The sequence below is a fragment of the Megascapheus bottae genome, chromosome 15 (genome assembly GCF_031878675.1).
Source record: "Megascapheus bottae isolate mThoBot1 chromosome 15, mThoBot2.hap1, whole genome shotgun sequence".
Classification (NCBI taxonomy): Eukaryota; Metazoa; Chordata; class Mammalia; order Rodentia; family Geomyidae; genus Megascapheus; species Megascapheus bottae.
The window spans coordinates 9,105,269-9,175,486 of NC_143523.1; the positions used below are offsets into that span (position 1 = coordinate 9,105,269).

Sequence of the window (70,218 nt, forward strand, 5' to 3'; positions counted from 1 at the left end):
ACGGGGCTGACGGCCCCAATTCCTCCTCGGGCTGTTTCGTAAGAGAAATTAGAAAATAGAGGTGGAGTGAGACGCTGCGCAGGTGCGGGGAGGGGGGACAGGGTCCTGGGGTGCCGGGGGGGGGGTCCTGCGTGGTTGCAGCCTTGTAGAGAAAAGTTCCTGCCGCGGGCCTTGTCCCCGAAGTCACAGACGCGCAGGGGCGCCCGCGCTCGTCGCCAGACCTCAGGCCCAGGGCAGAAGGTGCCTGACTTGTGGCGCCCACTCGCGGCCGCGCGACTCCTGCGCGCGGGCGCCGCGGCCGGGGTCCTGGCGGCGCCGCACGGCGCATGTGGGGTGCAGGCGGGAAGGAATGGGGACCTCAGATCTCCGGGGCCCGGAAGCCCAGGCTGTGGAGCCGGCGCCCGCGAGGGTCACCGGGCGTGCGCCCGCCTCTCCTGGCCAGTTTCTCCCGGGCCGCCGGGATGAAGTGGGGCGAGGAAGACCCGGCGAGCGGAGCGGCCTCACAGCAGAGCCCCGCGGGGACGAGAGGGGGCCGGGGAGGGCTCCTAAGTCCCGGGCGGCGCAGGTTCCGTTCGGGTGCCTGCTTGGCAGCCCAGGCTCCGGGGAGGGGTCATCTGGGGTCGCCCTGCCTCGCCCTGGCGCCCGGAGACTGCACCCGGGGCCCCCGGCGCGAGAGGGCTGGGCGCAGAGCGCGCGCCACGCGGCGCCTCGCCGAGAGGAGGCGGCGGGCGGGTGCTGGGCGCGGCGGGGCGGAGCCGCAGCGGCTCCTCCTCCTCCTCCCTGCCCTCTCCGCCCTCCTCCTTTCCTCCCTCACTGTCCTCCTCCTCCTCCTCCTCCTCCTCGCCTTCTTCGGGCTCGGCCGCCGCGCCGCGGGGCTGCTCCACCTCGGGAGCCTGGGCGCCCGCGGCGATGTTCAACCGCGCCGTGAGCCGGCTGAGCAGGAAGCGGCCGCCGTCAGGTAAGCGGCTCCGGGACCTGCGGGGCCGGCGACCGGGGCTCCCGGAGAGACCGCGAGGGGCCGCGGGGCCGGCGCTGCCCGCTGGGCATCCCTCCCTCCCCTCTGGGCTCGGGTGTGGCTTGGAGCCGCCTCCCCGACGGGCGCTCCTCCCGGCTCGGCTCGCGCTCCCCGCGGTCGCAGCGGCGAGGGAGAGCGCGGAGCCGCGGGGTCGCGCCGGGGAGGAAGTTTGTTTGGAAGGGGGGACGGCTGGGGTTCGCTGCTTCACGGTGGTCCCGGAGGGAAAGACGACCCGGACCTCCTCCCCGGACGCCGGGCGGGCTTCCCGCGGCGCGGGGCGGACCCGGGGGCGGCGGCGCGGGTGGGACGGGCGGGCGCGCGGCGGGGCCCCGGGGAGCCGGAAAGCGGGGCGGCGAAGGCGGCTCGCGGGAGCGGGGTGCCCGGGGGAAGCCCGACCCGGCAGCCCCAGCCCCAGCCCGGCGGGGGACCCGCGTCCCCAGCCGCCTTCGCGCCCTCTCGGGTCCCCGCACCAGCCAGGACGTGCCGAGCGCCTGCGGTGGGGCCGCCGTCTCTTCAGCCCTGGCGAGAGCGGGGACGGAAGCTAGGAGCGTCCGGTAACTCGCCGGGCGGCGGAGCATCTTTCCAGTCACTTCGGCCTGACCCCGGCTCGGAGCCTGCCACCCCCCCACCCGCTTCTGCAAAGTGCCCGGAGCCTGAGCCCGCGGCCCCGCCTCCCCAACACCAAACGCGCGTCGAGGCTGGGTCTGCGTGGCACCTCCACCACTGTCGCCTGCTCCGCCACTCTTCCCAGGGAGCACTTCAACAGGGCCCTGCCCGCACCCAGCCAGGTTCCTGTGTAAAACAACTTCCATACACGCAGGCTTCCTGGGGCTCCCGTAAAGATCTCACATGGAGGTGCCGGTGGTCGTGCACACCCCGCTGTGTTGCTGTGGATCACAGGGTTTCCTTGGTGGGTGTGGATGGCTCCTCTCCCCCTCTCATTGGCACGACCCTTGGGGTGGTGACTGGAACTTGGGTTCTGGAGTTCAACCCTGAAGCTCTGACACTAAACAAGTCGCAGCACCTCCGTGGCCTACAGTTTCAAGTCTGTGGTGTGGGATTGCCCCAAACTGGCTTGCAGGAGCCAGTTGTTGAGCTGGGTGCTGATGGCTGGCATCTATAATCCTAGCTACTCAGGAGCCTGACATCTGAGGATCCAGTTTCAAAGCCATCCTAGGCAGGGAAGTGGGTGAGACTCTTCTGTCCAGGTAACCACCCCTCAAATGGTAGAACTCCATCGTTGAGCAGATGAGCTAAGAAAGAGCAAAAGGCCCAGTGCAGCTAAAAAAAAAAAAAAAAAAAAAAAAAAGGCCTGTTGTTAAATATTCGAGAAATTTGGGAACTGGTTGCTAAGCTTGAAGTTAGCCATGGTGGGATATTTACATCATGGAACTCGCAGATGCTAAAAATCAAGGGTTGGCATCTGTGGGTCAGTTTCCCCACCAGTAAAGTGGATTTCACAGGGCTTCAGCTTCATTTCATAAGCCTTGTGCAGTGTCTGACACGTAATAAATGCATAACGTTTACTAGCTCTGTCTTTTCTCTCTTATCCTATTATAAATAGAGCTGCCACGAATATCTCCACACAGGTTGCTCATTGCTTTGGATCATTTTGGGGATGAAGACTTACAAATAGAACCAATGAATCATGGGAGATACATGGATTTAGGGTACTTTTGCACTTTTTTTTTCCTTTGGAGGGGGCCAGGTTATACCCTCCCCCCAAAAAGACTCAGGGCAGTTTCTAGAACAGCAGTGTGCAGTACTTGATTCAGGGCAACAGACTTAAAGCCCTTCAAGACAGGATGGGGTCGCTGGTAGAGGGTTCAGTAGCTTACACTCCAGGAGCTGGTTTCCCTGGCGGTTTTAAAGGTGAATGTAGGCTCTCCACAAGTGAGGAGACACCAGCCTCTGCCTGGTGGTCACCACGGCCAGCAGCAGGGAAAGGAGCAAATGAGGGCCACGGGCAGAAATAGAGAAGTCAGCCAAGTGTAGAACTCTACTTATTTTGGGGTGGGAATCTTGATTGTTTTTCCTTCAGATTTCGGGATTGGACTCAGGGTCTTGCATATGCTAAGCAAGAGCTCTCCCACAAAGCTACACCCCCAGCCGAATTATTTTTTCTTAAAGATACTCTTGAAATTGTATAAGCTTAGGCCCCACAAAAGCTGGATCCACCCCTGCATGAGTGCTGCTTTGGGCCTGGCTGCAGTCCTATCTCCTAGAGAACCTCTTGTTAGACTTCTTGCAAAATCTGATTTAAGTGATATCTTTAAATGGAGGGCTTTAAAACAGAGGGCTTTGAGTTCTTAACGCCTATTTCTAAGGTTCAAAGAGGAATTAGGGGCTAGGAGTTTTTCCTAGTGGTAGAGTGCTTGCCTAGCATGAAGACCAGGGTTCAATTCCTCCTTACCACATACATAAGAAAAAAAAGCTGGAAGTGGTGCTGTGGCTCAAATGGTAGAGCTCTAGCCTTGAGAATGCCTAAGGACAGTGCTCAGGCCTTGAGTTCAAGCCCCAGGACTGAGGGGAAAAAAAAAAAAGAGAATTAGTCTCAGGGTTTCACAGTGTGCCTTCCAACAGCCAGGCAGGGATGGAGGGAGCTTGATAAAAGTCTGCTGGGAGGGGCCAGGAGTTTGGCCTAGTGGTTAAAGTGCTTGCCTAGCATGCACGAAGACCTGGGTTCGATTCCTTGGTACCACATATATAGAAAAAGCCAGAAGTGGTGCTGATGCTCAAGTGGTAGAGTTCTAGCCTTGAGAAAAGTCCAAGGACAGTGCTTAGGCCCTGAGCTCAAGCCCAGGACTGGCAAAAAAAAAAAAAAAAGTCTGCTGGGCACTCATGGCTCATGCCTGTAATCTTAGCCACTCAGGAGGCTGAGATCTGAGGATCACAGTTCTAAGCCAGCCTGTGCAGAAAAGCATGAGAAGCACTTATCTCCAATTAACCAGCAAAAAGCCTGAAGTGAAGCTCTGAGTCTAGTGATGAGTCCCCAGCCTTGAGAAAAAAAGTAAGGGATAGTACCCATGCCCTCAGTTCAAACCCCAGTGCTATACGCACACACATGGATGGCTTGGACTGGAGTTGCCATTTCAGTCTTGGGGAGAAAAAAGTTAGCTGCGTTTTTAACAGGTACTCCAGTTGATTTTTGTGTGTGCCTGTTCTGGGGAACTCAGCATGTCCCTCACAGCAACTTGCATTATTGGAATGTACCCAATTGACAAGCAAAGTTGAGACCACACCCTGCTTCCCCCCCCTTCCAGGTCAAGGGGTGACCTGTCAGGGGAATTCCCACCCTGCCAGGCAGGCCACCCGGCCTGTTATACATTATCCCATTAAACTCTTGGGAACAGTTTCAGATTTATTGCTGGGCTTAAGTTTTTATTTAAAGATGACAGCCTACAGAGCAATTTAACGTCTTTGTTTTAACAACCCAGCAGCAGAGCATCTTGGCAGCTGGGGACGCTTTCGCTGCAGAACTTCGTGGGCTGGTTCAGGGAGAATGAGGCTGTCCTGCAGGAAGAGGCCCGGACCAGAAAGATGTGTTGTGCAGGAGCACTCTCAGTTTGTGGGCCCTGCTCTGACCCCTGAGCAAAACCTGAAGATGGGTGATGCGGGGTGCTCCTAATGCTTTTTTGGCTGCTTCTGGTCTGTAATTAGTGTGTGTGTGTGTGTGTGTGTGTGTGTGTGTGTGTGTGTGTGTGTGTGTGCGCGCACGCGCGCGTGCGTGTGCGCGTATGTGCTAATACTGTGGTTTGAGCTCAGGCCTTGGTGCTTTTTCTTAGCTCTTTTGCTCAAGGCTGGCACTCTACCACTTGACCACACCTCCGCTTCTGGCTTTCTGCTGGTTAGTTGGAGCATAGAGTCTCACAGACTTTGCTGCTCAGGCTGGCTTTGAATCACAATCCTCAGATCTCAGTCTCCTGAGTAACTAGGACCTTAGACATAAGCCACCTGTGCCAAGTCTCTATTTAGTCTTCTGTTTCCTTTCCCCACTGGTGACAGACCTGGAAACCTTGGCTAGAGCCTGGTTTGGCCATTTCTTAGTGTTTCCTGGGTGAAGGAGCTGTTCCTCTTTCCAGGCTGAGTAATCCTCTCAACTCTCCGAGGCTGGAACCTGCTGTTTCAATGGAACTAAATATACTCTCATTGGTTCCTTCTGCTTCCCCAGATAGCTGTCCACTGCAACAGCCTGGGGGTGGCTTTTGGAGCTGAGGAGCCCCCTGATAAGAGCTGTCAAGAGGTGTCCACTGTAGTGAAACAGTCCCCTGCAAACTTCTGGGCTCTGCTATGTGCTCATGCTAGCAAGGCCAGTCTGGTCACCCCTCTTTGTGGTGCCCAAGGACCCCTCTAACCTGGTCTCCTTTCCTCCAGTTCTAGTTCCCTTGCTCCCCACCGTCAGAGGGACTGAACCCCCTCCACCTCTATGCCTTTCGTTCCTCCAGCATCTTCTCTGACTTGTCCCAAAGCTTTAGTCACCATATTCCAGGCCTCCCTGCCCCCCTGTCCTTTGCCCCTGTCAGTGCAGCCTGTTGGGCAGAAGGGAGCCAGACAGGAGCGGGTGCAGAGACATTGAGATCACTAAGGGACAGGGATTTGTCTTAAGCCAGCCATTACCATTCTGTCTTGGGCCAGAGAATATGTCTTGGGACATAGTCCAGGGCTACCTGAATATGCATTCATATAGTCGCCTGCTCAGATGTATTTAGAAGCTGGGCATGGTGGCTCATGTCTGTAATCCTAGCTGCTTGGAAAGTGAGCATCAGAAAGATTGTAATTCAAGGTCAGCCCAGGCAAAAACTTTGCAAGACTCCCATTTCCACTAATAAAACTGAAGGTGGTGGTATGTTGTCCCAGCTGTGTGGAGAGTGTCAACAGGGTTGTGACAAAGGCCAGCCTGGGCATCAAGATGTTCTCTTTAAAATAACCAGAACAAAAAGGACTAGAGACATAGCTCCCAGTAATAGAATAGAATATACAAAGAGCAGTAAGAGGTCTTGAGTTCAAGCCCCAGTGCTTCCTCCAAACACATGCGCACACACACACTCAGAGAATGGATATGAAGGACTGGTCTCATTTTAGTTCATGGTGCATCACATGACTGAAAGTGCTGCCTTTATTGAACCATTTTTTGTTGTTGTTAGTTGTGGGGCTTGAACACTGGGCCTGGGTGTTGTCGTTAAGCACTTCAGCTCAAAGCTAGCACTCTACCACTTGAGCCATAGGGCCGCTTCTGGTTTTCTGGTGGTTAATTGGAGATAAGAGTTGCTCGGACTTTAGTGACTTTAGTGCCCGGGCTGCCTTTGCACTGGGATCCTCAGATCTCAGCCTCCTGAGTAGGTAGGATTATAGGAGTGAGTCACTGGTGCCTGACTTATGTGTGTGTGTGTGTGTGTGTGTGTGTGTGTGTGTGTGTGTGTGTGTGTGTGATGGGACTTGAACTCTGGACCTGGGTGCTGTCCCTGAATTCTTTAGCTCAAGGCTAGGCTAGCACCCTATGCCTGGGCCTGGGTGTTGCCCCTGAACTCTTCAGCTTAAGGCTACTGCTCTACCCCTTGATTCACAGCCCCACTTCCACTTTTATAGTGATTAATTGGAGATAAGAGTCTCATGGTCTTTAGTGCCCTGGCTGGCATTGAACCTCAATCCTCAGATCTCAGCCTCCTGAGTAGCTAGGGTTACAGGTGTGAGCCACTGCGCCCTGCTGTATTGAATCTTTTTTTTTTTTTTTGCCAGTCCCTGGGCTTGAGCTCAGGGCTTGAGCTCAAGTCCTTGGACTTTCTCAAGGCTAGAGCTCTACCACTTGAGCCTCAGCACCACTACTGGCTTTTTTCTATGTATGTGGTACCGAGGAATTGAACCCTGGTCTTTGTGTATGCTAGGCAAGCACTCTACCACTAGGCTAAACTCCCAGCCCTGTATTGAATCTTTTATATTACTTTTCTCCCCAGACACATCAGCCCACCTGCCTGAGTATTTGTGGGTGGGGTGAACTGGATGGGGGAGCTCCCAATTCTTCCCTTACTTGATTGTTGCTGCTGATACTACTGCTTCCTCCTCCTCCTCTTCCTCCTCCTCCTCCTCTTCCTCCTCCTCCTCCTCCTCCTCCTCTTCTTCCTCCTGTTCCTCCTCCTCCTCCTCCTCTTCTCCTCCTCCTCTTTCTCCTCCTCCACTTCTTCCTCCTCCTCCTCTTCTTCCTCCTCTTCTTCTTCCTGTTGTTCCTCCTCCTCCTCTTCCTCCTCCTGTTGTTCCTCCTCCTCTTCTTCCTCCTCCTCCTCTTTCTCCTCCTCCACTTCTTCCTCCTCCTCCTCCTACTTCTTTTTCCTTCTTCCTCTTCCTTTCCCTCTTCCTCCTCCTCCTCCTGCTCTTTCTCTTCCTCCTTCTCTTTTCTCCTTTCGGTGCTAATACTAGGGCTTGAATTTAGGGCCTCGTTCTCCCTCTTGGCTTTTTTGCTCAAGGCTAGTGTTGTGCCACTTGCGTAACGCTTCTCTTTCTGGCTTTTTGCTGGTTGGAGAGAAGAGTCTCACTGACTTCTGCCCTGGCTGGGTTTATAGACGTGAGCCACCAGTGCCTGGTTCCTTGCTTTTTTGCAGCAAATTACTTTACCTCTGCACCCACTTTCCTTAACCTGTAAGATGGGGCCACCAATGGGAAAGTTTGGATAGTTACAGTAAGAGCTTAGTGAATGTTAGTTATTTTTATTTGCTGTGCCCTCTGATCCTTCTCTCAGTGTGCAGCTCAGCTCTTTTCTCAGGAATCATTGATGGTTACAAACTAGATAGAGGTGAGTCAGACAAGTGTCTGACCCTGAGGAAGACATAGCCCTGGTGCTTAAAAAACATTCGGTCCCGGGCCAGGAGCATGGCCTAGTGGTAGAGTGCTTTCGTAGCATGCATGAAGCCCAGGGTTTGATCCCTCGGTACCACATACACAGAAAAACCCAGAAGTAGTGCTGTGGCTGAAGTGGTGAAGTGCTAGCCTCGAGAAAAAAACTATCCAAGAACAGTACCCAGGCCTTGAGTTCAAGCCCCAAGACTGTGGGGAAAAAAAGTAAAAAGAAGAAGGAAACATCCAGCCTTGAAGGGGAAAAGTCACTTCACTTTTTAAAAAAAAATTAGATGAATTCACGATTTTTGCAGAGCTGGGAATTCACCTAGGGCCTTAGCAGGCTAGGAGCCTCTACCCCACATAGCCACGCCCTCAGCTCTGAAGTACCTTATGTGAACTTGAGACTGGAACCGGGAACAAAGAAGAGATGTGAGGCCTCAGAGGAATCACAGGGACTTCTGGGAAGTAAGAAAATCAATGACAGTCTTCATTTTCAGTTCGGGATGGAGCCTCTGGATCATTTTCTTCACTCTGAGCCTCTGTCTAGAAAGTAGAGAGGCTACAAATATATAGTTTAGCCTTCTTATTTCCTTCCCTCTAGTAGATCCTGGAAACCAGAGGCCATCTGTTGTTTAGTCCACTCAAAAGAGGATGTTGAGGCTTGCTTTGTGTCTGGACCTGAGGGTGCTGAGAGCCCGGTAGTCCCTGCCTTTCTCTCCCAGAGCAGCTCTGAGAAAGCAGCGTGGAACATCTCAGGTGGACCCCAGAGCATGGAGCGTAAGGAATGCCCCTCCCAACTCCTTTAGTGGTCTTGGCTTGCTCATGGTGGTGACTGGCCCGGGGTGGACAGGGAGTGGGGAGGGGAGTGTGCTGAGCAGATGCCAGTGCCCAGGTGCCCTGAAGTGCTGTTAGATGTTCTTCAAGGCCAGAGTTCTCCTGGGAAATTGCCTCGATACCTTTCTGAGCTAAGCCCGTTTTCAGCTGTCTGTCTTTCTCTCTTTATCATGCATGCTTGCTATTATGTTATTTTAAAATACTGTGACTTTTTATTACTATTCTCATCTATAGCTCACATCTCCTCAGCCCGGGCATTGAATGCCTGATAGGTAGTTCTCAGAACTACAACTGAACTTAAGTAACATTTACTTATAGAGTTTCCATGATTCTGTTTCTTCCCTGCCACTTCGAGCAAATGGACTCTTACTTTAAATTGGGTTGAATTTTTTTTCCCTCTTTATGTGGTATGGATAATGGTAGGTTTTTAAATAAGTTATGCAGGGGTATGTTCCTTGAAATTTCATTAGAGAAGTAGAGAATATTCTGAAAGGGAGCATGGAGTATCTATGCATGTATACATGTGCATCCTCATGCATACATTACATCACACACTTTGGAATTTAGAGTTAATTTCTCTGCCTTTTCCTGGCCTTGACTATTTACTTTAGTTTCTTTAAAATTCTGGAGTTTGGGAGTACTTAAGACTGATCTTTTGAAGATATAAATTCCCTTTGCAGTTGAGGTAGGATGACATTGAGATCTTACTAAAATGTTATTTGATCCAGGGAAACCGTCTCCATTGCTAGATCATTACGTAGACTTTTCTGCAGATTAATAGCAGAAAGCCAAGCTGCCAGTGTTCAGTTCTGAGGAGTGTTGTAGGTGTTTTTTGAGTGTGGATTTCTAGGGAATTAATGTCTGGAAAAAGTCTCCATTAGCTATGACATCATAGCATCCATAAATAATAAATTATGAAATAAGCTTCAGCCATCTGCATGGTCACACTGCACCCATCTTTCAAGAAAGAGCTTTCACTGAAATCAGAAACCGCAAAACAAATGCACATGGGAATGTATGTACATGATGTCTGTGTACTAGATGGTCTTGTCCCAATCTCCTGAGATGTTTACCTACATGAAATAGGTCCACACTGACCAGGATTTTCCTGGGCCAGCCTGAGTGGGGCCATTAGAAGAAATATATATATTATATATATATAAATATATATATTATACATATATATATATATATATATGCAAGCTCACTGATGGCTCACACCTGTAATTCTAGCTACTCAGGAGGCCAAGATCTGAGGATTGCAGTTCAAAGGCAGGAAGGTCTGTGAGACATTTTATCTCCAATTAACCATAAGAACACTGGAAGTGAAGCTGTGGCTCAAGTGATAGAATCCTAGCTTTGAGCTAAAGAGCTCAGAGACAGCACCTAAGTCCTAAATTCAAGCCCTATGACCAATCCCCCCTCTCAATATATATGTAGCAATAGATCCTTGTGGGAAAGAGCAGGTGCTCTGGTGTCAAAACTGCTTAGCTTTAGACTATGACTCAAAGTTTCCTAGCTGGATGACCTTGGCAAGTCCCTGTGCCTCAGTTTCCTCATCTGTAAAGTAGTGGGAATGCTGTTAACCACATTAAAAGTGAAGCTTGAATGCTTTAACTCATGGAAAGCTCAGAGCAAATTTGTGAACAAATTTGCGAATAAATTTACAAGTGTTACATACTATTATGAATCCAAAGATAAATGAACTGAAAAAGTCATACTGGGTATACAAAAATATAACAATCTAAAGTTCTTTTTAAAGAGTCCTAGTTACTTCAGGCCTGGTATTGATGACTTATCCCTATAACCCTAGCTATTCAGGAGACTGAGAAAGAAAGAAAAGAAAAAGAAAAAAGAGCCCAAATCTGTAGGATGTGGCTCCTTGATCTTGAACTCTAGACTCATGAGCCAAAGTAAACTAAAAATTAGCTACTTAGACATTTCATTATAGTAGTGAAACTAAATGGGACTAAATGCAGATGCAGTTAAGTGAATGATGCTTGCTTCACCATCAAGATCTATCTTACGCTGCTATGAATTAAGAGGGATGGAAGAAAAAAGGAAGGACACAGCCAAAAGCCTTAATCAAATGTCATTGCAGCCGGGAGTTTGGCCTAGTGGTAGAGTGCCTGCCTGGCATGCACAAAGACCCAGGTTCGATTCCTCGGTACCACATATGTAGAAAAAGGCTGGAAATGGTGCTGTGGCTCAAGTGGCAGAGTGCTAGCCTTGAGAAAAGCCCAAGAACAGTGCTCAGGCCCTGAGCTCAAGCCCAGGGACTGGCAAAAAAAAAAAAAAAAGTCATTGCAGAAGTATTAGAAAAATCCAAATCGATATTTCTGAGGAAGAGAAAAGTGCATGATAGATAGGAAATGAGTAGAAGGATCTCACAGGGGGCAAAAGACAGGAGTTTATCAAGTGTGTCAAGAGCAGAAAACCAGTAACAGTGGCTACTGAGAGTGGTTTTGCATTACTTTCTAAGTCAGCCTTGAACATGACCTGCTCTTTTTTTGCCTCTTTTTTTTTTTTTTGCCAGTCCTGGGGCTTGAACTGAGGGCTTTTTCAAAACTAGTGCTCTACCCCAGTACCACTTCTGGCTTTTTTTCTATGTTTGTGGTACTGAGGAATTGAACCCGGATCTTTATGCATGTTAGGCAAGCACTTTACCACTAGGCCAAACTCCTGGTCCTTAATATGTCTTTTTTTTTTTTTCTTTTGCCCATCCTGGATCTTGGACTTAGGGCTGAGCACTGTCCTTGGGCTTTCCTCAAGGATAGCGCTCTACCACTTGACCCACTGCACCACTTCCAGCTTTTTCTGAGTACTCTTTTTTTTTTTTGCCAGTCATGGAAACTGAACTCAGGGCCTGAGCACTGTCCTTGGGCTTTCTCAAGGCTACAGCTCTACCACTTAAGCCACAGCGCCACTTCTGTTTTGTTTTGTTTTGTTTCTCTATGTCTGTGGTACCAAGGAATTGAACCCAGGTCTTTTTGCATGCTAGGCAAGCACTCTATCACTAGGCCAAACTCCCAGCCCTGACCTGCTTGTTTTATGATAGTGACAGTGTGACAGAAAGAGACAGGAACTATGAGAGACCCAAGTGAAGGGTCCATCCATTCCAGGAAACCTGGTTCCTGCTGGGAACAGTTGGTCTTAATACTCATTTCCATGCAGGGATGATGGCTGACCTGGACACCTTGCACAAGTCATTTTCTTCCTTGGACTTTATTTCCCATGATAGAATAAGAGGCTAGATTAGATGAGGGTGAATCACAATTTTTTATTTATTTATTTTTGGTCAGTCATGGGACTTGAACTCTGGGCCTACCTGGGCGATGTCCCTGAACTCTTCAGCTCAAGGCTACTACCCTACCCCTGAGTCTCAGCCACATTTCCAGTTTTCTGGTGGTTAATTGGAGGTGAGAGTCTGACGGACTTTAGTGCCCGGGCTGGCAGTGCACTGTGATCCTCAGATCTCAGCCACCTGAGAAGCTAGGATTACAGATGTGAGCTAGTGTTCAAATAAAAGGAGACACAGAAACCTAATACACAAAAAGAATTAGTGTATGAAATAAAGAGCTGGGTGGTTAACACTGGCCTAGCTGTTGGACCAGTTTTCTATTGGTGAAATGGAACCCACTGTGTATATTTATTTGTCAGATGGCATAGCAGTGGAATCTTAACATGGTTTGAGTTATTATTGAGAAGTGCCAGGAGGTTTGGCATGTTTTCAGACCACAGTTGAAAACTTACAGCAAAGGAGTTGTTCAACAGTAAGAGAACTGGCAATTGCAGAGATAGTTCCTAGAATGGCCCACTCATGTCTTTGTTTATTTATATGAGAGAGGATCAGCTAGGGAAACAGAGAAACTAGCACACTCACTGTTCCCTGGACAAGGAATGCAGCAGTAAGTAAGGTAGCCTGGCAGCATGAACCTTGCTGCAGAAACTTATAATGATGATCTTTGACCTTTGGGAAGAAGCTTCATGTCCACAAGCTTGTTATTCCATTTGGACAACAAGAGTAGCGAACGAATTCCTTTCCGTGAGTTGAAGAGTTACTTTAGAAAACCATCAAAGTGGGGAGCCAGCCAGGCACTGGTGGGTGGCATCTATTATTCCAACTACTCAGGAGGCTGAGATCTGAGATCAAAGTCAGCCTGGGTAGGAAAATATGGGAGACTCTTACCTCCAATTAATCACCAAAAAGCTGGAAGCTAAGCTGAAGCTCATATGGTAGAGCACTAGCCTAAAACTGAAAAAGCTGAGGGACAGGGCCCAGGCTGAGCAAAACAAACAAACAAACAAACAAAATATATATGTATATGTATATGTATAATATATGTGTGTATGTGTATGTATGTGTATATGTATATGCTGGGTCCAGTAGCTCGCACTTATAATCCTAGTTACTCAGGAGACTGAGATCTGTGAATCAAGGTTTAAACTCAGCCTGGGCAGAAAAATTTGTGAGACTCGAGAGAAAGCTTGAGATCCAGAGTACTGATGTGGAAAAAGAAAAAGAAGAGAGAAAACCATCAGGGCCATTTGAAGGTGTGTCTGAATGAGTTGGCCTCTTGAAGATAGGAGTGGAGTTTCCCAAGAATTCTCTAACTGTGTCACCAGTGTGTTTCCATACATAATCCCTACTGGGCTTCCGGTTGTGTTTCCTTGTATGTACATTAAAAACAAAACAAAACAAAAAAACACCCAACAACTCAGAGACAATACCCAAGCCCTGGATTCAAGCCTTATAACTGACACAGAATAAATAAGTAAAGGCTAAGGTGTGGTTTTTCTTCTCAGTAGGACATTACAATAGTAACTGTACTGTGATGTCCTGGGGATTCTGATACAAATTTCCTTCATAAACATTTTTAGAGCCAGGCACGGTGGCTCACACCTGTAATCCTAGCTACTCAGGAGGCTGAGATAGGAAGATCTCTGTTCAAAGCCAGACCAGGCACTAAAGAACATGAGATTCATTTCCAATTAACCACAAGAAAATGGGAAGTGGGGCTGAGACTCAAGGGATAGAGCCACTAGTAGTCTTGAGCTGAAGGGACAGCACCCAGGCCCACAGTTCAAGCCCCATGACCCCCAAGGAAAAAGCCCCCAAAACATAATAACATTTTTAGTTGTATTGTCCCCTAGCTATTTTCAGAAACTAAAATTTCTGATTTTTCATTCATATTTTCAAATGAATTGTCATTTGATTTCTTAGTTAAAAGATTTATTTTCTCCTCGCTTCAAAATGCCTTTAAGAAACATGACTCTACCACTGGACATTGACGAAAGTGAGCTATGCAACTTGTGGGTGGAGAAGGGAGGAAGAGGTTGGGAGAGAATGAGGGACTGAGTGACACTATGGGAAGGAAATGTACTTATTTCCCGACATGTAAATGCAACCCTACTGTATAGGACCTCTAAAACAACAATAAAGTAAATTAGAAAGAAAAAGATGAAGAAACATGGTTCTGACTTTGGAAAAAAAAGTCAGTGGGGAGAGAAATATTAAATATAAAAGTAGTTCACTGGCCAGAGGAGATGGAACAAATACTAGTGAGAACCTACTGTGGTCCAAGTATGTTGCTAGGTTCTTGATACTAACTTTATTCCCCCCAAATATTATGTAATAATTATACAGGTATATTGGGTATTACGGAGGTATTTCAGTACATTACAATGTGTAATGATTGAATCATGGTATCTAGAATGTTCTCTACCTTAACTATGTATCCCATCTTTGTGTTAGCAACCTTCCAGCTTTCTCTGCTTACTATCATGAATCATACAGTTGGTGATTCTTTTCTGAACCCTTAGGATACTATTAGCGATTAGGGGATTACCTTCAAATGCACATAAGAATTTGGCCCAACGTCATATATAGTTTGAAATGGCTAAACTAGGCTTTGGAACTTGGCTCATTTAAAGTGCCATGCTGGTGGTTTTTCCTTGACTCCAGGACCTGGTCGGTCTGTAGAATGAGCATAATTGTGCTGTCTCTTTCTCTTTTAGCCAAGTGGCCACCATGCATTAGTCGGAGACCTTCCATCCCCTTTCCCTTTGGTCAAGAGGGTTGACAAGTCTTGAGTTAGTTATCGGAAACTGTGCAGTATGACGGTCTGATTCACCCTGAACACCAGCACATTCAATATTACTGGAAAACTGGGGCCTCATAGCAAATGATATTTAATGCAGTATTTTGTTTTTGTTGGTATGTGTGTGAGAGAGAGAGACAGAGAGAGAAAAAGAGTGAATCCTAGGGCTTCGATTCAGGGCCTGAGCACTGTCCTTGAGCTTTTCTGCGCAAGGCCAGTGCTCTACTACTTTGAGCTCAGCTCCAGTTTTGGCTTTTGATGGATGCTTGGAGATAAGAGTCTCACAGACTGTCCTGCCTGGGCTGGCTCTGAACTTTGATCCTCACATTTCAGTCTCCTGAGTAGCTAGGATTATAGGTATGAGACACCAATACCTAGCAATGCAGTGTCTTAAAGGATCAATATTAATGCGGAAGCATTCCTGAGAAAGAGCAAAAATTTGAATATAAGATAGACAAGTAAATGTTGGGATCCTGAGCCATAGTAGAGGCCGAAACAAAAGGAAAATTAGGAAGGACTGATCTTTGTTTAAATTTTTGGTATTTTATTCATAATAGATTGTTTACATTCATTTTGATACTAAATTTTATAGGAAAGCAGATTGAGGGGTTCATATCTGCCATCCTAGCTTCTCTGAAGGCTTGAGATCTCAGGATCATGGGTTGAAGCTAGCTCAAGCAGAAAAATCCAAGATTCCATCTCCAAGATAACCAGCAAAAAGCTGGTCTGGAAGCATGGCTCAAATGGTAGAATGTTACCAGAGCAAGTAAGCTGAGCAAGCATGAAGCCTTGAGTTCAAATCCTGCCAACGTCAAAAATGAAAAGAGACATGAAGATATTTATCTTGATGCCTAAATATCTGGAAATTCCTTTGATTTCTTTTTTCCGTTTTCACCTGACTTCCTTTCTGGTCCATACTTTTTTGTGCCAAGCAGAGCTTTGAGATGAATGGGAATCAGTCCTGCAATTTGTCCAACTTGGTTATATAGCTGTGCGAACCGTCAGGCCATGAGTCACTGGTGAGAGTTGGCCAGAGGACATGATGGGGAAGGGTGTGTCAGGAGATGGCTAGGTGCTGAGCCTCGGTTTTCTTAGCAATACAATGAGGAAATAGTAGCTTCTGCCTTGTTACAGCGAATCGGCCATATCACCAGACTCATTGGCTCTGAGAGCCAAGGGTGGCTTGTGTTCTCAGCATCCTTGCAATGCATTGTGGGTAGACAGGATGCTCAGCTGTGATACCATCTAACTTGTTTTACAGACATCCATGACAGTGATGGCAGTTCCAGCAGCAGCCACCAGAGCCTCAAGAGCACAGCCAAGTGGTCCACCTCCCTAGAGAGTCTACTGGAAGACCCAGAAGGCGTGAAGAGATTTAGGGTTTGCCTGTTTCATTGTTAACCAAGACTGATATAGTAGATAAGCGTGTGTGTATGTATGTGTGTGTGAGACAGACAGAAGGACAGAAATCAGGCCAGTCTTTTACACTATCTACCTCAGTGTAACACAAGACTTTCTTATATGTCACGATTTAGTTGGAAAAGTTCTTATGTCTGGCCCTAAACCACCCTGGAGGTCCTAATTTTCATATAGTTAGGTGAGAGTAAAAATGGAGGTAGGTGATGGAAAAAAGGACCATATCTGGGGGTAGAGTCCTTAGGAAGGATTGCCAGTTATTGGGCCACCTGAGAAGAGTATGCTGGGTCTCTCTGGTATAAATGTCTGTCTGTCTGTCTCTCTGTCTGTCTTCTCTCTTCCTTTCTCTCTCTCTCTCTGTTTCTGTCTGTCCCTCTCTGTCTCTATCATTGTCTCTGCCTCTCTCACTCTCATTCAAGGCTAGAATTCTACCACTTGAGCTACACTTCCACTTCCAGCTTTTGCGTGGCTAATGGGAAATAAGAGTCTGATGGACCTTCCTGCTTGGGTTGCCTTTGAACCAAATTTCAGCCCCTTGAGTAGTTAGGGCTACAGGTATAAGCCATTAGTGCCCTGCTGGTTTGTTCTTTTGAGTCTTAGATACTCTGTGGGATGCATTATTGCTGGTGAGGAAAGCCGGCAGAGTGGAAGTGGGAGAAAGAGGCTGAAAGAGAAGGGCTGGTGGGGGGGCCTAGGGTGACTCTTCTGGCCAGGCACCATGGTGGGGGGGAGGGGGCTTATGTATGAATTCCAAGACTGAACTTCAGCCACCTCTTTAAGTGGGGTCAATGTGCTTTTGGTACCCAGTAGGTTCATAGGGATGGCATGGCAGCTTGGGCCCCTGGACACCAGGCCGCTGTAAGTGGCTGATGTCCAGAAGATCTGTTCACAATCTCCTAACAACCGTCACAGGAAAGCACACCTCCAGTTTAAAATAGTCCCACCATAGTGTTTGAGACATGCCTCATGTGTTTTTTTTTTTTTTTTTTTTTTTTAATGGGCCTGGTTTTGGAGGAATGTACTTTGTTTAAACAATGCCTGGAAGGAATTAATATATCTTCCAGTTTCATTTACTTTTTGCTAATTTATTGTCAGCATAGAAATGCCAGTAGATTCCTGTTCCATTTTAATTCTTTCTTACCATGTCAAACCCATTAAAGTCAGATGCATCAGAAATTTGAGCTTATATTAACATACTTTGCTTTTCAAGGTGGGGTTTTCAAAGGAGAGCCAGTCTCTGCTGAATTTTGCCAGATCAGTTCTTAAAAGGAAATATATCATTTGGGACAGGGAGTTTGGCCTAGTGGTAAGAGTGCTTACCTAGCATACATGAAGTCCCGGGTTCGATTCTGTGTATGTAGCACATATATAGAAAAAGCCAGAAATGGTCTGTAGCTCAAGTAGTAGAGTGCTAGCCTTGAGAAAGCCCAAGGACAGTGCTCAAGCCCTCAGTTCAAGCCCCAGGACTGGCAAAAAAAAAAGAAAAAGGAAATTATCATTGCGCTTGTCTATTGAGATGGAATACTCTGTGACTTTTTTTTGTTTTGTTTTTATCCATAGGAATTTTTGAAAAAGGAATTCAGTGAAGAAAATGTCTTGTTTTGGCTAGCATGTGAAGAGTTTAAGAAAATGGAAGATAAGAAGCAGGTATTTTTTTTTTTTTATCTTGTAGTTACTTTTTTAGGTCCTATTTTCCTTCTCCTGATACAGGTACAGCTGTGCTAAAGAAATTGCCTAGCTACTAGGTGAGGTGGCTTATGCCTGTAATCCTAGCTACTCAGGAGGCTGAGATCTGAGGATCTAGGTTCAAAGTCAGCCTGGGCACTGAAGTCTGTGAGGCTCTTGTCTTCAGTTAAACACTAGAAAACTGGAAGAGGTGCTGTGGCTCCAGGGGTAAGGTGGTAGCCTTGGGCTGAAGAGCTCAGGGACAGCACCCAGGCTCAGAATTCAAGCCCCACGAGTGCCAAAAAAAAAAAGAAAGAAAGAAAGAAAGAAAGAAAGAAAGAAAGAAAGAAAGAAAGAAAGAAAGAAATTGCCTAGAAAAGCCTATTGATATCAGATTTGAGGGAATATTTTAGTTCCCTGTAGGTATCATGTGTTGATCAAATATTAATAATTTAAAGAAGAGTAAGTTAATCCATTTTAAATGGAGCTGTTCTCACAATCCAATATTTAAAGTGAAAATAATGATTTATGTCATTTATGAGTTTGTTATTATGTGCAGATTTTTTTCCCTCCGTGAATAAGTCATGAAAATGTTTCTCCAGAGGGGGACATCTCCATATGGCATTTTGGGGCACAGTAAAACACTAGGTGTGTAGTGTTGAAAGAACATAGACTATTGGCTGGTCAGTTATTCAGAATATCTTAGTGAAGAGTTCTGTGCTTGGAAGGAGTCCTGTATAGAAAGTTTCTCCCGGGAGATGTGTGTCTTTTATTGGAGGTGATTTTTAGTTCCTGGTGTCTGTTAGATTGTCGCCATTGAAAGGTGGCTGTGATGCGGTGGGTTGGATAATGCAGGTGGCATGGGTTGAGCAGGTTTATGCACTTGCACCTGTGCTGTTTCAAGGGCTACCTGTTAAATGCCTTCAGGACGGGGAAGTACTCTGAAGGAATAGGGCTTTTGGGGTGACTGGGGGCCTGCGCTGCCGCTTTTTTTTTTTTTAGTTTTTAGTTTTGTGCTGACACTGGGACTTGAACTAAGCCTTACTCATGCAAGACTGGTGCTCTACCACTTGTCACAGTTCACTTTTGGCCTTTTTGGTACCTAATTGGAGATAAGAATCTCACACTTTCCTGTCTGGACTGGCTTTTAGCAGAGACCCTTAGGCCACCGATGTCTAGCTTGTGGTGTTTGGATCTGTGCCTGGCTGGGCTTCTTTTGCTTTGCATTCTGTCTCCATCAACACACTGAGGGGATACTCCAGGTCGTGGAGCATTATGACCAGTTGTTTGTTTCTGTTCTTATTCTCATCCTTGGAGACCTTTCCTCTGAAAGGTCTTCTCTCTTCTCTCACTTTCATTCCAGTGCTCTATATGTGGATTCTTATATAAAGCCATCTGTTATGTCCATGTTGAAACTCTTTTTTTTGTTGTTGTTTTAAATGTTTCTATTTTAACGGTGATATACAGAAGGGGAACTCTTTTTTTTTCTGGCCAGTTCTGGGGCTTGAATGCAGGGCCTGAGCACTGTCCTTGGGCTTTTTCCTCAAGGTTAGTGCTCTACCACTTGAGCCACAGCACCACTTCCAGCTTTTCTATGTATGTGGTATCAAGAATCGAACCCTGGTCTTTGTGCATGCTAGGCAAGCACTCTACCACTAGGTCAAACTCCTGGCCCCATGGAAATTCATTTTTTTTTTTTTTTTTGCCAGTCCTGGGCTTGAGCTCAGGGCCTGAGCACTGTCCTTGGACTTTCTCAAGGCTAGAGCTCTACCACTTGAGCCTCAGCACCACTTCCGGCTTTTTTCTATATGTGGTACCAAGGAATCGAACCTGGGTCTTCATGCATGCTAGGCAAGCACTTTAACCACTGGGCCAAACTCCCAGCCCGGAAACTCATTTTTTTAAAGTTAAATTCTCACATATGCCTAGGCAGATAGCCTGTGGCTGCCAGGCTTCAGGACTCTGTCTCCAAAGCTAGGTATCATGAGGCTAGCAGTCACTGAGAGCTTGCAGATACCTGCCTGGAGAATATATACTACTGGCTTATTCAAAACCCTCCCAGGGGCTTATGGTAGAGTGCTTGCCCAGCATGCATGATGCCCTGAGTTCAATTCCTCAGTACCACATACACAGAAAAAGCCAGAGATGGTGCTGTGGCTCAAGGGGTAGAGTGCTAATCTTGAGTAAAAGAAGCTTAGGGACTATGCACAGATCCTGAGTTTGGGCCCCACGACTGTCAAAAAAAACAACAAAAGACCCAGGCTCAGATGCACTTTTCTCTCTACCTTCTTCTCTGGAGGTGGTAACAACAGATGCCAAGATGGTTTCCTGTGGCTTGAATCTCCTAGGCTGGCCTTGAATGCATCCTGGGTGGTGAACGTTCTCTGGAAGTGGGAAATCAGGAGGGGAGGGTCTGCTTTGGAAAAGTCCTGCAGGACAGGAAAGCTCACAGTTCCCCTTGTCTCCAGGACCCAGAGAAGGACCACAGAGCTATTTATCCATGAACTGCACCCCTGGTGTGAAAACATAGCTCAGGCAGTGAGTAGGGGTCCACACATAATTTGTCCTGGGGTGTGAGGGCCTGCAGTGCAGACAGGAATCCCAGCTCCCCATTTGTCACCACGGAACTGGACTTGAATCGCTTTCTGAGGTCACCCTGGAATCCCGGCACCTCGGCTGTCCACTTCAGTTCAGATGAAGCCACCACATCTTTGTGGAGTGCTTCATGTCAGCTTAGTACACTCCCTGGGCACGCAGCGGGCACTAGTTACGGTGATGCGTGTAGGAACAGGAAGTACTGGGCATGGGAGCGCAGGGAGCGTGGTCAGGAAGGCAGCAGAAGTCCGTGCTAAGCTGAGACCCATGTGTGAGTGTGTGTGTGTGTTGGGGGGGGAGTGCCCTTCTCCTCACCCTGTCTCTGACACACTCTCCTGTCTTCTAGAGGGCTGAGAACAGGGATGGGGCTGGGGAGGATGGAGCCACTGGTGACACTGGGGTGGCAGGGACTCAGTGTGGGCCAAGGCTAGCTTCTGTTCCCAAATGTAGGGAGAGGCCAGCAGCAGCCCAGCATTGCCACAGCTTTCTGCCACAGCCTGCAAGGCCAGGCCTCTGCTCCAGGCCTGCTGGGGACTTGCTATACAGGAAGTAAAACCAGATGGCCCCGCTCTAACTTACTGATTTCTACAAGTGGAGGAGTTGGTGCTAGAGAAGTCGCCTGAGAGAATTTCAAAACCAAACTTACCACATCTGGCCCAGCAGGAATCCTGGGAGGATTTATCTTTCTGCAGTTGGCTAGACTGTTGTGGACTTGATGCAAATTTTGATGTTGCCTCTTTTTTCTTTTTTTTTCTTTTGGTGTTGGTAGTGAGGTTTGAACTCAGGGCCTGAGTACTGTCCCTTAGCGTTTTCTCTCAAGGCTGGTGCTCTACTACATGAATCATACCTCCATGTCCAGTTTTCTGCTGTTCTCTTGGAGATAGGACTCTCATGGAATTTCCTGCCTGGGCTGGCTTCCAATCACAATCCTCCGATCTCAGTCTCTTGAGCAGCTCAGATGACTGTGAGACATCAGCAATTGGTTCCAGTGCATCTTTTTTTCCCAGCCCTGGGGCTTGAACTCAGGGCCTGGGCACTTTTCCTGAGCTCAAACCTAGCACTCTACCACTTGAGCCACAGTGCCAGTTCTGGATTTATCTGTGTATATGGTCACTAAGAATCAAACCCAGGGCTTCGTGCATGCTAGGCAAGCATTCCACCACTAGATCAAACTCCTGGCCCCTCTAATGCATTTTTATGCTTAAGTCTTTACTGTTGTTGCTGTGCCAGAGAAGGTATTACCGTTCCATTTTCTTTCCTTGGACCTGTCTGCTTCTCCAGCCTGCATTTTTGGTAGCCCTTCAAGTACCTCTCACGAGGTGTGACAGGGCTGGGTCCTCTGGCTTCCCCTGGGGACTGCCCTCTCAGAGCTCTCCCTCTATGGTGCCTACAAGAGCATCCCAGCCTTTTCCTCTGGCACCACCAACGGAGGAGAAGCCCTTTTCTGGACCCACAACTCCCTGCTGAGTCTTCCCAAGTTTTTGTTTAGTTTTGTTTTGGTTTTGCCAGCATTGGAATCTGATCTCTTTTGGCTTGTTTGGCTGACACTCAGCCATTTGAGTTATGCCTCCAGCTTCATTTTTTTTCAATCTTCTTTCTTTTTTTTTATTAAAGAATTTATTAACATTGATTTTTACATCATATTTCAAATGATGTGTTTAACAAACAAGTATTCAAGAAGGGAATCTCTATATACAATCACTGGCACTTAGATTTTAGAACATAATTAAAATTAGGCTGAGGGTTTGTATGTCATAGATACATATTAATCTATGTAATAAAACATTATGTCTATAGAGTCATAGATTTTTATGTCTATGTAGTTGTGTTTATATTTTCAATACCATGTCCATAGCATTGGGTATGCAAATACTGTGTCCTCGCTCTTATACTGTTTGGATCTAATAGCCACATATTAAGGATACCATGCGCCTTTTGTTCCTTAGGTCTTGACTTGTCTCACTTAACATGATTCGTTCTAGATTCATCCACTTCCCTGCGAATGCCATTATTTTATCTTGTCTGTTGGCTATGTAGAATTCCATTGTGTATATATACCACATTTTCTGTATCCATTTATCTGCAGTAGGGCATCTGGATTGTTTCCATTGCTTCGCTATTGTGAATAGCGCAGAGATGAACATAGCTGAGCAGGTGTCCTTATCATATCCTGGGTTATAATGTTCAGGATAGATGCCTAGGAGTGGTATGGCAGGATCATAGGGAAGGTCTGTTTTCAGTTCTTTAAGAAACCTCCACACTGCTTTCTAGAGTGGCTGAATTTGCTTATAATCCCACCAGCAGTGCAGTAGGGTTCCTTTTTCTCCACAACTCTTCCAGCATCTGTCATTGTCTGAGTTCAAAATCTTGGCCATTCTTGTTGGGGTAAGCTGGTATCTTAGGATTGTTTTTATTGGCATTTCCTTTATGGCCATGGATGATGAGCATTTTCTCATATGCTTTTCTGCCATTTTAACCTCTTCTTTTGATAAGAAAAGATTTACTGGGTTTTTTTTTGTTGTTGTTTTGTTTTTGTTTTTTTGTGTGTGTGTGCGTCATGGGACTTGAACTCGTCTGGGCTTGGAGCTGTCCCTGAGCCCAAGCTAATCAGAGATAAGAGTCTCAGGTCCTTCTGTCCCCAGGCTGGCTTTGAACCTCACTCCTTAGATCTCAGCCTCCTGAGTAGGATTATAGGTGTGAGCCAACCGCCGGCGTGGTTATTTTAGAGGTAAAGTCTCTTTGGACTTTTCTGCCCTGGCAGACTTTGAACCCTGATTCTCTGAATTTCAGCTTCCTGAGTAGCTAGGATCACAGTATGAGCCACTGGTGCCTAGCTCACTCACTCTGGCATCTGTCTGTCTGTCTGTCTGTCTGTCTGTCTGTCTATCTATCTGTTTGATAGCACCGGAGTTTTGGACTCAGGGCCTTCTGCCTGCTGGGCTGGCGCTCTACATCTTGAATCATATCTCTAGCCCTTTCTATACATCTTTTGGTTGAGCCCAGTAAACAACAGCTTCTTCTTTTTTTGCCAGTCCTGGGGCTTGAGCACCGTCCTTGGGCCTTCTTTAAGGCTAGCACTCTGCCACATGAGCCACAACAGCACTTCTGGCTTTTTCTGTGTGTGAGGTGTCAAGGAATCGACCCTGGGTCTTTATGCATGCTAGGCAGGCACTCTGTCACTAGGCCATGCTCCTGGCCCCAACAACAGCATCTTGAGAAAGAGGACTGGCAGGCAGAGGTAGAAAGACCTGTGGAGTGAAAAACGTTATCTTCCTTCTCTCCCACCTCACTGTTCACCTGATAGAATTCTAGGTGGAAATCCACGTAGAATTTTATTGATTTATTCATTGTGGTACTAGGGATTGAATCCAGTGGCTCACATATGCTTGGTAAATGTGTCACATCACCAGCCCCCCCCCCCCTTTTTTGTGTGCCATTGGGCTTGAACTTGGCATGGGCACTGTCCCTGAGCTCTTCAGCTCAAGGCTACCTCCCTACCCCTGGGCCTGAGCGTTGTCCCTGAGCTCTTCAGTTTAAGGCTACCGCTCACCCTTGCGCCAGGCCTCACTTCCCTTTTCTAGGGATTAATTGGAAATAAGACTCTCAGGTTCTTTTGTGCTCTGGCTTTGAACCTTGATCCTCAAATCTCAGCCTCCTGAGTAGCTAGGATTATAGGCGTGGGCCACTGTGCCGGCTCCCCCCCCCTTTTTTTTTTGCCTGTTCTGAGGCTTGAACGCAGGGCCTGAGCATTGTCCTTGGGCTTTCTCAAGGTTGGAGCTCTACCACTTGAGCCACAGCACCACTTCTGGCTTTTTCTTTGTATGTGGTACTGAGGAATCGAGCCCTGGTCTTTGTGCATGCTAGGCCTCTTACCTAGCATCCTCCTGGCCCTGAGGATTGCATTTTTATTACCACTATTCTAAAGCTGTCCCATTAGAGACTTTGGAGGGGCAGGTCCATTCACTGGGTGGACACTTCATGGTGCCTTCTAGTCTAGACATATAGTTCTGGGAAATGTTCTTTTCTTGTAATTGTTCTCCCCCCCCAACTTATTTCCTTCTATTTTCTCTGATCTTTTCCCCTTGTCTGGTCTCATCTTTTTTTTTTTTTTTGAGATAGGACATTGATAATATTCCACTGGCTGGCCTTGAACTCCTGGCCTTCCAAGTAGTTGAGACTGTAGGTATCTGCTGCTACATCCATCTGGTCTCTTTTCCAGTGATAGCCTAGATGAAGATATCTCTGGACTGAGCCCTTACTTTATTCTCTCCTCTCTGGTTCCTGCTTTGCTTTTGGAGATCTCAACTTTATGTATAAATCCCCCTATTGAGCTTTTTCTTCTTTGGTTTGGTTTTTTATTTTTTCTTCACAAGGGCCCCTCCAGTCTCCTCCCTCCTCCTCCTCCTCTTCCTTCTCTTCCTCTTCCTCCTCCTCCTTCTCCTCCTCTTTGTTGGTTGTAGGGCTTGAACTCTGGGCCCAGGTGCTGTCCCTGAGCTATTCATCTCAAGGCTAGTGCTCTATCACATGAGTAACTAGGATTGTAAGCATGAGCCGTTGATACTGGCTTCATTCTGCTTTTAACACTGATAACAACTGAAGAGTGTGGCTTGGTTATGCACTGTTCTTACATGCTTCTCTTCCCTCTGACAGAATGGAGAGGAAGCCACGCATTGATGGGCGGGGTGTAGGGGAGACAGGTGAGGACTGCACTGTGCAGACAGGAAGTAGGCCTCTTCCCGGGAGAGGTCTGTCTCAAAGAGTGTGGCTTTAGGCTTTCTGGAAGAGAGGCTATAGGAGCACTGGCTGGGAGGAGACCTCACTTTCCCTTTGTGGGACTCTGCAGGCATCTCTGTGACTTATGCCTGTGTGGCTGGAGAAGTGTTGGCATGTAGGGGCAGTGACTTGGGGAGAGTATTGGGCTGTAGTATTGGCTGAGCATGCATTTATAGCCATCAGTCAAGTACAGGATTCTAGAAAACTCCAAATGTCAGGAGGGTACAGAGGAATAGGAGCCAATAAAGAAGGCAGACAGAAAGATGTTGCAGAATCCTGAGACAGAAAGCCCTTTCAGCAAGGGAGCGGGGGAAGAGGAAGAAAGTACAGGAGGTGCTCAGGGATAGGGGCCAGAGAGCCTAACAATGCTTTTCTTGGTGACAGGACTTTGTTTCCCTGAGTGATTAGAGGTTCTAGGGCTGAGTGATATGGTTGGCTTCACATGTGGTTAGCAGCCACGTGTGAGGGCTGACTTCCCACGGACCATGGCATGGTCCCATGGACCAGGCATTGCTAGGCCTAGAGGACAAAACTCCTCACCAAGGATGTGTGGAAGGGGCTCACCTGGGCATAGGTGCTCCCTAGAGTGCTTCCGAATGTAATCTGTGAGCTAACAGACTGTGGTGATGTCCTTTTCCGGCAACCCGAGACTAGGCATGTTTGATCCCTACTGGGAGGCAGGGAGGGTCCGTGGTCAAGGGTAGTGGTTCAGGGTCCCCTTATCAGGTCACAGACCCAGAACTGACCCCACCAGCATGGCTGTTCTGTTCCTGTCCTGACAGCAGCTGAAAGAGGTTAACGTAGCCCTGGAAAAATCTACCAAAATAGCGCCAGTGACCAGTTCTTCTTTTTTGTTCAGTTCTTGGTCTGGACACCAGGCCTTCCCGTGACCAGCTTGTGGTCGGCTGTCTCGGGGTTTCCCTTTTCAATCACACTTCCTATCCTGGCCCAGATAAGCCCTGTTACTCAGCCCGAGCCTGCCCCATCAGTCTGGGCCCCAACCTGTCCCGGCAGCTGCTGGAGGGTGGAGCTGAGACCCGGGGCTTGTTCACCCAGCACCTACTTCTTCTTCCTTGGATCCCTTGCCCAACCTCAAAGATATATTGGATTTGTATGTGTGTATGTGTGTGTGTGTGTGTGTGTGTGTGTGTGTGTGTGTGTGTGTGCGTGTGTGTGCGTGTGGGTGTGTATGTTTGCGTGTAGAAGGAATTCTAGGGAGGTCAAGCTTCAAGTGATTTCTGCCTGTGGATTTCAATGGAGTTCACTAATCCGACAGGCTGAAATTCTACTTTTATGAAGTAGCGTTTAAACAGGAAGTGGTTTTCCAAACGTGTTCTCTTCTGACAGAATGGGGCTAGTGGGAGGGAGCTCTGGGCTCCACAGAGGGGGTAATGTTTAAGAGGCACACACTGCCAAAGCACCCCTCTCCTAAGCCTCCTGACGGTCCCCAGACCTGCCCTTGGAACAGACATATTTATCTTTGAGTTTGACATTAATGAATTGTTCGTGTAGAGATAGTCAAGAGAGAGCAGATCCAGAGCTCTAGGTGTCACGCCCTCCTCGCCCAGTCCCCCATCTTCCTGTACATATTGTAGAGGTTTGCTTTCTTGGGGGAGCAGGGTCAGGCCTTAGTCTTATGGGATCTTTTGACATCCAGTCTCCAGGGGTTCCCTTAGTGAAGTTCTGGGGCATGCTTGGAGCTCTAGCAGGGCTCTGGAGAGAAAGGTGGCCTTTTCAACCCCCCACTCCCAGTCACAGCTAGGGTCTTGCTCAGGTACTCTGTTGCATGAGAACAGCCTGTGCTATACGTGAGGCACCCCTTTTCTAGTATGGAAATGAGAACCATCTGGGTAGACCTGAGGGGACCTTGATAGACCCGAGGCATGATGTTTCGAAGCCAAAGTTCTCGCTGGGAAGCCTGCCTCTTCCACGGGAGGCATCCACCTGCCTGCCATGGTGGGCTAGGTGCATGAGCCTCTTGTCAGCTTTGCCTCCACGACTGCAGAGGTAGGCGGTGGTACTTACTGAGGGGTGATGCCTCCCAATGCGGTCATTCTTGGGACTTCAGGGAAGTCCCCATTGCTTATGGGAAAACAGATGGACCAGCTACCCAACCTGGACAGGTTGATGTGCCTCACAGATGGGAACTGAGCGTAAAAGGGCTTGGAGGGCTGAGATCTGGGGATTATGGTTCAAATCCAACTCAGACAGGAAAGTCCACGAGACTCATATCTCCAATTAACCACCCCAAATCCAGAAGTAGGGGTGTGGCTCTGATAGTAGAGCTTTAGCCTTGAACCAAAAAAGCTAAAGAAAAGCATCCAGACCCAGATATAAAAGTTTGGGAATCAGATCATCCTGAGTGTTCTGCCTATCACCTTTCCTAGCTCTTGTCCCCAGGAGGAAAGCTGCACAAGAGGGAAGTGGTATTTCGTCAGCTGGTCAGAAGGTGAAGGAAGTGAGACGCCCTAAGGTGTCTGCAGTAAAATCGGTGCTGGTTGCTGGTGAGGAAGTGCGAATGTGGTTAATTTGACTTCTTTTATTGTGGTAAAATATACAGAACATAAAACTCTCCTTGATCCCTATTTCTTTCTGTCTTGTGCTGAGGATAGAACCCAGGGACTGTGTATCCTAGGCAAGCACTCTACCATGGAGCCATATCCCCTGCCGCTAATCTTTCCACTCCTCACTCCCTTTTTATGGATGTGCGCTTTGTGGGTATTTCACATGAATGGAATCACATGCTTTGTGTCCTTTGGTGTCTGGCTTGTTTCACATAGAGTAATGGTTCCAGTGTTCATTCAGGTTGTAGTGTTTCTTCGTGCTTTCTTTCTTATGCCTGAATAATGTTCTGCTGAGCCCTTAATTTGGAGAATTCACAGGGTGGCCCTGTATGTTCCCTCTGAGCTAGGGTTCTTTCTCATCATTTCTGAATGACCAGTACAGCAGTTTTACTACAGGAGGGGCTGTCCTGGATGAGTGAGCCCAGCAGGGGTAGGGTCACACTGTTGTGAGCACTGGTAGAGAGCTTGGCCCTGGGTGGCAGCAACAGTTCTTTCCGTTGCTGGCCAGTGGGCAGAGCTAGGCACAGGCCCGGAAAGGCTGTGCTGGCAGATAACAGATGGCTCCTCTGTCTCTTGCAGATGCAGGAGAAGGCCAAGGAGATCTACATGACCTTCCTGTCCAATAAGGCCTCATCACAAGTCAATGTGGAGGGGCAGTCTCGGCTCAATGAGAAGATCCTGGAAGAACCACACCCTTTGATGTTCCAGAAACTTCAGGACCAGGTAACCTGCTTTTCCTGCTCACTCTTAGATTTGAGAACTGGCATTCATTCCAGGGAGTTCAGACATAACAAATGCTGGACTCTGTGGAGACCAAGTCATTCAGCTGGGCAGGCTGGGTTCTCTGGGTGGCCCAGGTTTGTGAGGAAGTGGCCACACTGAGCCTGTGGCCTGTGGGCTTATCAGCCTGGACTGTTCACTCTAGATCAGACCATGTTGTGAACTGGCAGGGGTCTCTGCCCTCTCAGCTCAGATGGGAAGTGAGGCGGGGATTATATGGGGAACCCACAGTGGAGAACCAACTTTGCTGCCAAGGGAGAGGCAGGAGAGTTAGGAAATAAACTCAATAACTCAAGTTTCCTTGCAGTTATCTAAACACATCTCCCTAGGTGTGGGGGGCTCTATGGAGCTGTTGGCTCTGAGCTGCTTTATCATTTGTCCTCTGAGTCTGATTGACAGTATGAATATTTGCCACCTGATTCCAGTTCACACAGGAAAAGAAGGCGCAAAAATTGACTTGAGCCCCACACGCCGGTGGCTCATGCCTGTAAGCCTAGCTATTCAGGATCTGAGGATGGTGGTTCAAAGCCAACCTGGACACAGAAGTCTGCAAGGCTCTTATCCTCAATTAACCAGCCGAAAACTGAAAGTGGCTCTGTGGTTCAAGTGATAGAGTGCTAGGTTTGAGCTGAAGAGCTCAGGGACAGTGCCCAGGCCCAGAGTTCAAGCCCCACAACCAACACCGCCCAAAATAAATTGCCTTGGCGACACTGAGTATGGGTGGCTCATGCCTATACAGTAATCCCTAAATTCTCAGGAGGCTGAGATCTGAGGATCACAATTTGAAGCCAGTCTAGGTAGAAAACTGAAACTCTTCTAATTAACCACCAGAAAAGTTGGAAGTGAAGCTGTGGCTCAAGTGGTAGCGTGCTAGCCTTAAGTGAAAAAGCTAAGGAACAGGGTCTAAGTCTTGGGTTGAAGACCCAGTACTGTCTCTCATATGGGTCCCCTCAACACCTGCATTTTGGTTCCCAGGTGGACTGGCATTTCCTACCTTCCAACCAGGTTTGCTAGAGATGCTGATGCTGCAGGCCCCGGCTACACTTTGAGACCCATGGGCTCTGGGTGGTGGTTGATGGCTTGGTATATGCACAGCCCAGCACAGGTCTTAGCGCCCATAAACCTTCTTCTTGGCCCCTCAACAGATAGAAAATAAATACCCAGGTAGAAAATTCACACAGAAGTCAGCAGGCAAGTTTTCTCATCACACAGAGGTAAGGCTCACTTCCATACGAATTCAGAGTCCAGTTTGTGTGTTGGAGGAACTTGAGTTTACCTGGGAGACTGAAGACTTTCTGTGAAGGTAGAGTTGAGCCAAGGGAAAAGGGCTATGCTAGGGATTGGTGGAGAGAATGGAGGTAGGATATGGTAAAGGCATTTGTGTGTGTGTGTGTGTGTGTGTGTGTGTGTGTGTGTGTGTGTGTGTGGCCGTAGCTATGAAAGCAGGATCTTAACATCTTTTTGACACTTCTTCAGATACTGTGAAGTTTTGCGGGGTGGAGAACCTGGAGGACCTGTAGGTCTGGATGTTTGGGAGTAATCTGCACTGCTAGGGAGGAGCTGTCCTGGGGGTCTGATGCTTTGCTTGTTCTGTGTCAGTTCATTTAACCTCCAATGAAGTTAGTGTAAAGTCACTCAAGTAATAGAAGTGCTAGAATCTAGCTTTCCTCTTATCTACCTGTTTTCAAAGACCATGTTCTGTCGGCGACTTGGATCCACTCACATGGCTTCATCCATCTTCTGCTCAGGGAAGCCTCTCACTGCTTTCCAGAGGCCCTTGAGACCCCTGGAGCCAGGATACAGAGTCTGGGTACACAGATGACCTCACTTGCCATGACTGCAGAGTCGTGGACTTTCAACTTCCTGAGAGACCTTCAAAACAGAGCCCACCTCTGTGGTCCTGACTTTAAACCCCAGTAATGCCAAAACAAGGTAGCCTCTGGTAGCCAGCAACTTATTTCCTTATATTTAACTCCTTTCCCCCAAGTTCTTAGACATTAGAATTCACCAACTGTGTGATATCAGATAAGCTGCATTTTCCTCTCTGTGCCTTGATTTCCTCCTTTGTAAAGCTTTTTGTTGGCCCTTTCTGTGATGCTGAGTCCTTGAGAATGTTACAGGAAGTTCAACCTAGGTGAATGCTATAGTTCTTATGTGGAGTGATTTTGCTAACAGTGATATCCAGAGACAGTTTTTGTTGTCATAACAGGTGGTGGGACTTCTATTGGCACCTAGTGGGTAGAGCCCAGGCTACAGCTTGAATACCCCACAAGTGCTTAGGGCAGTTCTCCACAGCACAGAATTATGTGGCTCAGTGTAATGTGCCAGTTCCACACGTGGCAGATTCACATCCCTTACCCTCAGGTCCCCACCTGAAAAGCAGCAAATAGCTGGGTCAGTTCTGTGACACCTTGGCTCATTCCAGAAAGTGTCCAAGCAGATTCTTGTGATTCACACATGCATCTCATTTGAGTTGAGGCTGGCTTGTGGAGAATGGGACCTGGCTCCCTGCATATGAACTTCATGGCTAGAAGGGTACAGAACCTTAGCTGGAGCCTCTGGGTCACCTGGTGAGAGTTAGGGGACCTTGGAAATGTGGGTGATTTATTTTTTCATCACCACAGCTCTTTGTACAGGCAGGTTTGTTTAGCATTGTTTCTTTCTCATTTTCCACATGTACCTCCCTTCTTTGCCACTCCCTCCTGTCAGTCCTAGCGGGGTCTCATCCATTTCCATCTGTCACTCAGTCCCTGAGAGTCAGCTGTCTCTTGATGGGACAGATTAGGTACACCAGACAAATTCCCCCTTTCTTTGTGGCTCTATCACATGTGTCCTGGTTGGGACCCCTTTTAGTGGATGAAGCCAGCCTGATCGCAGGCACACAGCGAATCACCCTCTTATCTCAGGATTCTGAACAAATTCCCCAAATTATTTTAAATTGGTCACTCTGTGGTTAATTTAAATGGTTACTCTATGAGCATTGGTTTAAGATAATGAAAAAGAAGTTCCTAGTCCCAGAAAGTTAAACTTCCCCAAGGCCATTCTTCCCTCCCCTCAAGTTACCTGTCCTGTGAGGTCCTTCCTTGGACACATGGGAACAAAGGTTTCAGCGTCTGTGTGACTCAAGGTCATGCCACAGGAAAAATGTAACACAGTAGTCTGTTCTGACAAGCATCTCAGCACTGGCTTACACAGACTTCTTTTTTTTGTTGTTTTTTTCCCCCATTCCTGGGGCTTGAACTCAAGGTCTGGCTGCTGCCTCTGAGCTTCTTTTGCTTAAGGCTAGTGCTTTACTATTTGAACCACAGCTCCCCTTCCAGCTTTTTGGTGGTTAATTGAAGATAACCAATTCTTGCTTGGGCTCTGAATGCAGATCCTCAATTCTCATCCTCGTGAGTAGCTAGGATTACAGGTGTGAGCTACTGGTACTCAGCTACACATCTTTCTTGCTCTGGTCTGAACTCTGCCACATAGCAAGGTCCTATCCCTCCAAAATGCAGTAAGGTGGGGGCACGGGCTCACACCTGTAATCCTAGCCTCAGGAGGCTGAGATCTGAGGATCACGGTTCAAAGCCAACCCCCGGCACAAAAGGACCTGAAACTCGCTCCGGCCCCGCTCGCTCCGGCCCGGCTAGGCTCCCCCTCCAGCTCCGGCCCCGCTCGCTCCGGCCTCGCTGGCTCTGGCTCGGCTCGCTCCCGCACGCTCCGGTCCCGCTCGCTCTGGCCCCGCTCGCTCCGGCCCGGCCAGCTCTCGCTTGCTCCTGGCTCTGCTCGCTCCCGCACGCTCCGGTCCGCTCGCTCCGGCCCGCTCGCTCCGGCCCCTTCTCGCTCTGGCCCCACTCGCTCCAGCCTCGCTGGCTCCAGCCTCGCTGGCTCTGGCTCGGCTCGCTCCCGCTCGCTCCCGCTCGCTCCGGTCCCTCTCGCTCCCACTCGGTTGGGCTCTGTTCACTTCAGCTCAGCTCGCTTCTTTCGCTCTCTGTCGCCGTCGCAGTCTCGTCTCTGCCACTTTTCCGGCTTGGTTGTGTCTCGTCTTTGCCACTTCCGGCTTGGTTGTGTACGTGGGATACCGAGGAATCGAACCCGGGTCTTTGTGCATGCTAGTCAAGCACTTTAACCGCTAGGCCAAACTCCCGGTCCCCCTGAAACTCTTATCTCCAGTTAACCTCTAGAAAATGAGAAGTGGGGCTTGGCTCAAGGGTAGGGTGGTAGTTTGAACTGAAGAGCTCAGGGATAGTGCCCAGGCTGAGTTCAAGCCCCATGATCCACAAAACAAACAAACAAACACACAATAAGGCTGGTGAAGGTAGAACAGACCAGGTCATTGCCAAAGGTAGTATTAGATCTAACTTCCTCTCCAGCCTTGGAGAAGTGGGCACTTTGGAGAGAATGGGGTGCTCTTTCCTTGCTTTTTGGGCATCTGTAACTGTGTCACTTTCTTCTTTGTGGTTCTGGGGCTTCACACATGCTAGGAAGCACTCTGCCTGTCTGCACTTCTGTGCCAACACCTGAAATAACCCAGAGAGCAGCTGGGCCCCTGCCTAGGCTACATGTCCATGTCTAGTCTAGCAAGCCAGGTGCTGGCATCTGCCACCACCTGAGAGGAAGTCCTTACTCTCTGAGACTGAAAACACACCTTAAAAACCCTGTGAGAAATCAACACTGTAGCCGTAGCCTCAGCAGAAAGCAACCATAAATGGGGCCCTCCCCTTTTTGGCACTGCTGTTTCTCTGAATTTCCCAAGAACCCCCCTTCACCACATCATTAGGAGGGGGTACAGGGGGCGGCTGTGGAGGTGGGAGAGGGGCTGCTACTCTGCCTCTTATTTCTCCATCTCCCAATGTGATCTCAGCCTTTGCTGGTGGCTGGAACTAGGTGCTAGATGACCTTCTCTTTCAAAGACCAAACCCATCCCCAACTTGGTGCTTTCAGGTCTGGTGAACTAGATAGGAAAGGTTGTGGTTTTTCATTCCTAAGGAAGGAGAGATGGTTCTATGTGTGTCTCAGAGGAGTAAGGAGTGAAATACTTTCCTGTGGTTTTTGTTGTTGTTGTTTGTTTTGTTTTGTTGGTTGTGGAGATTGAACTCAGGGTTTGGTGCTGTCCCCAAGTTGTTGTGTTCAAAACTAGCCCTCTACTTCTTTGAACCACAGCACAAATTCTGATTTTCTGGTAGCTGATTGAGGAGTCTCACAGACTCCTACCTGGTCTGGCTTCAACACTTGATCTTTATATCTCAGCCTCCTGAGCCACGGGTACTTTCTGGTTTTTGCTTTTGTTTTTCTCACAGCCTCAAGATGACGTATAGGGAGAGAGGAGGGAGGGAGCAGGTACTGGGAGAGTATTTAATTCACCTTTGAAAGGCAAAACTAAATACCTTCCCTCCAAAGTAGAAGCATTGTCATTTGAATCACAAGCCTCTAAGACAGCTGTCTCACTGGACCAGCCTTGGGCCTCCTACAGAGGGATTTGCTCATTTTGTTTAGATCCAGCCTGATCTAAACAGAATGTTTAGGAGGGATTTTCTCATTCTGTTTAGATCCAGCCTCCTGCTGGAGTTCTGACCCCTCTCAGCATGCTATCTGTCCCTGTCTATGCACTGGGAGTTGGCCTGGGGGGACAGAACCTTCCATGGAGCCCACCCTGGTGCTCTGGGGCAAGGGCTCTCTTACCTGCTGCTGGCTAGCCGTCCATGGACCACTTTTATGGACTCTCTTCCTGCTTCCAGAGAGAGAGAGAGAGAAACTTCATCTCAAGAGTGGGCACATCCGTGCTCAACACCTGGCCTATACAGCCTGCACACTGCCTAGCTACTGCTATCAATCGTGGAAGGCTGCAGGGGGTGGGGCTTGCATTCTGCTCACCCGGGTGGGAAAGTCTACGGTCCATGTATGGGGACTTCAAAACAAATGATTGAAGCAAATATGAAATCCCCTCTATAGAACTTTCTGTTGTGTTGAAGGATTGCTTCCTCGTGACACAAGATGGAGTAACCTGAAAGACGGCTTTGAAAAGAAGCGAGATGAACTGGGCACAATCTCAGCTACTCAGGAGGTGGAGACCTGAGGATCATAGCTAAAAGCTAGCCCATGCAAGAAAGTCCATGAGACACGTAGCTACAAGTAACAAACAGAAATGGAGCTATGGCTCAAGTGGTAGAGCACCAGCATCGAGAGAAAAACCTAAGGGACAGTGCCCAGGCTCTGAGTTCAAGCCCTAGTACTGGCATACATATACACACGAAAGAAGGAAGGGCGGGAGGGAGGAAGGGAAAGAGAGAGATGCATACTTCCTTCAGTTCTTGTAACATACTTACCTTCCGAAAGTGGTAACCAGGGAGTAGCACCGCAGTTCCTGGTCTTTGCCTGGTACTTGTTTCCCAGAAGAATATTTTGTTTCCCACAAGAATATTTGCCAAGCTGGGCACAGTGGCTCACGCCTGTAATCCTAGCTACTCAGGAGGCTGAGATCTGAGGATCAAGGTTCAGAGCCAATCTGGACACTAATAAAACGTGAGATTCTTGTGTTCATTTACGCCTGCACACTGCCTAGCTACTGCTGTCAATCATGGAAGGCTGCAGGGGGTGGGGCTTGCATTCTGCTCACCTGGATGGGAAAGTCTACAGTCCACGTATGGGGACTTCAAAACAAACGCTTGAAGCAAATATGAAATCCTCTCCATAGAACTTTCTGTTGTGTTGAAGGCTTGCTTGCTTCCTCGTGACACAAGATGGAGTAACTGGAAGTGGCACTGTGATTCCAGGGGTAGGGTGGTGGCCTTGAACTGAAGAGCTCAGGAACAGCTACCACACCGAGTTCAAGCCCCATAACCTACAGAAAAAAAAATGAATATTTTCCTTTGCAGGCCCATGGCTGCTCTGTCTGGGGCTCAGGGGGTCTGTGCGTAGATGGTGTGGTTGCCCAGCGTCGGAAGGCAGGGTGCAAAGCTGCACATACACAGGAGGCTCCTCATTTTCTTCCCCCGTCGCATGGATTGGGCCCCAAGGCCACTGTGCTGAGCTGACAGTCTAGGCATGCCATGCCACACACAAATGTGTGTGCCAAATAGGGCCTTACTAAGTCACAGCTGTCTTGGCTGAAGGGGAAAAAAAAGGGATACAGGAAGCAATGCAGCTGCCAACTCATGTTTTCTGCTTCCCCTGCTGCCAGTCTTAGAGGGATACTCTGCTTTGCTCCACTCATCCTGAGCCTCTTCTCTCCTACCCCCAAATGCCAAATCTGCTTCTACTTCCCTCTCTCTGGGCAGGCAACTTGAGGATTCCGACCGTGCCATTTAGGTGGTGGGCCTGGCCTGGCCCATCAGGGCCCTGCTTTGTGGAACAACCAATGACCCCCAGAGCCAGCTCCTTTATTGTGCTTGGGTGGGAGGGTGGTAAAATGGTTCAGGATACTATGACACTTCCCAGAGCGAACATCACCTGAGTGGCATAACCCAGCACGAACCTCTCCTGCATACCAGGAGGCTGGAATCTGAAGTCCAGGGCTCCTTCTGGAAGCTTCTCTTACAACTTCCATCTTCGGTGGTCCTTGGCTTGTGGGCCAATCTCTGCCTTCCTATGGCTTTCTTCCTTGTGTGTCCTGCCCTTTATGAAAGGACGCTAAGCCTCGGGTTAGGGCTCACCCTCAATGCAGGATGGTTTCATCTTGACATCTTTAACCAACTCTGTTTCCAAATAAAGTCACATTTGGAGGTTACAAATGGTGGCAACTTTGTAGGGACCCTGTGTAACTACTCCTGACTTTTAGGAGTGTCTCCTGTTACAAAAAACACATTTGCTTTCTTCTTGTTTAGTTGAGAAAGAATCCTGCTATGTATGCCAGACTAGCTTCGAAGTTGCTATGTTGTTCAAGTTGGCCTCCAACTCCATATCTTCCTGCTTTTTCTTCCCAAATAGTTGGGGGGTACGGGGTTGAGCTCCTGTGCACAGGGCTTCAAACACACTCTTAAACATATTTGGAATCATTGTTTTTAGATTTAGTACACAATAAAATGATTATCCAGTTCCATAATATTCATGCACAGCTTACCACATTCAATTCTAAGCAGACTTCATTTTGAGCAATTGCTGCAGGAGCAGCAGTGTGGTCTAGTAGGAGTGTGAGCTGGGGAGCTAACCTGCCAGGGCTAGCATTTCATCTGCTCCTCTCTCGCTGTTAGGGCCTGCCACCCCTGTCCCAGGTGGCAGACCTCTAGGACTGCAAATGTGACTGTCTTGGAGACAGAGCCTTAACAAGAGTAAGTAAATAAAACGAGGTCCTAATCCAGCCTGACCAGTATCTGTTTGTGAAGAGGCAATGGGGACAGAGGTATACACGGGATGACCAAGTGAGGGTTTGGGAGAAGCCAGCCATGGGCAAGCCAGGGAGATAGGCTCAGAAGACCCAGCCTGCTGGTCACTGGAACTTCTGGCTTCCAGAACGTGAGCTGTGGGTCTTTGGGACTTGTCTTGGAGTTGACCATACACTCAGTGCCAGACAAGCCCTGAGTCCCAACTCCCCATTCCCTTCTCTACATAATCAGGGGTGTTGTGGTTGTGGGAGAGGATGGTTCATCTGCCGTCTGGTGCTTGCTTCTGGGGCTCTCCTAGGCAGTGCGGGTTCATTTTACCAGCTGTGCACACAGGGCGGGGGAGGGGGGAGGGGGAGATGGATTCCAGTCACTTGCTGGTAGGCAAGTATGGGACCATCCTGGTCTAAGATAAGGCTGTTGTGGATAACGGAGTCCACAGCCTTCCACCACGCTCTTGGGAGCGTTCTGCATCCTTGCCACCCTCTCTGGGAACACCCCATGACTAGGACAGGTATTCAGTAGCCTCGCCCGCACATCCTCTACGCCCTTCTCCCGGGGCCATGGGAGCCAGCCTCTGTGTGGAGCCATCAGCCTGGATACAGCCAGAGAGATGAAATTTGGCCTGGTCTGATGGCCACAGCTGCCTCCCGGAGGCTTGGCCGCCCTTGAGATGGGGCAGGAAGCCTCAGCCCAAAGTACTTCTGGATTCCCAAGGCAGATGACATCCTCCCAACCCCCTTGAGTGGAGACCCCAGCAGTGGAGGGCCACGTCGGGAGGAGTGTGCAGCCTCTTGGGATCTCCTGGATCCTCTTTCCTCTGCCTCCACCTTCTGCCTCCAACATAACCCCTTTCTCTCCTTTGAAGTCTGAGCCTCTGACACACTGCAGGCAAACAGGATGTTGCTCTCCCACTCACGAGGACTTCAGACAAGACCTGGGGTGCACCGCATCCTGCCCTGAGTGGTGGGTCCCATTTGCTGAGGGCCCAGGTGTGGGAGGGTGTACCAGGCTGCCTGCCTGGAGGGTCCTCACAGGGCTGGACTCTGGGCCCACGGTGGGCTTCTTTCCAGTTCTGTTTGGGGGCCTTTGTAGGAGATCATGGCACCTGCTTAGCACATTCTTGTGGGAGAGCGTCAGAGGATAATACTACTGCTCATCCCTAACTGTGACTTTTGCATTCTCTAGGGAGTTTTGTTTTTAATTCTCCCTGTTTATTCAAATTACAGTAACCTCTAGGATTGCACATTTGTCACAAAGTAGACAAGTGCTTAAGAGCCGGACCAAGGTTGCAGAGATTATCAGGGAAATGGGGCCGCTTTAATTTAATAGTTTATAGAAAACCAAACACCCTAAGCCTTTCTTGGACTCTGTTCAGAATCAAATGGCTTGGGAAGTTTGATTCTCTTACAGTTTGCAGCCAGCTTGGGAAATGGAAGGTATAAAGGCTGAAAGTTCCAGTTCTCTCCAGACACCTCTCCTGTCAGATGGTCTGAGGACTTAGAACTCATCTGTTTAATTTACAAAGCAGTCTATGCTTGTTGGGAGAGGGTGGCTTTGAAAGATGTCAGGATTTTGCCACCCACTTGACAACCCTGCCTGGCAGTAAGTGGACTGGCATTGTGGCAGACAGGGAACTTTCCATGTGCTTGAGCTCTTGTCCATGCCCTAAAAGAAGGCATGGCAGTGAGCTGTGCAGCCCTATCCTGTGGAATGTCTTAAAAGTGAAGCTGAAAGGTCAGAGATAGAGGATGAGGAATTTTTCAAAGGAGATGATGCCCCTGAGACAGCAGAGAAATGCATTCTTCCTCCTCCCTCCTCCTCTTCTTTTTCTTCTTCTTCCTCCTCCTTCTCCTCCCTCCTCCCTCCTCTTTTCTCCTCCCTCCTGGTAGAGGGCTGAGGGGCACGGGATTGGGTGCTGGGGTTAGGGAATCTGGCTCAGAAGAGAGGTAAAGCGCGATTAGGGGAACACTTTTCTTGTGGGAAGGGCTATAGACATGGGAATACCCAGGGCACTGGCAGATGGCAGTCTACTGACTTCGAGGACATGAAGTATGGGTGTGTGTTGGGGGTGCTTTTGCTCAGTGACATACCTTTCCTCCTTCTCCCTCTCCCTCCTCTTTTTATTTGTGCTGGTACTGGGGCTTGAACTCAGGGCCTAGGTGCAGTTCTTTGCCTTTTTCATTGAAGGCTAGTTCTCTATTACCTGAACCACAGCTTCACTTCTGAGTTTTTTAGTGGTTAATTGGAGATCATAGTTCATAGACTTTCCTGACCAGGCTGGCTTAGCACCATGATCCTCAGACCTTAGCTTCCTGAATATCTAGGATTACAGGAATGAGTTACTGGTGGCCAGCTAAAATCCTCTCTAGAATCTCAGCCTGTCTGTCTGTAGAGGTTTGAATTCTGTCCTAGGCCTGTTTGCACAGCTCCCCTGGCCTACACTGCATTTTAGTCCCTCTGCCCTACATGGAATAAATGTCTACTGTTGTTTCTTGACATGATAATAGGCTTGAAATTTCTTTTCTTTTCTTTCTTTCTTTTTTTTTTTTTGGTGGATCATAGGGCTTGAACGGCCTTGGCGCTGTCTCTGAGCTCTTCAGCTCAAGGCTTCCACCCTACCCTTGAGCTAAGCCAGCCTGGTCAGGACCATTTTCTAGAGGTTAATTGGAGATAAGAGTCTCAGGTCCTTTTGTGCCTCGGCTGGCATTAACCTTGCTCCTCAAATCTCAGTATGCAGAGTAGCTAGGATTACAGGCGTGAACCACCGCACCTGGCTTAGGCTTGAAATGTCTAATGCTGGACTTGCTGGGGGTGTTAACAATCTTGGGATCATCTGATATGAGTGACCTTTGAATACAGAAAAGGTTTCTGCACCGTTGCCTCCAGCTTTAGGGAAATACAGCCCTGTGTTGTAGAGATGTTTTAAGGACTTTTTAACATGAGCATATGAATCAGCATTGTATGAATCTATACTTGGTGGATAATAAAGATAGTTGTTCTGTGTGCCTTCAAATGGTATACTCAACCAGGTGCTGGTGGCTCATGCCTGCAATCCTAGCTATTCAGGAGGCTGAGATCTAAGGATCACAGTTTAAAGCCAACCAAAGCAACAAAGTCCATGAGATTCTTATTTCCAATTAATCACCAGTGCTGTGGGCTCAACGTGGTAGAATGCTAGACTTGTGCAAAAGAGCTCATGGACAGCACCCAAGTCCTGAGTTCAAACCCCATGACTGACAAAAAATAAAATAAAAATAAATTATATAGTCCACTGAGATCATTGCACGATGCAACCAGGAAATCTGCCTTGTTTAGTTGAGGCTTGCTTTAGCTCCCTGGGTATGTGTTTTTGTACAGTTATTTGTATTCTTTGGCCCTTGGTATTTCATAAATATTTGAAAGGATGATTTATGGTCTGGATTAGTCACAGCTGTCAGACTTTTTTTCTTTCCCACTTAGATCTTCAATCTCATGAAGTATGACAGCTACAGCCGCTTCTTAAAGTCTGACTTGTTTTTGAAACACAAGCGAACTGAGGAAGAGGAAGAAGATACGCCTGATGCTCAGACTGCAGCGAAGCGAGCTTCCAGAATTTACAACACATGAGCACCCCCAAGGCCTGGGACTGCTGCCTTTGCCTACTGGGCAAAGGGACACCCTCTCAGGACTGCGGGGTTCTCATTGCTTTGTCATGTGCAAGGACAAATATACAAAAAACCCTTCATGGGCTATGTATAGTTTATTAACTGCTTGATCAGTAAGTTTTGCATGATGGCTAATCTTACATTAAAAAAAAAAAAAAGAAGAAGCAAAACCCAAGTAGCTTTGAAGTTTCAGCTCACAAAACAAATGAGATTCTTCCAACACTGGACGCTTGGAACATTTTAAGCTTGATTAAATTTCATGTGAGGCCACAAGGCAAGTGATAGCCTCCTTTATCTTGTGAGTCTGGCCTGTCTCTTTAGCGTCTCTCTACCTCTCACACATGTTCTGAGGTCATTGGCAAATTATCCCGAGAATGGAGTTGATCTGACAGACCATGGGGAGTATAGTGTGTCAATCACTGTGTGTGTGCTGATACTGGGGCTTGAACTCTGGGTCTGGACATTGATCTTTCAGCGTTTTCACTCAACGCTGGTTTACTACCATTTGAGCCATACCTTCACCTTCTCTTATTGGAGATAAGAGTCTCACAGACATTCCTGACCTGGCTGGCTTCAAACCACGATCCTCAGATCTAAGCCTCCTGAATAGCTAAGGTTACAAGTATGAGCTACCAGCAACCCATTTCCTTTTCAATTCAATTATTTCCTGAGAGCAAATTCCCTGTTGGAGAAAGAAAGTGAATTACTAACAGCTGCTAAAGATGTGAGGCGTTGCATGTAAGCGTCATCCAAGGGTTATTATTCCTTGTGCGTGGGTTGGTCCCTGTTTTACCTGAAATCCTTGACATTTCGTGCAACTCAGATAAATAGTTCAACTTGACAGAAACATGATCTCAACCAGGAAGAACAAAATGACAAATGGGGAATTGTTCAGGGTACCATGGCTGCTGCAGACGATACCCAGTGGGAGGGAAAGACCAAGCATGTGCTGAAGGTGGAGCAGGCTTCATAACCATAACCTGCCTGGGGACCAGTACTAGCCCTTTCTCCTCTGCTCCTGCCTTTGCTGGACTTGGTAACTCCTCCCTTGAAATTCCAACAAAGAAAAAGTGCTCTCAGCCTCCTAGAAGAGACCGAGGGGGGTGCCGCCGCCTGGCCTCAGGGGGCCGTAGTCAGCTCGGGTAGCTCCTTGAGTACAGGGCTCCAGGTCAGGTCTAAGACCCTTCAGCTGATGTCCCACAGTCCGCAGGCCTCGGACCTTCTGCCAGCTCTCCCCTAGTATGTTTTCTAAGACCTCAAATCCCCTTTGAACAAACAAAGCAACAAGCCTCTGTTGTTTGTGAGCCTCCAACCCGGACGTTCCTGATTGCAAATTTCCCTGATATTGAAGTGTTTGTATAGTTTATCAACCAAATAAGGACTCTTTCAAGAGAAAAGGGTGGAAGGGATGCGTTTAGTAATTTCATTGTGATTATGCCCATGATAAAGTATAAACTGGCCCTGCCCTGGGTACATCTGTTTGCAGTCACCCTACTGGTGACCTTCTAGTGACCTTCCCTGCCAAGATTTCTCGTGCAGTTAGTTGCCCAGATGTCTGGTGCCCCCTACCATACTCTGCTGTCTCAGCATTGTGGTCACACTCCTCCTGTCCTTTCCTCTCCTGCTTTTGGCAGACCAGTCAAGAGCAACCAACTGAGCATGTCACGTGACTCCGCCCTCCTCAGATACTCCCAGAGAAGCCCTCTGCGCCTGTCTCTTCTGTGAACTTAGGAATGAGACAGTAATATTGAACATGGCACCCAAGGGCCCTGGCAACAGAGACATGTAGCCACTGCTGACAGAACAGATGATTTTTTTTTCTCCAGTCACGGGGCTTGAACTTGGGGCTTGGACGCTGTCTCTGAGCTCTTTTGCTCAAGGCTAGTACTCTACCACTTTGAGGCACACAGTCTTTTTGTGGGGGGGGGCATTATGGGGCTTGATCTCAGCCTGGGTGCTGTTTTCTGAGCTCTTCAGCTCAAGGCTACCACCCTACCCTTGAGCCAAGCCCCACTTCCCATTTTCTAGAGGTTAATTGGAGATAAGCGTCTCAGGTCTTTTTGTGCCCAGGCTGGCTTTGAACCTTGATCCTCAGATCTCAGCCTCCTGTGTAGCTAGGATTACAGGCGTGAACTGCCAGTGCCTGGCAGGATGGATGCATTGTACAGAGTAAAGATTAAACTGGGCTCTGGCGCTTAGCTGTTTGGGAGGTGGAGATAGAAAGACTGTGGTTCAAGGCAGCCCAGACACAAAAGTTCATGATACTGCATTACAACCCATGGCTGGGCGTGGTGGTATGCATTATGGCAGACCTCCCAATGACACAGAAACACAATGTCTAGGCACAGTGGTGCGTGCTCAAGGCAGATTTTCCAGCTCATCTTTCACTTGGTTGGCCCAAAGGGTAAAGAGCTGTGCTCACAGTACTGCTGCAGCAGAGTGCTGCAGGCACAGTCCAACTCCCTCTGGAGAGAACTAGACAGAACTGGGGCCTCTCTGTACCTTCTCCCCTTTCATGACTTGGTTTGGATACCCTGTTAGAATGTAGGAAATAGAGTTAACCACAAGCTTGTCTACCTAAAGGAAAGTCCCTCTTCCTCTGCGTGCTTCTGCCTGGCTGCTTGCATTTTATGTCTGTCACAGATCTTCATCGGGTCCAGAACGCGGTGCCTTGAAGCCACTGCAGAAGTGAGAATCACTTGCAGGTAGAGAATCCATGCAACCATATGCATGCTTCTACCCAGCATATTTAAACCAAGTCTACAATGTGCTAGCAATGTTTTAGGTGCCAGGAAGCTGGAGAGGGGGAGGTACAGACAGAATGGCCACACTGATTCATGTTCCAGTGGAAGTGAGAGACACCGATTTATCCTTTAGGTCTGGTGAGGCCACTGGGTCACTCTTGACAGGTGCCATTGAAAAGATACCTTGTCATTCAGTTCCCGAGAGGAGAAGCAGACTGGTGTGCAGGGGAGCAACGGGGCAGAGCAAGGGGAAAACTTGGGCAGTGGCCTTCACTGATTTCCCTGTGGGAGGCCAGTGAGCTCAGCATGGTTGGGATTGACTAGGTGGCTTAATTCACTGGGCTCTGGAGCATAAGGATTGTCCTCAGTTGTCTGGAACTTGGCTGACTGGGGCAGGTGTCTGGCCAGTGGCTTGGAGTAGGAGAGCCTAATAAAGGAGGCAATGCGCTCTGATTGGCTGGTTTGCCTGGGAAAGGGACACTAATTAAGATCTATGATTGGTTGGTTCTGGGAGAGGTGGTCCTTGCAGTGCCAGCACCAGATGACATTAAAAAAAAAAAAAGACACACAGAGGTCCTCAGCCCACAGCTGCAGATACATGGTATTGTATATGGCAGGGCCTGGGTTTTAAATTTCCCTGTTGATGCCTTCCTTCCACAGAGTGCCAGTGTCATCACCAGTTTGCCACCTGCTCTTCTAGCCCATGTTGCCTGCTTCCATATTTGTTACCAGCTGGCTCTTGGTTTGTACCCTGATTTCTCATATTTCCTCCGTAACTGTGCCTCCTCATTCCCCGTCCTGTTCAGCTCTGCTTCCCTAGGGTAATGTGAGGTTTGTTTCCTCCCTGAAGTCTGGACCGTCCCGGCTTCTACACTGAAGAGTTCCCTCTTCCGTATTCCTCTTTCCATTTGCCTAATGCACAGAGATTTGAGATGAGAACTTCGGAGAGGAGTTTGAGAGCTTTTAAAATAACCCACACCAGCAAATACATATGAGTGATGGAGCCTGAGGCCAACATCCACCTGGGCGTGGCAAGGCTGAACTCCATCACAGCCTTTTGGCATATAGCCACATTTCTCACCCAACTGATATTTAGGAAGCATCTACTACACTCTAGATCAAATCAAAGATACAGAAATGTCACTGGAGAAAAGAATGAACATTGACCCTGCCCTTGAGGAAACAACTAGTCAAGAAATGTCCTGCTATAAGAAAGAAAGCGATCAGATCCCGAGTGGGGCCAACAGGCCATGACCCCACTGGCAGTGCAGATCTATGCAACTCAACATCCAATGTGAAGCTTCATGTTCACAATGGCAGACAAGCGATCTGTTGTAGGATAAGCTTTTCCAGCCTCAGGTGACCTCTAGATAAGACAGGGACAGTTCTTGAGCTAACTTCCCCCTGGGCTCTGCTCACAGGCCACACGTGTTTGGATGTGTTAGCGAGTTGGGGACTGATTAATTGGTATTCAGCTCCCAGGCCCCAGCTCTGGCTCTGGGAAGACACTTTGTTTACAAGCTTTGCAAACGACTAAGCAAGCACAGTCACCACTCACAGTCTGCCGTTATTTACTTTCATTTTGGCCGTTCTAGAACTTGCGTTTACTTAAGTGCTAAATGGTTTTGTCATACCACTAGTGTGTAGGGGTTTTAAGGTTGCTTTTCTGCACAAGGTTAGCTGGGTACAATGCAGTGAGGGCTCTGAAGAGACCAGAAGCTGGACAACTGCGAAGAAGTCTCCAAGAGGAGGGGCTGGTCCCCAGACCTGCGGCAGAAGCCCTGCCTGCGATTCCACGGGCAGTACAAACCTTGCAAGTCCTAAGTCACTCCCACAGAAAGGTAGAGTCTCTCTTGTCGGGGCCTCTGGGTCAGGGTCTGGCTGAGGAGTGGCCCTGGTGCTGCAACCATTTGCAGAAAGGAGACCCTTTCCAGCTCCCATAAGATGCAGCTGACTGTGAACCCATCTCACAGTCATGGCTCTGATGGGCTGCCCATTTCTTTCCAGTGGCCTCTCTGGCCTCTGGTTGTCCCGCCCTCTGCACTGTCCACCCTTATCTCAGCCAGCGTCATCTGTTAAAAAGCACAGGCCTGGCTGCCTGCTCACTCTGCTTCACCCTTCTCAGTGCCTCTTCCTCACTCTCAAAATGAAAAGTAGGTCCTGACTGATTCCTGCATGGCTGTGAGGTCGTTCCATAGCCTTCTTCCAAGCCTCCAGGGCCTTAGATCCGATCGGGAAAGAAAACATGAGGCTGAGGAGGGGGTGGGGGGAGAAAAGTGGGGGACAAAAAACATGAGAAGGAGTATCATCTGGCGAATAGAACTGTAACCCCTCTATTAATTACAATTAAAAAAAAAAGAATGCGTGAGGCCGCTCTTGCTGGGCAGGGGAGGGGATCCTCTGCTTAGGATGCCCTCCCCTTCATCTTGGCTGCCATCCCTTCCCCTCTCATGAAAGCACATGGCCCCTGAGGACCCCTTGATCTGCCCCTTTGCCCCTGAGCCTCTCCTGGCTCCTCAGAGCCTGGCATATGAATGATCGCTGTTGCTGCTTGGTGATCTGTCTCCCTCAAGAACAGGGGTCAAGTCTGCCTGACGGGGTTGCTGGCCCTAGAGGGCCACGTTGAAGGGACAGACATGAATGAAGTGAGTCATGAATGTGGGAGGGGCTCCGATCTCACATTGCAGTCCATCTCATTCACCACTCATTCACCACTTGGCACCTCGTTGCTGCTTTTCAGCACTGGCCAACCCATGCCAGGGCCCTAACAATCAGAGGATCCTGCCCTTCCTGAGCACCTCCCACATTCCATACCTAGGGGCCCGGCACACTGCAGACGGTACACACCTGTTCCTCAGCACACAGTTAGTGGGGACGGCTCTGTTATTGTGGCTGTAGTGAGCACTCTGGTCTTTAGAACCCAGGGTCCATTGTCCCTGTCATTATATCAAGGTAGGCTAGGTTACAGCTCGGCTACACCTGTGACCACTCTGTAGATGATATGACAGTTTTTGGAACAAATTGCTGCCCACCCAATCAGGATCCATTCTCCCTTTTCTTTCACAGGACAAGATGAGGGGCGTGGCCCCAGCCAAGGAGGCGGAGTCAATGCGCTGCAAGTTTGCAACTCAGTTCCCCCATTAGCCATATATCATGAACGTCTTTTTATGCCAATAAGCATAATTACACACCATCCCCCCAAAAGTCCTGTTTTAAGATGATCTGGAAGATAAATGTTTCCCTTGTGCTAATTCCAGCACAGTTTATAGCTGTTTTGCAATGTAGGCAAACTGTTTTCATCTTATTTAAGCATTTAAACTCTGTTTTTTAAATTGTTATGGCATACAGATCTCCTCAGACTAACAGATGTCTGCTTGATAAAGTTGTTCCCAGTAAAAGAATTTGCTTTTTTTTTTTTTTTGGGTCTCTAGAGGAAGAATGACTTTGCAAATATGTGGCTTTTGGTCCACTTGTCACCCCTATGGCCCTTTTAAGGATGGGCGGCAGATACCATGCCTCAGGCTGTATTTGCAGACTAGGTTAATTGCAAAGGGGAGACCCTGGTTTCCCAGGAGTCTCCTGCTTCCCTTGGAGGGAGGTTTTCTCTTTATTTTCTTGGGTGAGCAAGGATATTTCAGTCCAGAGACATGGAAAGGTGCATGTATCTTTGGTAAATGAGCAGGTTCCCCCAAATCTTAGCAGTAAAGAACCCCTGTCAATTACTTTATTTATTTATTTATTGTGCTGGTCCAAGGGATTGAACTCAGTGTCTGGGCTCGGACCCTGAGCTTTTGTGCTCAAGGCTAATGCTCTATCACTTAAGCCATAGCTCCACTTCTGGCTGTTAAGTGGATAATTGGAAATACGTCTCACGGACGTTCCTGCCCAGGCTAGTTTTGAACCACTATCTTTAGATCTCAGTCTCCTGAGTAGCTAGAATTATAGGTGTGAGCCACTAGTGCCTGGTTGATTTTTAGCATCATGGTTACTTTGCTGTGGGTTATCACGAGAATTTTGGTTACAAGCATGTCTCTATTCCAACCTGGCTCCGTCATTCACTAGCTGTGTGATCTTGGGAAAGTCATGTGTCTTTCCTGACCTATTAGATCATGATAACGTTGCTAGCTATGATTTAGCCTCTTTGGGCTGCTAGGACAAGCTAGTCTGGCCTCGGTAATTTATCAGCAACAGGCATGTATTGCTCACAATAAATCCATAAGTCCAAGATCACAGCATTGGCTCATGTGGTGTCTCCAGGTCCACCCATTCTCATCACTATCGTATGGGTGATTCGATTTCTGGCTTAATACTACATTAGCTTCCCTAAGTCATTGAATGCCCAGCTGGAGAGGGGTTGGGTAGTCAGCTCGGAGTCACACTGTGGTAGAGAGTCCTGTGCAGTGTGGCTGGGGCTGCTTTTGCTGTCACCCGGAGAGAAGTGAAGGAGTGGGGCTTGCATATGATTCAGAACATCTCTGTCTCCAGATCCACTGGCTTCTCAGAGCAAGAGCTGGCGAGAAGTTACCTGGGCAGTCACTTCTACCAGGAAGTCAGGTTCCTCATCAGGTGGCCAAACTGAAAGAAAGGGAGGCTGGAGGGAGGGGGTCACTGAGAGCCAGCTGGGGAGGCACTTTAGGGGAAGTAGTGAACAGCTGGGAGCCAGACTGCATCGATGGAAGGGGAAGAAGATTCAGTAACTGTTCCTTGGAGGAACCACGTGGATCTCTGTGTCTTCCCATCTGGAAGCAGGACAGTATCCAGAGCAGAGGCCCGGGCCTGCCTTACAGGCAGTCCCTGCCTGTCTGAGGCCTTCTTGAAGTTCCCAGCTCTTCCTCAGGGGGGCGATAGTGAGCTGTGGAGGGCGAGCGCCCAGGCCGCCCTGGGTGGGGGCTGGGAGGAGGCTCCTCCAAGTGGGAGGATTCTGGGCACCTTCCTGGACTGAGCTCATTTCCCAGAATGGTGCTCAGAGGACTCCGCTCCCTGGGCCCAGTTGAGGGATTTTGTGGTAATGTCCTAAGGTCTAAGAGGGGGCAGCCATGAAACCACCATGTCCCTGCCAAGTGACCAAAACCACTGGCCTGCTTCCAGGTGTGATGGGCACAGAGGCTGGGCTGGAGTGGGGGGCAGCTGCGTCTCCCTTCTAGTCCCCAGTTCCAGGGCTGTTCTATAAAGAAGAGGAGGTTCTGAGGCACTTCCTGGAAACACACTGAGGTTTTCTTCTGTTGATTTTTGACCCCCTGCTCCTACTTGGGCCCCAACAGGCTCAATGAACCCCGACTATCCCATAACAGAAGAAGGATTCTGTGTAGCTCAGAGGGGCCAAGTTTCCCCATAGCACAGAAAGCCAGAGAAGAAGGTGTGGGGCTGTGGGGAAGGGGGCTTCCAGTGTGAAGGACACAGGAGAGAAATGAGGACACTAATACCCCCCTCCCCGCCCACATGTTCATATTTGGTCCCCCTCAGGGCTCATGGAAAACAAAAGAAAAGCAGAATGGAACACACATCTGCCAATTGCGTGCTGCAAAGACTGGGCCATGTGGCTTGTGAGTTTTATTACATTGTGAACCCTTGGGTGGCTTGCCTGAGGACTCCTGCAGCCTCCAGACCCACTCCCCACTCCCATAGCAGCTCGCACACAGAAGGTCACGAAGACCCCCTCATCCTCTCCAGAGCCTTCTGCAAGGCCAGACACAGATGGGAAGGCCCATTAAGCAGATGGGAAAAGTAAGGCCTTCAAGCGGGTTTCAGGTGACCATTCCATAAGGAACCTCAGGGCGGGCGCTCTTCCCACCATACACTGCTTCGATCTCAGGGCCTGCCTGCATGTAGCCATCTGAACATGGACTTGGAGAGTGAACTACTTGGTTTGGCGTCACTGTCCTCAGAGCAACTCTCAAGTAACTTTGGAAGTCAAGCTGAGTTGTCATTCATTCGGGTTTTTTTCCGTGCCTTTCTTTGCTTGTCGTAGGCACTTTTCAAAGATCCATTGAATTGTTTATGAAGATGAATGATGGCCCATTTACCAAAGCATCGTGTGGGTGGTGCATCCTGCTATCTATTCTGTGCACACAAAGAATGAGGCTGCTAATTACATCTGTCCCGTCTCGGTGTACCCATCGCCTGCCTGGGTGTGCTTCCTGCTGGTGGTGTTTCCAGCTCAAACGAGAAGGGGAAGAGGAGGAGGAGGATGAGAAGAGGAGGAGGAGGAGGAGGTAGCCAAGAGCTTTATTCTTCCTTCTGTGTCCATATTGAGTCAAAGAAGGGTGCTGCTGTAGAAGTTCTTATTTCCAGTTTTGTTGTTGTTGTTGTTGTTTGTTTTGGGGGGTCATTGGTAAGTAGAGAGCAAGGGAGGACCAGAGCATTTCCTGGAAGCAAACTGCCTTTCATGGCCAGCTAAATTACAGCTGAGAGATGAAACCTTTTACAGTTTAGCTTGTAGCAAAGTTCAAAGGATGTGTTAGGAAACTTGCAGGTGCTGGTTCTGTGGTATTTGAGGTTTAGATGAAACAGAAAAGCAAACTTGGCAGCTCATCTGATATAGAAAGCCTTGTTTGTAGATGACCTTTTCTAACAAGAATCCCCCTTTCTGTGGGCCCAGGGAGGCCCTGGGAAATAGGAAGAGGAGGAGGGAGAAAGTGGGAATGGCAACTGTGGGTTTTCAGGGTCCAGTTCAGGCTGTAGAAACCAGAGTTTCTTAAGTGGTTGAACCAGTTTATGGAACGATTTTTTTCTTCTTTTAATGTAAGAGGAAAAACATTCCATGATGCTGCTAAGCGTGCACAGAACTCTGGAGAGGGAAGGGGCTGGCTGGTGGTTTATTCCTTCAGGCCAGAAGCCAAGGGCAGGCATCTTGCAACCTGGTGTCCCTACACTCCTACAGATGCCCCATCCTGCCCTACTTCTGCCTTACCCCTTGGTCTGTGTGGATTACAATATTAAGCTATCCCATTTCAGGCTCTCTCTGCTGTACCCATAGAGCAGAGTCATTTCTGAGGTGTTTTCCCACAACAAGAAGCCTCCTTAGCTGCTGCTGAGTCTGCAGCCCCAGTCTCTCCTTCCCTGGTGTGCTGTGCTCCAAAACTGTGCCGTGGCCAGGGATCCACCTCTCTGCCATTTGCTTCATATCCTGTGGAACTACTTTGATCCATGAAGGATGACCAGGGTCTGCAGGCTGGGAACTGTGGCAGAGAATTGAGAGGCAGGGCTCAGGTGAAACACATGGCACGGCTGCATCTGTGCCTCCTAGGGAGAAGTGAGTCCTTTGTTACCATCAGGGCATGGTGGTCATCTCTGGTGTATAGGATGGAGCCATGTGTGGGAAGTAGATTCTGCAGCTAGACACTCACCATGCCATAAGAGGCTTGAAGAGAGCTAAGGGCCATAAAAGACAGATCCCAACAGAGGACGTCTGCTGCATGACCCTGCATGGCTGACACCCTCTCTAGAGACCTGCTCTGCCATTTGCTAAGCGGATCTATGTTCTATATTCACAAGGAAAATGGAAAAATTGGGGTCTGAGGCTTCACCCAGTCTCCACAACCAATGCAAGAACAAGGACTTGCACCTAGAATACAGAGATAACTCTCAAACCTCAAGAGTAAGAATACAAAACTGTCCTGGAGCAAGCACACAAACAAAACTCTGTGTGCCAAAAGTTCCATATAAGTAGTTTATCAAAGATAATATCCTTTTTTTTTTTTTACCAGTTCTGTGACATGAACTCAGGGCCTGAGCACTGTCCTTGGACTTTTCTCAAGGCTAGAGTTCTACTTCTGGAGCCACAACACCACTTCTGGCTTTTTCTCTGTATGTGGTACCGAGGAATCAAACCCAGGTCTTCATGCATGCTAGGCAAGCTCTCTACCACTAGGCCAAACTCCCGGCCCTGATAATATACTTTTTCATATGAAAATGAACACATGGAAAGATGTTTAGGTAGGCATGATGGCACATGACTTCAATTCTAGCCAAAGGCAGGAGGATTGTGGCCAAAGGCCAACCTGGGCAAAAACATGAGATTCTCGACCAAGAAAAAAAGATGTCAATGAAATGACAATGAAAACAACAACAACAGCAGCTATAGTAATGCCTATCAGAATGGCTAAAATGACCAACAGAGCCAACATCAAATACTGGTGAGGATTTGAAAATATTGGATCACTTGGTGAGAATATAAAAAGATAGGACCAGCCTGGAAAACACTTTCACAGCCCCTTTTAATAAAAATAAACTGCCATAAAGCTTAGGAGCTCTACTCCTGGGCCATGATCCTAAAGTAATCATGCTCGTATAACACACTGCACAGGAATCTTCACAACTTTATTTTAGCCCCCAATACTCCAGCCACCTGGCTGTCCTTAGCTAGGTGGATGGTTAGACAGATCTGTGGCCCACCCAAACCATAGCAAGACAATGGAATCACCCTCTGGGTGCTGGTTGCTCACACCTGTAATCCCTCTCAGGAGGCTGAGAGTGGAGATTCACAGACTGGAAAATCTGTGAGCCTCTTCAGTCAACTACTAAAAGCTGGAAGTGCAGCTTTGGCTCAGTGGTAGCTCTGAGTACAAAAGCTCAGAGACAATGCCCTGAGTTCAAGCCTCAAGAGTGGTGCCAGCATATGTGTGCATGCACGCACACACACAGACACACACACATATACACCCATGCGCACGTGCACACACATATATATATACAAAAGGAATAATTATTCATATATATGAGGTGATGATTAGTCTTTGTTGTCAATTTGGATGAAGAAGCACCTAGGAGAATAGAGGGAGGGAGGGAGGGAGGCGGGATGAGAGAGAGAGAGAGAGAGAGAGAGAGAGAGAGAGAGAGAGAGAGAGAGAGAGAGAGAGAGAGAGAGATTGAGATTTCCAGAGGGAGTTAACTAAACAGGGAAGACCTTCCTTGGGTATGGGTGGTGCTGTCCCACTGAAAGCCTAGAGGGAATAAAAGGGGAACAGGAGTATCCGCTAGCTCAGGTACTTCCACCCTACCCCCCAACTCTTTCTCCCCCTACTCTCTCTCTCCTTCCCGACAACCATGATGTGAGCTACTCTCCTGCTCCCTCCCTGTCATCATGGACTGAGATTCCTCGGAGTCTGTGAACCAAAATAAACCTTTTCTCCTTTCAGTTATTTATGTCAGATGTTTGTCACAATGAACACAGCTCCAGAAGTGATGCTGAATGAAAACAATCTCGTAGGATTAAAAAAGTGTGTGATCTCAGTTATCAAACATTCTAGAAATGACGGCGTTTAGAGGTGAGAAGGGATGAGCGTTGAGGTGGTGAGAGAAAGTGGCCCTGGGACAGCTCCAGGAGAGGCCCTTGTGGGGGCAGTGTGCCCTGTGAGTTGACCATCCACGCCAGCATCGTGACGCCGGCACCGTTCTAGAGTGTTGTGAGATGCTAACAGCAGGGGAAACTGAGAAAGGGCTGCTCTGATCTCTCTCTATGTTGAGAAAGCTGGGCATCACGATGTTCAGATGCCAGCTGTTCTGAGGGGAACCTTGAACTTTTCATTTCATAGATGCCCACTGCTAGAAATGACCAAAATACATTAAAGAATCACTACCAACAGGAAGAAAGAAAGAAAGAAAGGAAGAAAGAAAGAAAGAAAGAAAGAAAGAAAGAAAGAAAGAAAGAAAGCAAGCAATTGCCTAGTGCTTAGCATGGTCACTTATGGGCTAGACGAGTCACAGAGCATCTGTCTAGCAAGCGTGAGGCCTTGAGTTTAAATCCTAGTGCTGGATAATAATGATAAAAACATCACTTTCTCAGGTGGATTTGAATGTCAAATGTTTAACATTCTAGAATGTGTAAGGTTTCGCGTCAAACCCTCTACTCACAGACCTCCAGTATTGCCTGGGGTCCCTTCTCTGTCCCTATTTCCAGCATGGTTCCCTTCTTTCCCATACAATCCCCCCTGGACTCTGAGCTGACCCCCCTCAGCCCGACTGGCCTCTCTCTTCCTCTCCTGGGTCCACCCAGCCTCACCCTCCACAGCCACACTGATAGGACCTGCAGGCCCTGAGCCCCACCACCTTGGCCACTTCAGTGGGCAATCTGTCCCTTCAGGGGCCACCACCTACTCCTTCCCTGATATTTTCTTTGTACATCTCTGGCAAAAAAAAAAAAAAAAAAAGAAACGAACAAAACAAACACCCCCCCCTCTCCGCAAATCCTAAAACCAGTGTATTTGGTTTGATTTCTAATTCTGAAAAGAGAACAAGAGAAGGATTGTGGGCCCTGCTGGCTGCTCAGTGGGTGGTTGACAAGGGTGATGGCTGACCCTCTTCTTTCTGTGCTGCTGGGAGAAAGGGGAGAGGCAGAAGGTGGAACAGGGATTGGGGGGAAAGGGTACAAGCTGGCTGAAGCAAAGTTTCCCCCCCACCCCAGGAACATGCCAAGCCCTGGGGACAAGAGGGAATGGGGGAGGAGACACGAGGTCTAAGGGGTCATTTGCATCCATCCCTCCATGGTCCCAGGGGGGGTGTGTCCTCCAGCAAGGCTCATGAGAGCCAGTTGTGCGCCTCTCTTCCCAGCAGGCCTGAACAGCACACTGGAAGTTAGAGCTGCCCTGGGGGCAGGGGGTTTTTACACCACACAGGACAAATGAGAAGATCTCCTCCCTCAGATCTGCAGTACCACAATTAGCAGTACACCACTGGGAGAAAAGCTGTCTTTTTTTTTTTTTTTTTTTAAATCAAAGGGTGATGCTTAAAAGAAAGTTCCTGCTTTGAGCTGTAGGTGAAAGCGGAACTGCTTTGGGACAAGAATAAGGAAGGATTTTTGAAATGTAAGGTTTTGTCTTAACTGGTTTTTCCAAGATGGAATTAGGACACACCTCGGAAGACAAACCTCCGATTGTTGGTGCCATAGCAAAGGGTTCTGGTCTGTTTTGAGATGACTTGTATACTGCTTCTCTTATTTCAAAGTCACCTTATATAAATACATCTCATCCTATTCAAACTAGCCAATCGCGAGCAGATTGTGAACCTGAGCTCAACCAATCGGAGCAGAGCCTGCTACATTAGGGAGAAATAAGGGAGCCACTTGCCTGCCTGCCAGATTTTTGACTGTTCATACACTCTTCCCCAGAAGTTAATATTTCATTGCCGAGACAATTCTTTATTTTTGTGTCTATTATTGTGACCCAATGGTTCTTGGAAAGCATACTTAAAGCATCCACTGAGCATTCTCAGGCTTCTTATGCCTCTGAAGACGACTGGGGGCTCTGGATAAGTGAGTGGCAAAGCCCTGAATTCCTGCCCTTAGATGATTTCTAAGAATAGAGTTCATTCAAGGAAACCAGAAACAGATCCCCTGTTGGGCAGTGGGCAAAAATGAGCAAACAAGAGTTCATGCTAGGGCAGTGGTATGTGAAGAATGGGACGGTGGGGGAGGGGAGACGGAAGGCTGAGTATGGACGTTCACACCTGTAATCTCAGCACTCAGGAGGCAGGGGCTGGAGGATCAGGAGTTGTAGGCCAGCCTGGGCTACACAGTAAGACCCCATCTCAACAGACAAACAACCCACAAAAACAAAAGACTGCCGCCACACACACACACACACACACACACACACACACACACACACACACACACAGAGACAGAGAGAGAGACAGAGACAGAGGGAGAGAGAGGGAGAGAGAGAGAGACAGAGAGAGAGAGAGACAGAGAGAGACAGAGACAGAGACAGAGGGAGAGAGAGAGGGAGAGAGACAGAGGGACAGAGAGACAGAGACAGAGAGAGAGAGACAGAGAGGGAGAGAGAGACCTAGTGAACAGATTGAAGAGAACAATAAATTATTTTTTACAAAATGGAAATACTATTTTTGCACCTTATTAATTTGCACAAACTATGCCTCAATCGAGCTGTGAGGTCACCTCACCCCAGTCCTCTGGGAATGGCCACAATGCCCGGCTTTAGAACTGCTTGGGAACAGCTTCAGCCACAGCTTGAGCTGCTGCCTGCCTGCTGCACTGTAGTAAATCATCGAGGCCTTCCAGGTCCTCACACAAATAGCTGTGCCTCCGCCCCAACAGCATGTGCAAACTCTCTGAAAGAACGCTTTCCAACCCCATGCCCTCTGCTTATGTTTAGAATCTTCTGTGAGAACCAATGGCTTTGTGGCTGGACCAGTAATTTGGGAATTTTAAAGTTACTTGGGCCTTGTCATAGGCCAAGACCAGGCTACATGAAAGGACTGTCACCAGAACCTGTGACAAAGCCACTGCGTCCCTCATCTTTTTACTTTGGTTTTCCTTCCCTTCCCTTCCCTTCCCTTCCCCCCCTTCTGTCCATCCTTCTGTCCTCTTTTCCATCCATCCTTCCTCTTCCTCCTTTCCTTCTTCCTTCCTCCTCCCTCCTTCCTTTCCTTTCCTTTCCTTCCTTCCTTCCTTCCTTCCTTCCTTCCTTCCTTCCTTCCTTCCTTCCTTCCCTCCTTCCTTCCCTCTCTCTTTCTTTCTTCTTCTTTGTGGGCCTGGCTCAGGATCATCTTAGAACAAGAAGCTGGATGATGAAGAAGGTAAAGGAAGCTCTTAGTTAGCTTTAGGCCAATTTACTTCCAGTTAACATGGGGGCCCAGACAGCGGCCAACTGCAAGTCACACAAGAGTGAACTGGGAAGGCAGCTGCAGAAAGATGCCTGGGGCACCGGTCCACAGACCAGTGGAGTTTCATGCCAAGGGAGGTTCAGAGACAAGAAGTATGGACCAATCCTGCCAGCTGAATCTGAGGCCAGCCATGCTGCCAGCCTGGACACGTTCTGTCTGAAATGGATTGGATAGACCATGGGAAAAAGAAACCCAAAAGCCTGGTTCCAATCCCACCCTCAGACCTGTAGGCCAGGATCATGCTGTCCATCCCTTGCCTGTTCTCCTGGAGGCAAGAGGCTAGGATGACCAAGTGCTTGCGAAAGAAGGAGCCCTGGAAGAGAGAGTATGGCGGCTGTTTGGCTGTCTTCTCTTTCCTTCTGGTCTAAGTTCCAGGAAGGTCCTTCAGATACTATGAGCTTTTCATTCCAGATACTTGAGAAACAGAGGTGGGGAATTTCTTGGGCTAATGAATTACTTAGGCAATATGGAGACAGGCTTCATCTCAACAACCACAACAACAACGACTTGGAGGGGCTGGGGGCAGGAAAGGAAGGAAGGAAGGAAGGAAGGAAGAAAGAAAGAAAGAAAGAAAGAAAGAAAGAAAGAAAGAAAGAAAGAAAGAAAGAAAGAGAAAGAAAGAAAGGGCAGGCTGGCCGATAAAGCAATCCTATTCAATGATAGTTAAGTTTACTTCTTCGTATTTTTTCTAAGAGGTTGAAAATTCTCTACAATGAAAACTATAAAATCTTGAAAAACAGGGTGCTTATAGTTCACACCTATAATCCTGATGAGTCTGAGATCTGAGGATCATTTTTTGAAGCTAGTCCAAGCACGAAAAGTGAATGAGACTCTTATTTCTGGTTAACCTCCAAAAATCTGGAAGTAGAGCTCAAGTTGTAGAGCACTAGACATAAGCAAAATAGCTAAGAAATAGTGCCCTGACCCTGAGTTCAAGCCCTAGTACTGGTGCCAAAATAATAATACTAAATAATAATAATAATTTAAGAAAGAAATTGAAGGCACTAGAAGATGAGAAGACCTCCTATGTTCATGGATTGGGGTGATTAATATTGCAAAAATGACTACACTGGAAAACAAAAGCCTACACTACTAAAGTAATCTACAGATGCGATAACATTCCCATCAAAATTCCAATGTCATTCTTTACAGAAACCAAAAAATCAGTCCTAAAATGTGTCTGGAAACATTAAAGGGCCCGGATATCAAAAGCAATCCTGAGCAAAAAGAGCAATGTTGCATATATCATAGTACAAGACTGCAAATTATAGTGTAGAGCAATAGAAACAGAGTTAGCATGGCATGGCATGAAGTCACACACCAACGTGTAGTAAAAGCCTAGTAACCTTTGTGGAGTAAATGCTGAGTGAATTTTACAGGAGAAGAGAGTTAGAGTTAGGGAATGGTTTTCGTTGCTCATGTGTTGCAGTGACAAAATGCCCCAAAGCTGGATAAATTGTGAAGAACAGTGTATTTTGGCTCATGGTTTTATAGATCCCAAAGTGCAAGCTCAGAAAGCCCCATCTAGGAAGGTCTCATGCTCTGATCACGTGGCAAGTGGCATTGCATGGGGGAGCTGCGTCTGAGGGGGCCGGGTGGTGCTGACAGAAGAGAGCTCACATGGCGAGGGAAGAAGCTGAACTTCCTTTGGAGCACCTGCTACAAAGGTAACCAACGGCATCCCACCAGCCCTAACCTGGTGCTGAGAGAGACGTGTTAATCCCTCCCAAGAGAGAGGCACCAATGACCCGTTACCAGCTCCTCAGCCTCACCTGGTCCAGGCCCTCCATCCTCCCTCCATCCCCCAGGCTTGACACACCGGGAACCACATGCCAGCAATGAACATTTGGGGAAAAACCACATCCACAACATACAGGAACATAAGTAGCTTGTGCCAAGATGCAGAGCTGGCAGGTTGCAGAGCCTGGGCTCACACCAGTTCCCCTGGCTCAAAGCCCCACCCTCAACCTCATACCAGGCCCTAATTGGCCACTGTGGCCAGAAGTGGGCAAGAAGGCGGGCTCCTGCTTCTGTGTTTGCCTTGGCTGCAAGGGCTCTGGCTGGATTCTCAAATGGAACTTTACTGACAACCCACAAAACCCAAAGGACATAAACAAGGAGAGAGTGACAGCTTACAAAATGCTGCACTTATGAAATCTATTCTTTTCTTTTTTAAAGGCATGTTGTATTAGCTTCCTATGGTCACTACAACAATGATGACAATTTAGTGGCTTAAGACGATGTAAATTTACCCACTCACAGTTCCGGAGGTCAGAAGTCTAAAATCAATGTGTTGACAGAGCCTTGGATTGTGGAGCCGTAGTTCTGAAACTGCAGTGTTCTGATTTATATTATAGAAACATAGGTTACCTGAAGAAGACATTAAAATAATCTGAATAATAAGAACAACAAGTGGAAAAAGCTTAGTTGCTGGGCATTGGTGGCTCGAGTCTATGATCCTAGCTACTGAGGAGGCTGAGATCTGAGCATCTTGGTTGAAAGCCAGCCCAGCTTTGTCAAAACTCTGTGGGACCATCATCTCCAATTAATTATGAACAAGCTGGAAGTTGCAGTGTGGCTCGAGTGGGAAAGCACTAGCTAACCAAGAGTGAGGCCTTGAGTTCAAGCTGGTATCAGCACCAAGACAGAGAAAGAAAGATGGGACAGGGAGGGAGAGAGGGAGGGAGGGAAGGAAGGAGGGAAGGAAGGAGAGTAAGAGAAAAGAAGCTTGATCTTTGGATCTTAGGCGTCCCTGGTGCATCACTCCTGTCCTGGCTCTCAAATTCCCACCCACTTGGATTCCAGGGAGGAGGTGGGGCTCATGGGAAGTACCTGGGTCAGATCAGGCATCCATGTTGAGAACTAGACTGTGCTGTGCTGGAGGAGACCTGGCTGGGAAACGGGATGGGTGCCATGTGGCACCAGTTCCCTTTCGCTTACCGTCTCCACACTGTGGGCATCAGGGGCTAGGCAAAGGATGTCCCTTTGAGACAGCCTGGGGACAAATTCTGCCCAAAGTGCTGTGTGTCAGCAAGCACCTGACTTCTATGAGCTTGTTATTTCTAGTGGCAGGTGTCCCGAGGTGCTCCCTCTCCGGGGGACATATGAGGGCCCTGTGCTTAGCAGCGTGAGCAGAGGCTGAAATGTGTCGAGCTAGAGCGGCTTCGGAAGATCAGCGGCCATAACAGCATCCGCTGTGGTTCTCAGGCTCTGTAGCTCAGAGGTGAGGAACAGACTGGGCTATGCGGTCCAGGGTTGGGTGGATGGATGGCTATGGGAAGAGGAGTGTATGTTCAGAGACCTCTATGAAAGAAAAGTTGAGAGTGGAGTGACAGCCGGAGGCCCAGGTTGAGACTTCAGGAAATCTTGTCTTAAGGTCCCATGCCTCCTGTAGCCGTGTGGACACTTCTCCTCCCAGCACGAAGCATCTGTAGATCTGAAGGAAGCAATGCTGGAAGGACAGGTCCTACTTTGCTTCCAGACTTCAGTCTTCGCATGTAGCCCATGGACTATGGCTTGCTTCACCTGGGAGCTTGTTAGAAACACACACCCCACCTGCCCCAGAACTACTGAACCCACTCGCATAGCAGTGTGTCTGGGTGGGTCTGTGCTGGCCGTGGAGGTCTGTGTTTCCTCGGCCTCCAGTTTGTCTGCTGGTCTGTGCACTCTGGGACTCATCTTTAGGACTACCAGTGGGGTCTCTTGCCTGCTGTTTCCCTGGGCCCCATGACAACTGACCCAGGCTGGGGAGTGTTGAGCCTGAGGATTTGTGGGATAGAATGGGACACATGCTGAGCCTGCTGTAGCTCAAGGGCTCCTGAGGGTACAATTTCTCTTCAGTAACCTCCAAATCCAGGTAGCTCTCTTTCAAAAGGGCCTCTTCCCGGAAGGGTGGCACCTGATGCTTGGTGGGAATCCAGGCTGCCCACTTTCTGGAAATGTGCCAGAGACCCTGTGCTGCCCTCACCTATACCCACAGCTGTCTAGAGAAAGAAGGGCAGCAGGGGTGAGATGGGGCCCTGCCACCCAGATGCCCCACGTACATGGTCAGAATGGTATGGGATCCTTGGTAAGCAATCTGTGGAGCTTGAGCTTCTCCTGCAGCCCAATTCCAGGGGTGATGGCTCATCCCTCAAGGGCCTCCTTGGGGCAGTGGAAGCTACTGGAGAGGTAAGAGAAAAGTCCTAGCAACAGGACAGAGCACTACGAAGCTGGGCAAGTCCTCCCATTCCTCATGGGGCCTCTAGTTTGAGGCTGGAGTATTATTTCTCTTTGCTCCTTCATCTTCTCTCTGTAACCTCGCATAATCCACAGACCCTTGGCTATTGGTCTGAGCTCTGAGCTCCAGTTTTTCCCTTCAGCAGCTCTTGCTTCCATCCCAGGAGAGACCTTTCTGCAGTTATAGCTGCTCCTTTCACCCACACTGCCACCCACTCCCCAAAACAAGAGTCTCCCCCCTGCCCAAGTAGATTCTGTCTCTCATTCCTCTAGTTAGGAAAGTCAGGAGGAAAAAAGTACTGTAACTCTTACCTCCAGAGGAAATGTCATTATGGACCCCAGGCTCTGTACTAACTCAGAGCAGAAATGAGGCTCAACCTAGACTCCAACACTTCAGTGCTCTCCCATTTGCTGAGAAAGCATGTAGCTCTACCTTGGGCTGGGGTAGGAGGAGTGTGGGGTCGGGCCTAGGACCTGCTTACAGATCACAGGGATCTAGAGACATCTAGGATTACGGTGATCTTCCAGGCGCAGGCCTGCATTATGGGCATCATGTGTGCTCTTACAGAATTCTCCAAGCTCCTTACTGTGGAGTTGTTTTTTCCCTCCCAGTTCAAGGGCTTAAACTCAGGGCCTGGACACTGTCCCTAATCATTTTTTTTAATTAGTGATTAATTGGTAATGTGAGTCTAATGGATTTTCCCTTTTGGGCTGGCTTTGAACTGGGGTCCTCAAATTTCAGCCTGCAGCAAGGATTATAGGCATGAGCCACTAAAGCCCAGCTGCCATAGAGCTTTCATCTCACTTAACAGATGGCTTAGAGCTGCTGGCTCAAGGTCACTCAGTCAGTAAGGGATTGGGTCCAAAGCCATGCTCATTCTCCAACTACAGGGTCTCAGGCCTTTGATCAAGCCTCTCGCGGACAACATGAGGACCATACATCTTGCTGGTTACCCCATGTGAAAGGTGAGCATCAGAGAGCCTTTCTACAGAGGCTGCCTCTCCTGGAGGAGACACATCAGGTGGCAGGTCAACTGTGTTGTCCAGCTTTGTAGCCCTTGCCACTCTAGGCTGCTTGGTGCCAAGTGACTGGAGCCCTCTGCAGTCATTTACTGGGTTCTGACTCAGAAGCTGACGCCTGGTTAGAGTTTGGATGGCCTATTTCGGCTCTGGCCACTGGCATCAGACCTCCCAGGGCAGCTCAGGAGTGGACGGCATGTGGATTGTGAACTTGAGCAAGGGTATCCAGAGGCCATCGCAGCAGGTCTGTGCATCTTCTGGATTATCTACTGTCATCCACAGGCAGAAGACAAGAGCTCAATGGAAGGAAAAAAAATGCAATGCTGTTTTCACTAAGGACTTTATTCCTTTTCAAAACAATAACAACAGAGGTTCTATCTAGACACAGCAGCACTGTGGTGTGTTAAACGGAACAGAAAGGATCCAGAGCATCTGAACAAACTCTTATCTGCAGAAATAACCTCCAACATGGAATCACTTTTCATTCATCAATGTTAAAATCACCCTGAAAATATGGAAACCTTTGGATACTAGAATTATTATCTCAACAATGCCAATAGCCACAAGGCTCTTCTAAAATGATTTACTTTTAATCTAGTATAAAAGTGACTTCTCCACAGACTAGGGAAAGACACCTAGATTCTTTGGGGGAGATGTCTTTCCTCTAGAAAGAGCTAGCTTGTCACATGGTTTAAGTTACTGTTCCACAGCAAGCTTCTAGGACTAGGTCAGAGGAAGTGCCTCATCTATTCAGAGTCTAGCCTGCACACCTCTGAGCTCTGTCGGCTGGGTAGCTGCTGTGCAAGCAGAGGTTCCAAGAAAGATCTGCTTTACTCAGGAAGAAATGAGCTCTCTGTTGTTTACAGCTAACATGGCAATATGGCTTCCAAATGTCCAAAAGACATCATACTGTCTCCTACAGCAAAGGCCACAACCTTAGAGGGTCCCGTATCAGGTTATAAAAACAGGCGACAACCTGAAGAGGTTGTCACTGGAAGGGTACAAATATTCAGCGAGAAAAGCAGACATACAACAGCCTAAAGGACAAGCCAAATGTCACTTCGTCCTCTCATTGGGAGACTTCTGGCTATCCAAGAAGCTGCCTTGCTTCTGGCAAGGGCTGGCTACTGGGCTCCAAGAGGCTGCTGTGCTTTCTGTGTGTTGAGGCCGGTGAGAAAGTGGAATGATGCCCTGGCCTTTGGAGAAAGGACAGAGTGTAAAAGAAAGGGATGGATTTCAACAGCAGGGCTGAGCTCCAGGGAAGAGGCAACCACAGATTTGTGCTTCTAATGCAAAGAGGTGTTCACACAGGTCTCCAGGATCACGCAGACATCACCGTGCAGGCAAGAACATCCCTGAAGCCACCTGCTTGTGTGTGCAGGCAGCCCTCCTGCGGCCTGCCAGTCCCAGGTAGCGATGCATGTGGGAGACCCAAAAAGTCCACATGGGGGCCACAAGGGCAGCAATGCAAGTGAGTGGCTGTGGAACTCATGGTTCAGACTCAAGAATGAGTGGACGTGGGTTTGCAAGCCACAGGGGCCTTCTTAGTATTTTGGGTAATATTCCAGGATCCCACCTCAAAGGGCTCAGTAAACCCTTATAAGTCAGGGTGAGCACAGCAGAGGCTTCCCTGTGCATGGAGGACAAGAGTCTGAACCCTGAACAGTGGAAGCAAAGACAGATGCACTAAGACCTTGACTCTCACCCCAAAGGCACAAGAACTAGGAAGAAGGTCACACACAAAGAAAGGCTCTTCTGCAAAGAGCTCAAATGCATGATAGGGTCTCATTCATTCACTGTCTTAATTCATTTGCTCCTGGACCTGTGAAGGGTTGGAAGGGCCGAGTTTTAGTTTAAAAATATCTTTTAAAAATGCAGCTACAGAAAGCAGGGTTGAAGGAAGACTTGGTGGGGAGAGCTGGTTTTCAGGCACTATTCTTGGGATTTTCTTCTGTTGCGGCAAAGCCATGGATGGGCCAGATGGAACAGGATGCACTGGGCCACTGCCACCTCCCATGAATACTCAAGCAAGTGGCGATGCAGAGGAAGAGGAGTCAGCCCTGAAGTTGACGCGAAGGACCACTGATGTCTCCGAACAACATTGTAGGCAGATTTTGCTTTCTTTCTTGCTCCTTGGGGTCATTTGCTGCAAGTCCCCAGTACCTCGGCTCTGAAGGGTAAAGAGATTTCTTCTTGACCCCATCCACCTGACAAGGTGGTTATGAAAGGAGGAAAAGGGAAGTAAGTTTCTGAGCAGCGGCTAGGGGAGGTAGCTTGAGCTGGTGAGCAGATCCCAGCAGGGATATCAGCAAGAGCTTGGGAAGTCTTGAACATGTCCTACTTCCTGCTGGAACTCCCAATATGGCTGTTGGCATCTGCTTCATATTCAGCCTCAAGGGTCGGGATTGGTGGTAACACTGCATTACCAGGATTAGCAGAAAGCCTGGTTGCTTCCTCCTTCTCATTTGTTTGTAAAACAACCTTAACATTAAATGATCTGTGGTGAAGGCCAGATCCTTTAAGGTGCCCCAGCACACCCCCTCCCCCTGCAGAGTTTGGGGGATGAGTTTGGAAATAGGATGTGAGCCCACATGAACAGCCTCTGCCCACTGCTGGGCGAACATGGTGGTTTCCCTACCTTTGGTGGTGTGTTTTTTGAGATGGTCTCACAATCTAGTGAGACTAGCCTTGAACTCATGATCCTCCTACCTCTGCGTCCTGAGTGCTAGGATTAAAGGTGTGAGCCATTACAACTGGCTGGGGGTGGGTAGGGCTTTTGCAAGATCCAGATTCCTTGGCAGCAGATGTCTGTGATCCCAGAACTTGGGAGGCAGAGGCAGGAAGGATCTTGAGTTCAAGGCTGGCCTGGACTATATGGAGAGACTCCTATTCCCCCCACCGCTCCCCAAAAAATAAGCAAACAAGATACAGATTCCTGGTTCCAACTCTTGGATATTCGCAAGTGGTAAGATTGGGGAAGAGCCTGGAATTGGCATTTTAACAGGAGGAGCAAAACAGGCTGCATCCAGCTCACCCAGTAAGATGCTCTGCCAGCTGTGGGTGGCTAAGACTGGTTCTGAGGTGGAATCGGACACACGGGCTCAGCCAGGCAGGGCATCAGTGAGGTCTGCTGCTTACCCTGTTCTTGGGGGTGGGGGGTGAGTGCAGGTCTGCTCCTTGTCACCGAATGGGGCATCAAGGAGTGGCCAGCAAGCCCCCACCCCCAACTCTGCAAGAGTCTGGGAGGCCTTTAGAGGCCCCAGATCTGCAAAGCCAGCTTATCTTCAGGGTGCTAATCATGCCTGAGACTTTGAGATAACCAGCTAGAACTTCTCCACTCCAGCTCTCCTGGGAAGTGTCAGGAGTTTGTCTTGAGCTTTGTCGGTCTGGTTTGTCCTCAGGCATCCATTTGCTGGAGACCACCTTATGTGTGCCACATGGGCCAGGGAGTCTGTGGGGGCCCATGGAGGTATCAAGGCCCAGTGATCACTGCAGAAACCAGAAACCAGTTGAGCCCTGGGCAAGCCTTTTTCCCCTATGCAGACCCAAAGGCGGTCATGGACTCTTGCAGTTCCACCACTGCCCCTGCACACTGCTATGCTCCCTACATGAAACACAAACCTCCAGACAGAGCACAGGACCAAGCAGTCAGGACCTGCTTGGAAAGAAAGAGGCTCAGAGTCCCCTGGGCTAAAGAAGGTCCACCCTGGGTAGGGGCGGCGGCTTTGAAGCAGGGAGGCGGCGGAGGGCGGAGCAGCAGAGCAGGCTTATTCTGGTGAAAAGGTGAGCACTGGGACTCTGCAGTCCACAGGGCGGTGGGGAGGGTCCCAAGAGCATTGCAGGCATTGCATTCCCATCGTTCTAAGCCAACAGAAGGGGATCAACCAAGCTACAGAAAAGGCTGGAGAGATGGACCAATTCTTCCACGGTCAAAGGTGAAACATTTTCTACATTTAATAGAAACATTTTCTCATTGGAGGCTTTTGAAGTCTGGAGTCACATATTTTTTGTTTTTGTTTCTTTTTTTTTTTTTTTTTTTTGTAAATCCTCCCCCCGCCACTCTAAAATGTCTTAAAACACATGGCTTAACAGTGGCTGCACAGAAAATATACACCCTCAAAATCGGACTTTCATTTAAATACAAATATACAAAATGTAAACTGAGACAATAGAGAAATTTACAAAACTTTTCTTTAAAAATAATAAAGACAAAATTCAGTTCTAGTCAGGATGCTATTAAAATGCGTGCAAGTTGTCAGGTCCCACTGGGTTTCTATTGCGGTGTTCAACAAGGGCCAGGCCGATCCACCGGCTTGGGGGCGCCTCAGAAAACAGACCTGAGTGGAAATTTCTTAGAGAAACCTTGAGGCTCCTCGAGAAGGTGGACGGTCTCCTTCCTTGCTTCTCAGGGACTCCCCTGGCTGCCCAGGCAGGGTGGTAGTCCCCCTGGCCAAGAGTTCTGCCTCTAAGGAGAAGGGTTTGGTCTGGTTCCATGTGGACTTCTGGGCTTGAGCTGAAACTAGCTGCTTCCCGTGGAGTTGGAACTGATGTGGTTTGAATTGATGTGGTGGTTATGGCTGGGCCTGGAATTGGGTGAACTCTTGGAATTGTTCTGATGCTGAAAGAGAAAAGCAGAGAGAATGCAAGAGCTGGCTAAGTCAAACCTGGGGCTCACACATCCATGGACCCTGGGAGAGGGGTCCATGGGCCCCAGGCCCCCCTTGTTTTGCTTTGGGAAAATTTTGCCTTTTCTCCTGCATGCCCATGTTCCCCAGCCACTGTACCAGGTTGAGGGTTTTATCTGGTGCCTTGAAGGAGGTGGGGGAGGGCCTCTCCTTTAGCATCTGTATGGTTAAGGCTGTATGCCCAGTTACACTAAATTGCACTTCTTGGCAGAGTGCCTTGTGTAACTCATCCACTTTCTTGGTTTCAGGGTGAGACTCCAGGCTTCTCCCACTCCAGGCCCTTCCCATTTGGTCCACAGTAAACCTTCCTCAGGGCAGCCACTGAAGGGACTGTCTTTTTGGAAAGGGCCATCAGCTGGAGGAGTCCCTGCCCCAGCAGCCATCGGCTCTTCCTGGACCACCTCATCTGTGCCACTCGTGTCTTTACAAGCCCACAGAGGGCAGACAGTGCTTTTCAGCCAGAGGAGATTCTCCCCACCAGAGATTCCTGGTACCATGTGGAGAGTTTGGGCCTCATAGTCAGGGAGGGGCACTGTACCTAGTGGGTGGGGGGCCGCCTGTCACCCTTCAGTTATGGAACAGCCCCTCTGGGCACAGAATGAGCCCCTCATGCCAACAGCATGGAAGGGAGACCTTAAGGACAGCCCTTGCTTCTCGAGTCGCCATAAGCCCTGAGGATGTGGGGCTCTGGGAAGCCCTGGGCTCCGGGCCCTGCAGGCAGCCTCCTGCAGCTCTGCTCTTGCTGTTTCAGATGGAAGTGGGTCAGGGGTCCCAGGACTGAGGTCAGGCTAGCCAGGGCAGGACTCTCACCTGACGCCGGAAGAGCCTCTGGAGCAGCCCTTTCTTGGGCGGTTCCGGAGGCTGACTTCTGTTCAGGTCCGGTGAGAGGGTACCGTTGGGTCCAAACACATTCAGCTCCTTGAAGCATTCTGTTTCTATCATCTGGAGAGGTGGAACAGAAAAGTACCATTATCTGAGCCTCACCCACCCTGACCCCCCGGTCCTCTGGGGCTGGACAAGGCTCCCCTGCGTGTAGCTGGAGTGCAGATCCACCAAGAGCAGAATTGCGGGGTAGAACTCATCCTCCTCCACAAACCATCCCTCCATCCCTCCAGCCCTCCCATGCCACAGGAGAGCTCCAACTCCCAGCTCAAACCCCAGCTCCCCCATCCACCCTTTCCTTCCCAGCCAGACTTCCCAGGGTAAGACTCACCCTCTCCTGTTCTCTCAGCCCGCCCAGCCAGCTTCTGACCCCACCCTGCATCTTGCCAGGGCCAGGTCCTCAGGACCATCGTTGCTGTACCCCTCTTCTGGACATCCCTCCTTCTCGGAGTGAAGCCTGGCACTCACCTCATTTTGCCACGGGATGGACACGGAGCCTGTGGAGAACTTGGAGTAGAAGTCGTCGTCTGTGTGGTCCAGGTTGACGCCTTTCACGGTGGAGAACTGTTCAATGTCCAGCACGTCCTTACAGTACACGGCGCGGGGCTGGAGGGGGCAGAGGGCTTGCTGCATGGGGCCCTGCCTATGGCCTTGGGTTTTGATGGGGAGCAGGGGATCGTCATCCTGAAGTTCTCCAAACCTGAGTTGTCCTCGAAGAGGACCCGGGGCTGGAGCAGGCTGAAGGCTCCGGCTGCCCCTCCCGGGGCAGCTGCCTCAACGCTCAGGGCCCGCTCGCCACGCACCTGCTGCAGGTGGGCAGCCAGAGGGCTCACAGCCCAGCCACCTCAGGGCACCTCACCCCGCAGGTCTTCCTGGACTCTTCCTGAGACCCCAGGCATCAGGAAGGTGACAAAGCTCTCAGTGCCACTGCTGTGGGAGGAGGGGGTGCACTGGCTGCAGAGTGGGACTTTAGCCCCCTCCTCCACGGAGAGAACGAGGCTGGAGATGCAGGGCCGGAGCAAGGGAACACATTCAGAGCCGCCCTAAGGAATACACCCTGGCCCTTCTCACACACGGGGCAGCAGGGTATGGTTTTAGTTTAGATGCCGCAGCTGACAGATATGGCCGGGGTACCACATGAGGCCTTCAGAGCCCTGGGAAAGTCACAGAGGCCCATGGGGCCCCACTTTCCTCAAACTGCGAATGGGGACGATGGCAGCACCCGGGCCGCAGGCTGCTAGGGGCTTGTCCCTGTGCCTCTCCCCTTAGGAGGTCACTCGTCAGGAGTGGCCTCATCTCATCACTGCACCGACAGAAGCCAGGAGGATGCATCCGGACCACTGCCCCGACCCAGCCGGGTGCCACCTCACCTGCAACCGGGAGGCAATGAGGCAGAAGCACGAAGACTGAGTAGCAGCCATTCCCACAGCCCTCAAAATGTGGTTCTTGGCCCAGGCTGTACATCAGGATCATCTGGGAGGCTTAAAAATCCGTACCCCTGGAGCCCCGGCTGCAGAGTTAGGATTTTTCATGCTTCCTAGGTGATTTCAAGTGGGCAGCCAGGGTTGGGAGTCAGTGTTGTCACTGGTGTTCTGCATCACTTACTGGAGTCTTTCAGGTCACCCATCAGAGCTCTGTGATTGTCCCTTTGCAGTGTCAGGGCTCCCTTCTTCCCCCAGGAAGCACTGTTGTCATATGCTAACGGGTTCTGGCCAATTGCTGTAGCGTAAATATCGCCCCCCCCCCCCCCCGCTGCAGTGCCCGCAAGCTACCATGCAGCAGTGGCTTAGGAAGGAGTCGGAGCGAGGTGAGATGCCATTTCACGTCCCATGAGATGGCATTTCAGCAATTTGTCATGCTCCCTGCCCACCAAGGCTCCAGTGGCCTCTCCAGATCCAGCTTTAAGCTCCCAGGCCACAGGGGGCTTTGAAGGGATGAAAGAAGTAGCTGCAGGCTCCTTGATGTTGCAGAGGACAGACATTGAGTGGCAGTCTGCTAAACCTGCTCTGGCCGTGCCCAGAGCAGCCTGGACATTCTGGGCTATCCTCTTAAGGCCCACCCCACCTTAACTGGATTCCTATCTCACACCCTGACTTAGGGACTTCAGAGGACGCTGGGACTCCCTGTGATTGGAGCTGGCCATACCTGACTCAGGCTCTAGCATACATAGTAGGTGCTCAATGCATGCTGGTTAAACTGAGCTATGTACCCTGGTCCTTAATGCTCAGGCAAGCACTCCCCATTCAGTTGTCATTTCATCCTTCAAAGTCCCTGGCAGGTTGGGGGCACAGGGACTATTGCCTCAGTTGCCAGGGGAAGGAACTGAAGTACAGGATGGATTTGTCCAGGGCCCAGGGGCCTGGTAAGCACGTACACCTCTAGATAGGCATTGTGGGGTTCCCTGCCCACACCTCATCCACACTGCCTGGCATGAAGTAGCCTAAGGGAAGAAAGGCAGTGGGTATCCTGGCCCCTAGGAGGACGGCCTCCCCCTCTGCATAGCTGACTTAGAGAGATGGTGGGAGGCACGGGCCTGCTGGGAAAGGTGTGGAGGGGTGAGGGGAGGCTACTCACATCCGGAACAAAGGGAGGGTCCAACATGCCAGCCTCCAGACGCTTGAAGTTCATGTTCCTGAAGAAGGGGTGCCTCTTCACCTCGCCAGCCCCTTCCTCCTGGCAGCCCAGTCTCTGCTTCGCATCTTTGGTGAGCAGCTGTAACAAGAGAACCCCATGGAGCCAGGCCGAGGAGCATGGGAACATGTCCCGTGTCCCTGAGCCTCCCTGGCCTCACTGTGTCACCTGGGGCGAGGGGAGACCTACCCAGAAAACCAAAGGTGCCAGCAGGGCAAGCATGTCATAGTCTTCTTGCAAAGTACAGCGTCTCCCTGGGGTACAGTGTCACCTTGTGGACACTGTGCTCCCACCTTGGCCTTTCAATTCCTCACAAGGAACTGGGCTCTGTTCCTGAGCTTCCAAGAAATATAAGTGAGGCGGTGGCACTGATAGGCATGCTGGAGGTGAGGGCTAAGCTAGGGAGCAAGCCGGGTTGCTAATCAGCTTCCTGCCAGGCCCAGGGCTTCTGCTTTTTTCAAGAGATGCCAGAAAAACCAGGGTTTTACTTTCTTCATCTCAAAATCTTGACAACGAACTCACCATTCACCTCTTTCTAAATTGCTCGAGAAGGCTGAACAAAACATCCACATACCCATGCCCACTCTGCCACTGTGGTATTAGGTGTGCAATACAGGGAGAAGAGACGTGGGCTCAGGGCAGGGGTGGGCACACACAGAAGGCTCCCTGGAGGAGGAGAAGCAAAGGAGGCCTGAAGGATAGGTAAGACCTGGACAGCAGCAGCGAAGTCTCGTGCTAGGACTTGGGTGGGGCCTGAGAAAGGTGGAGGCTGAGGTCTGGACCTTGGGATTGTGCCCGGCAGCCAGGGCAGTGAGATACAGGAACTTGTGGCCCTCAGGGTGCAGGGCAACAGGCAGGCTTGGTGACCAGACCTGAGAACCAACAGATAAGGAAGC

General features: G+C 49.0%; 2 protein-coding genes across 4 annotated transcripts in view; one reads left to right on the plus strand and one right to left on the minus strand.

The window, feature by feature from the left end:
• Positions 1–834: 834 nt before the first annotated feature.
• On the plus strand, positions 835–40,815 carry Rgs10 (regulator of G protein signaling 10). 2 transcript variants are annotated; one of them, XM_090346871.1, is made up of 5 exons: positions 835–958; positions 16,040–16,158; positions 17,755–17,841; positions 28,371–28,514; positions 40,337–40,815. In XM_090346871.1, the coding sequence occupies exons 1-5, from the start codon at positions 910–912 to the stop codon at positions 40,481–40,483; spliced, it is 546 nt and encodes a 181-aa protein (XP_090202997.1). In that variant the 5' UTR covers positions 835–909; the 3' UTR covers positions 40,484–40,815. The 2 variants fall into 2 exon arrangements, with proteins under 2 accessions (XP_090202997.1, XP_090202998.1); XM_090346872.1 differs by lacking the exon at positions 17,755–17,841.
• A 20,630-nt stretch (positions 40,816–61,445) lies between these two features.
• The window catches only part of Grk5 (G protein-coupled receptor kinase 5), a 190,166-nt gene continuing 181,393 nt past the window's right edge, over positions 61,446–70,218 (minus strand). For both annotated transcript variants that reach the window (XM_090345760.1, XM_090345761.1), the window contains exons 13-16: positions 69,266–69,403; positions 67,160–67,297; positions 66,620–66,751; positions 61,446–65,742 (exon numbers count right to left, since the gene is read on the minus strand). In XM_090345760.1, coding sequence (XP_090201886.1) covers positions 65,644–65,742; positions 66,620–66,751; positions 67,160–67,297; positions 69,266–69,403 — 507 coding nt within the window. In that variant the 3' untranslated portion in view covers positions 61,446–65,643. The remainder of the gene's footprint in view (positions 65,743–66,619; positions 66,752–67,159; positions 67,298–69,265; positions 69,404–70,218) is intronic.

Excerpts from the sequence above, each read along its gene's own strand:
- Rgs10 (XM_090346871.1), top strand. The coding sequence starts at position 910 with ATGTTCAACCGCGCCGTGAGCCGGCTGAGCAGGAAGCGGCCGCCGTCA. Across the intron at positions 959-16,039 it reads CAGGAAGCGGCCGCCGTCAG|ACATCCATGACAGTGATGGC; the intron begins GTAAGCGGCTCC and ends CTTGTTTTACAG. Across the intron at positions 16,159-17,754 it reads AAGGCGTGAAGAGATTTAGG|GAATTTTTGAAAAAGGAATT; the intron begins GTTTGCCTGTTT and ends TTTTATCCATAG.